This window comes from Micromys minutus, assembly GCF_963924665.1.
Source record: "Micromys minutus genome assembly, chromosome: 14".
In the NCBI taxonomy this organism is placed as follows: Eukaryota; Metazoa; Chordata; class Mammalia; order Rodentia; family Muridae; genus Micromys; species Micromys minutus.
The window spans coordinates 13,643,470-13,715,558 of record NC_137983.1 but is presented as its reverse complement, the minus strand read 5'-3'; the positions used below and the strand labels follow the sequence as shown (position 1 = coordinate 13,715,558).

The following is a 72,089-nucleotide window of genomic DNA, read 5'->3' as shown; positions in this document are numbered from 1 at the left end:
TGAAAAATTGCTTTTTTACTCCAAGCTATGTTTGCTTACCATAATTCAGATGTTGTACGGTGGATATAAATTGAAGACACTGTTTCTGGCCTCTGAGGGGCTTACAAACAAGAAGTAACTATAAATACAAGAAAAAAAATCTATTGTAGGAAAATGTGATAAGATAATAATGGGAGTTAATCCAACTTCCAATGGGATCCACCAACCCTCAATCTCACAAGTCAGAATGGAACCCAGATCCCCTGTGAAGTCTGGAAATCCACCTTCAATGAGTGGCCTTGAGCCTCCAAACTGCTGAGGTTTCCCATAATCTTTCCCCTAAGTCCCCTCCCAGCAAAAAGCACTGGCCCTGCTTCTAAAACCCAATGTCTTAAGGTTTCTATTCCTGCACAAACATTATGACCAAGAAACAAGTTGGGGAGGAAAGGGTTTATTCAGCTTACACTTCCACATTGCTGTTCATCACCAGAGGAAGTCAGGACTGGAACCCAAACAGTTCAGGAAACAGGAGCTCATGCAGAGGCCTTGGAGGGATGTCACTTACTGGCTTGCTTCCCCTGGCTTGCTCAGCCTGCTTTCTTATAGAACCCAGGTCTACCAGCCCAGGGATGGCACCATTGACAATGGGCTGGGCCCTCCCCCCTTGATCACTAGTTGAGAAAATGCCTTACAGCTGGATCTCATGGAGGCATTTCCTCAACTGAGGCTTCTTTCTCTGTGATTAACTCCAGCTTGTGTCAAGTTGACACAAAACCAGCCAGTAACCCTACTTCCATGTTTCTAAAACCCTAAAGCCTTCTTCCTGCGTTTGAAGGACAGAAACAACGCTCCTCTGGGGAAAGAAAGAGAACAATCCACAAAGCTAGTGTGCTTGACAAAGCCCTTTATCCTTCCAAACCTGGTGGGGACAGAGAGGGGACCTGTCACTATCTCTTGTCTAGTGTGTTTTTTACAACTCACCTCCTGTAGTCAGGCTGGAAAAAATGATGGTGGGGGGGATAAAAGCAGTAAATGTATACAGCTCTTTGAATAGTTCCTAATTGTCTCTGTCTACCATGTCTACCAGGAACTGAAAGGAGCACAGAGCCTCTATTTTTTATTCTAATAACACAATGTTTCTGTTTTTTTTTTTTTTAGAGGAAGTCTCATGTAGCCCAGGCTGTCCTTGAATGCAGATATAACAACTTGTGCCACCTAATCATTCTTCCTCCAACTTCCCAAATGCTGACAGGGCCCCCTGTTTCAATGACACCATTTTAAATAAAATAGCTGAAACCCAATACACTCCTGTCTTCTTCTTCTAGAATGTCCAAACTGTATGTCTAGTAAAAATAGAAACATTAAGAGCCACTTCCCGTTTGGGGAATGAAACTTTCCATCAGAGGGGGGGAGGGAGGGAGGGAGGGAGGGAAGGAGGGAGAGAGAGAGAGAGAGAGAGAGAGAGAGAGAGAGAGAGAGAGAGAGAGAGAGAGAGAGAACAGAACAAAACTGATTGTATTCCAGAAATCAAACTTTCAGTCAGAGACATCTTTAATGTGATTTGACAGTTCCTTGTCAGCACAAATTAAAGAAAATGAAGCAGTCACTAAATTTCAGAAGATTTCGTTAGAATATTCAGTTGCTTTTAATTCTTAGCACCAAGAACACTTGTAAAGCTTCTTAAGTGGAATAACAATGTAGAGGAACTTTAATCCATCAACATGGCTGCTTTGGCAATAGGTCACCTTCTAGGCCTATATGATCTGGCCAGAATGCAGACATGCACTGGATCACAGTATTATATAGCTGGAATACACACACTCTTTGTATACACCTTTAACTCCAAACAATGAAGGCAAGATTCCTTTTTGTAGAAAGAAGCAGTCATATTTAAAAGTGGCATGTAATTGAGGGGCAGACAAAATGACAAATTAGAGAAAGATTTGACACAGCGAGTCAGGAATAGGATACACCCAACTCCGAGTAAAGCAGCACAGGAAAGAGAGGTGACTTAAGAGAACAGTGGATGGAGAGACAGTGGGTGTGTGACAGAGACTGGTCACAGGTGAAGAGAGAAGATTAGAACATACTGACAGGGTTTGTTTGAGGTAAGCAGAACAATTCAGACAGAAGCAGAAAGAAGCTAGTTTGAATCAGCTTGGAGAGGAGTTTTCAGCCAGATCAGGTGCAGCCAGAGTTTAAAAAGAACTAGAAAGGATGAGCTTACTCAGCAGAAAGCATCCAAGACGACAATTACATCTAGCAAATAAAAGTTAAATTTATTCCAACATGAAAAGGTGTTTGGTTTTATTTAGAACATGGGACATTATAATATACATGATTTTAGTGATACCGTTATTCTATAAGCATAAGCTGGTTTACTCTATTGAGAATTAAATCATATGTTAAGGTGTTTCATAACCCAGATAAATGTATGGGATGATTAATATTATTTATAAATTTTCTCTTTGCCATTATTCTCATTCTTTATTTTAAAAAATTGAAGTTGCATTTTATCAGTATCTTTAGCTATCACTTGTTGAAACAGAATTGTATGACTTTTTTCTGGCTATATTTTACATAGTTTAATGCTATACTGCTACACATAATGAATTTTGTTTAAACGTCTTTTGCTGAGATTTACTGTGGTGAATTTTTCTGGTTTTTATGGGGGTAGTTCACATAAATATCATTCTTTGTGGGCAATCTATAATGAATATAAGAGAAAAAGACATAAAAATTTTGGAGAGAAACACTTCAGAAACATAGGAAGAAGAAAGTGTGTGTGGGCCATAGATAGTTTTATAAAACTAATCAGAACTTATTTTCAACCAAATTTGAGGAAAATGGGTTTGTTATCAGTCATTGCAACCTGAATAGAACAGTCATATAGTCTAAGAATTGTGAACATCTGACTCAGATATGTTGTCATGAAAAAACAGTTGATTTCCTTTAGCTCACCATTAAATAACATTTTAGTCATTTTAATCTACCAAGTGACTAGAAAATAGCTCTATTTCCTAAGAATAAATCAAACAGATGATTGCAAAGCAACCAATCCTGTCTGATTTCATAAGTCATTTAATGTTCAATAACAAAAATCCAAGCCAATCAAGGGGTAGAAGAGCTAATCAGATGATTTTAGATTTTGGTTTTTGCTTCTTTAATTTTGACATCTCACCTTCACAAATCAGGATTCTGTATTATATTGTTCTCTTTCTCAGATGGCTGATAAATAACAACATATTTGATTCATGGCACTATGCTTCTAAATCTTGAAGTATGGGTTCTTTTACTTGATGGATTTTTTTTTTAAGGTTGATTGTGGAGATGGGAGGTGCTGTGAATGGGCGTTCACACCTGCCTGATACAGGCAGACATTTTCAAAACTATATCTTCTGAATATGCACACTTATACTTTATACAGTTACCGTGACTTGCATTTCTTACAACCAAAGGCTAGATTACCTCACTCAGTAATTCACGGTACACTGCACACTACAGGCCTTTTTCTGTCTACACAGCAGCTGGGGGACATGAAACACTGCGATTCAGTTATGAAGCTAAGCAGTGCAGAGTCACCATCCGGCTCTGAGATGACTGTGATCTGGGGTCTGATTGTAGTCGGAGTCAGGGCCTTACTTTTTGCCTTCATATTTTTCTTTTCCCTAAATTGTATTAACTATTGTTTACCATGAATAGTATAGAATTTGTGTAAGTGACACACAAATGGATAGATGGAACAGAAAATCAATAAATAACAAACCATAAGATTTAGTGTATACTGTCAACAAATTAGATTCAGAAATGTAGGGGGGGGAAAGGCAACAGAAAACTTGTGGGGACTTTAAGACAGCAGTGACTACAAAGGTGGCCTAAGTCTTCCACCAACTCAGTTCTACAACATCCAAACACACATCTCAAAAACAAGTTCTCTTTTGCTCTCTGTCTCTGTGTCTCTGTGTCTCTCTCTGTCTCTGTCTCTGTCTCTGTCTCTGTCTCTCTCTCTCTCTCTCTCTCTCTCTCTCCCTCTCCTCCTCTCTCCCTCCCTTCCTCTTTCCCTCACCCCTGTCAGTTTAAAAATATGTTTTGTTTTGTTTTTGAGACAAGGCTTCTCTCTGTAGCCCTGGCTGTCCTAGAACTCACTTTGTAGACCAGGCAGCCTCTGCCTTCCCAGTGCTGGGACTAAAGGCATGTGCCCCCACTGTCCAGCTAAAAATATGTGCTTAATTGAAATAGAGCTATAATACTTTCTCACCCCCCTTTCCTCTTACGTCTTCCCAGCTCCTCCCTTAAATTCCTGAGGTCTCCCCACCTCAGACTGATAGCATCTTTTTCTTTGATTATTACTGTAACACAATATACATCACATATGCAATCATTTACATGTGAATATATATGTATATATACATGTACATAAAAATACAACTTGTTGGGTCCATATTTGGGGTGTGTGTGTCTGTGTATTTGTGTGTTTGTGTGTGTGTGTTCATGGTTTGTGTGTGTGTTCATGGTTTGTGTGTGTTTTTTCATGGTTAACCACACTACATTAGACAACCTACAAAGAGCTTCATCTGAAGACTCAAGTTTTTCAGATGACCTTGTTAATTTGTATTTAGTTTTATCTTACATTGCATTCACTAAGTTGGAAGAATAAAATACTTAACTGTACCAGAGTTTCCTGGAAACTTCCTCAGAATACAAAGAATGAAGGGCCAGCTTTTGTTCTCAACAATTCTAATTCTATTTTCCTATACGACATGGAAGTTACAAAGCTTTCATCAACAATTACTGACGGCTTTCATTGTCCTCATGTGGGAGTTCTGAAGAACTCCTGTTTGAAATGGATTCAGCAACAAGAGAGTGCACACACAGTGTAGCCTTGTGTATCAAACAAAACACCAGCAGAAAAATATCCACTCCTGGATGTGCACCCAGTAGAGTGTCAACACAAACAAGAGGTGCAAGCTAGAAAGCCTGAAGGGACCCAGGGGAGGAGGACGGAAAGGAGGGTCTTCAGCTGTGCACAGTAGGTGCTGTTCCTAACAAAACTTATGCATGACAGACTGACTGCCCTCCGCTGGACAGTTTTTTAATGAAGATTTACTAAGACACTGGTCCAGTTTACAAGGACCTCAGAAACACCACATATAGTACAAACCATAAACATTCTGCTATTGTGTCTGTTCAGACCAATGAAAGTCACTTACCATGGACAAATTACTAAATCTGAATATGCTTAGCAACCACGCTGCCTCACAGCTTTTCCCAAAAAATGGTCTGGTAATCAATCTTCATATTAATTAATGCCATCTTAGCCACTGAACCCTAGGTGAAACAACCCACATCATTTTTGACTTACACAGAATTTTTTTTTTTATCAAATCACTCTATTTCAAGTACAAAATGATTTACTTCTTTGACATTAGGAAAATGAAGTATCTAATTAGAGAATATATTCCAGATTTATGATGACACATGACAGATACTCCAAGAACTTCCTAAATTTAATGCACTATTATAAATTACACAATAGATCACATTAGCATAATTGCCAACGGGCGACACTGAGTACCTTAAAGGGACGTTACTTTGGGAAAGAGTGTAATTAGTAGAGAGGGCTCCGGTGGCAATCAGTGTGGTGGCTTGTAAGTCCCACGTCGTCTTCGTCTCAGCACATGGCAGAATTAGACGGGCACTGGGAATTAAATGTAGCAGGTGATTTCTTGGGCTACAGACCTGTCTTACCACATCCATCACCCCCTTCCGGCTCCGTGATTGACATTATATAAGATGGCATCTAGTTCCAGCAGCCCGGCTGCCTGAGAGATTACTAGAGGCAGACAGAGTCCTGCTTCCAACCTGCCCCGGAAACAAAGCACAGCAAGAAATAACTAAAATGTGCACATTAAGCCGCCGAGATCATGGACTTTGCCAGCGTCATAACCTAGCCTGTCCCGTCACAGTACTGTATCCAAAACACTCGAGGACCAATCCTTTAACATCACAGTCAGTAATGACAGAAAGACAGGCCCTCTGCCTCTGTTCCTCTTTTCAAAAGGAGCTCTGCTAGTTGCTATGAGGAAAACATCGCCAAATTGTTCCAGTGAACTGAGCATGCTCAGAGACACGGTGGGTGAAATGGAGGGCAGATGTGACATTGTTAGAACACGCAGTAGCGGAGTGCTGGTGCTGAACACTCTAGAGCACGTACTTCTGCATGCACTTCTAATTAAATTAAATTCACAAATGCCAGACTATTGTTTAAAGCAAAGAGTTACTACCAGACTAAGATCTGATATTTGTCTTCTTGATAAAAAAAAAAAAAAAAAAAGAGCCAGGACAGGAACTTAGGAGTTATTTTTTGTCATTTAAAAAAAATCAAATGCAAATAGGGATTCGATTGACTTCCTTAAAAGTCACGTTGTCTTTATTTTCTGAAAGAAGGGATCTCATTGTTCCTGTTGAGAGCTATATTTCTACAGCTTAGAATGGTACTCAAATTTAGTGGATCAAAATGAACATTTCAAAAAACAATTGTGCCTGCACTTTAGCTAGAGGTTTTCATTGGTTACCAGGTCAAAACAAGTTACCAGTCTCTTGTCTTCCCGCGAAAGCTAAATGCCATGTTAGGTTATAGGAACAGAAACATAAGGCTTAGGATAAAAGACTAGAACTGATCCTAATAAACCCTCATTGTGCAACATTTGTCTAAACACGGGCACATCAAGGCCATTCACTCATTCCCAGTTCTACTGCAATGAGTTTATAAAGGTTGTTTTGTTTGTTTGTTTGTTTGTTTTTAATACAATATGGTACCAGGAAATGAGTAATATTTGTAAGACATGAATGAGTTTTTCAAAAAGAAAAGAAAAGGGGGTCGTTTCTAGGTCACTCCTGGGAAAAGGATCTAACCGGATGTCAACAAGTATGGGCTCCTGTGAGATAGCTCAGCAGGTGAAGACACTTGCTGCCAAGTCTGATGACCCAGTTCAATCCCTGGGACCCACATTGTGGAAAAAGAAAACTGACCTCCAAATGTTGTCTTACGACATCCACATACTCACCCTGGTGCACACATTTATAAGGAGCTAACAGATTCCTCTTAGGTAATACTTTCTTTCTAGTCCTAGCTGATGTTTAGATGCTGATGATGAAAAAATGCAGTATAGACGGCAATGAACAGAGAGACAGTGGTTTTTATTCTTTAAGAGGTGCTGTGGTGAGGAAAGAGCAAAAAAAAAAAAAAAAAAAAAAGTAAGTGGTGCACACATACACAACGGTCATGACCCCCACAGAACACAGAACCATTTACCTGTGACATGGTGGGAAAGAAATGCTGCTGCATGCAGGGAAAAGCAGCACAGCTTCAAGAGGGGGCTTAAAGCTACAGAGCAAGGGATTATGCTAATCTGGCACCTTTGATGTAAGACATTCTGAGTATATTGACTTGATTTGTCTAATGCTCTACAGACAGGTGACATTTCCATTTGTCTCGGTTTTTGTTGGTTTTGTTTTTAGTTAAACAAACAGATGAACACACACTAACATATCCAGGTTTATATAAACCAGGTTGAAACCCCAAAGTCATGTGGCTTTTTTTTTTTTTGGCAAGTAGTCAGGATTTAATATGGACATAAGTCTTTCAAATGTAAAAGAGTGTCACATGGCTGGGAGAGCAAACATTTTTTCATATTCTTAGAGGTGGGTCTAGTATGCATGTAATGAGCAAAGAAGAGACTATTTCAGGATAGGGATATTTGTTAGAATTTTTTTCTTCATGGAATGATGTTTTAATAAAATTCATGAGGAAATTATGGTAAGAGTGTTTCTTCTTCAGGGCATCTTGTGATTCGGGTCCTCTGCATATATGTTATGGCTTTGGTGTTCTTATGGGACCCCTAACAATGGAAGCAGGAGCTATCCCTGAGTAGATCGTAGTTCTCTACCCTTGAGACCCTTTTACCCCTACTAGGTTGCTTGGTTCAGCCTTGATGTGACGATATGTACCTGGTCTTATTGGACCGTGTTACGCCATGTTTTGTTGATGTCCCTGGGAAGGGTTTTCTGAGGGTTAGATCTGGGAACTGGGGTAGAGGGGAAGTTGGGGAACTGCTATTAAGAAAGAGGAAAAAATTATAGTCTGGATGGAATATATGAGAGGAGAAATGTTTTTACTGACTTTATTGATATATTTTATTTACATTTCAAATGTTATCCCCTTTCCCAGATTCCCCTCTATATCCCCTATCCTACTCCTCCCACCTGCCTCTGTGAGGGTGTTCACCCACCCACCCACAGCCTCCTGCCTCCCCACCCCGACAGTCCCAAACACTGGGGCATCGAGCTTCAGCAGGACCAAGGGCTTCTTCTACCATTGATGCCTAACAAGGCCATCCTCTACTACATGTGCAGCTGAAGCCATGGGTCCATCCTGTACTCTTTGGATAGTGGTTTAGCCCCTGGGAGCTCTGGTTGGTTGGTATTGTTATTCTTATGGGGTTGCACACTCCTTCAGCTCCTTCAATTTTCTTCTCTAAGTCCTACACTCAGGACCCTGTTCTCAGTTCACTGGTTGGCTGTGAGCATCCACCTCTGTATTTGTCATGCTGTGGCAGAGCCTCTCAGCAGACAGCTATATCAAGCTCCTGTCAGCATGTACTTCTTGGCATTAGCAATATTGTCTGGGTTTCGTGGTTGTATATGGGCAGTCTCTGGACAGCCTTTCCTTCAGTCTCTGCTCCAAATTTGTCTCCATATTTCCTCCTGAGAATATTTTTGTTCCCCCTTCTTTTTTTTTAAATTTTTAGTTTATTGGATACTCTTTGTATTTACATTTCAAATGTTAACCCCCCCATTCCCCTCCCCCTCCCCCTATACTTTTCTCCACGAAGGTGCACACTCTCCCAATCACCTTCTCCACCTCAGTGCCTTGGCATTCCCCTACGTAGGAAAAATGTACCCTCACTGGACCAAACACCTCTTCTCACACTGATGCCAGACACTGCTACATATGCAACTGGAGCCATAGGTCTCTCCATGTGTGCTCAGTGGTTGGTGTTTAGTCCATGGACATTGTGGAGGGTTTGGTTGGGTGATAATGTTGTTCTTCCCATGAGGTAGCATCCCCTTTTGGCTCCTTCAATCCTTTCTCTAGCACCTTCATTGAGATCCCTGTGTTCAGTTCATTTAGTAGCTACAAAAATGCTCAGCTGTATCTGTATGACTCTGGCAGAGCCTCTGAGGAGGTATCAATATCTGGTTTCTGCCAGTAAGCACTTTCTTGGCATCAGCTATAGTGCTTGGGTTTAATCGCAGCATATGGGGTGGATCCCCAGGTAAGGCAGTCTCTGAATGATCTTTTCTTCAATCTCTGTTCCTCTATTTGATCTTGTATTTCCTCCATTGAGTGTTTTATTCTTCCTTCTAAGAAGGACTGAGGCATCCACATTCTGGCCTTCCTTCTTTTTGAGCTTCATGAGATCTGTGAATTGTTTTTTGGATATTAAGAGTTTTTTGGGGCTAGTATCTGCTTATCAACGAGTGCATACCATGTGTCTTCTTTTGTGACTGGGCTACCTCACTCAAGATGATAGTTTCTAGTTCCATCCATTTGCCTAGGAATTTCATAAAGTCATTATTTCTAATATCTGAGTTGCGTAATAACTCCATTGCGTAAATGTACCACATTTTTTGTATCTAGACCTTTGTTGAAGGACACCTGAGTTCTTCCTAGCTTCTGGCATGCATATATATATATATATATACATATGTATATATATACATACATACATACACAAACACAAACACACACACACACACACACACACACACACACACACACACACACACACATATATATATATATATATATATATATATATATATATATATAAAACATTTAATTTTTCTGAGGAGCCACCAGATTTATTTCCAGAGTGGTTGTACCAGCTTACAACCCCACCAACAGTGGAGAAGTGTTCCTCTTTCTCCACATCCTCACCAGCATCTGCTGTCATCTGAGTTTTTAATCTTAGCCATTCTAATTGGTGTGAGGTGGAACCTTAGGGTTGCTTTGCATTTCCCTGATGACTAAGGATTTTTAACATTTCTTTAGATGCTTCTCTGCCATTTGGTATTCCTCAGTTGAGAATTTGTTTAGCTCTGTACCCCAATTTTAATAGGTTTATTTGATTCTCTGGAGTCTACCTTCTTGAGTTCTTTGTATATAATGAATATTAGGCCTCTATTGGATGTGGAATTGGTAAAGATCTTTTCCCACTCTGTTGGTTGCCGTTTTGCCCTAATGACAGCATCCTTTGCCTTACTGAAGCTTTGCAATTTTGTGAGGTTCCATTTGTTGATTCTTGGTCTTAGAGTATAAGTCATTGGTGTTCTGTTCAGGAAAATTTCCCCTATGCCCATGTGTTCAAGGCTTTTCCCCACTTTCTCTTCTATTAGTTTTAGTGTATCTGGTTTTATATGAAGGTCTTTGATCCATTTCGGCTTGAGTTTTGTACAGGGGGATAAGAATGGATTGATTTATTTTCTTCTGCATGCTGACTGCCAATTGGACCAACACTATTTGTTGAAAATGCTATCTTTTTTCCACTGGATGGTTTTAGCTCCTTTGTCAAAGATTAAGTGACCATAGATATGTGGGTTCATTTCTGGATCTTCAACTCTATTCCAATGATCTACCATCCTGTCTCTGTACCATGCAGTTTTTAATCATGATTGATCTGTAATATAGCTTAAGGTCAGGGATGGTGATTCCCCAGGAAGTTCTTTTATTGTTGAGAATAGTTTTCACTATCCTGGGTTTTTTGTTATTCCAAATGAATTTGCAGATTGCTCTGTCTGACTTTGTGAAGAATTGAGTTGGAATTTTGATGGGGATTGCATTGAATTTGTAGATTGCTTTTGGAAAGATGGCAATTTTTACTATATTAATCCTGCCAAAACATGAGCATGGGAGATCTTTCTATCTTCTGAGATCTTTTTCAATCTTTTTCTTCAGAGATTTGAATTTCTTGTCATACAGATTTGTCACTTGCATGGCTAGAGTCACACCAATATTCTTTATTTTGTTTGTGACTATTGTGAAGGGCGCTGTTTCCCTAATTTCTTTCTCAGCCTGTTTATTCTTTGAGTAGAGGGAGGTTACTGATTTGTTTTAGTTAATTTTATATCCAGTCACTTGGCTGAAGTTGTTTAACAGCTGTAGGAGTTCTCTGCTGGAATTTTTTGGGGTCATTTAAGTATACTATCATATCATCTACAAATTTGACATCTTTTTTTGTACTCTAATTGCTCTGGCTAGGAATTTCAGTACGATATTGAATAGTAGTTAGGGAGAGAGTGGTCATTCTGATTTTAGTAGAATTGCTTCAAGTTTCTCTCCATTTAGTTTGATGTTGGCTACTGGTTTTCTGTATATTGCTTTTACTATGTGTAGGTATTGGCCTTGGATGCCTGATCTTTCCAAGACTTTAACATGAAGGGGTGTTGAATTTTGTCAAATAATTTCTCAGCATCTAATGAGATGACCATGTGTTTTCTTTTCTTTTCTTTTCTTTTTTTTTTTGAGTTGGTTTTATATAGTGGATTATGTTGATGGATTTCTGTGTTTTGAACCACCCCTGCATCCCTGGGATAAAGCCTACTTGTTCATAGTAAATGCTCTTTTTGATGTGTTTTTGGATACAGTTTGCTAGAATTTTATTATTTTTGCATCGATGATCATAGGAAATTTTGTCTGAGGTTCTCTTTGTTTTTTGGGTCTTTGTTTGATTTAGGTATGAGCAAAAGTGTGGCTTAACAGAAGAAATAGGGTAGTGTTCCTTCTGTTTCTTCTATTTTGTGGAATAGTTTGGATAGTATTGGTATTAGGTCTTCTATAAATTCTGACAGAATTCTGCACTAAACCCATCTTGCCCTGTTTTTTTTTTTTTTTGTTTTTGTTGTTGTTGTTTTTGGGAGACTTCAGTTACTGCTTCTATTATTTAAGGTATTATGGAATTGTTTAGATGGTCTATCTGCTCCAGATTTAACTTTGGTACCTGGTATCTGTCTAGAAAATTGTCCATTTCATCTAGATTTTCCAGTTTTGTTGAGTATTGGCTTTTTTTATAGTAGTACTTTCTGATAAGTTCTTGAATTTTTTCAGTTTCAGTAATTATGTCTTCCTTTTCATTTCTGATTTTTCTAAACTAAAATAATTGTTTTTATGGGAACCAGAAATGTGATTACAATTATGGTAGACACACATTCTCTCTCTCTCTCTCTCTCTCTCTCTCTCTCTCTCTCTCTCTCTCTCTCTCTCTCTCTCTCTCTCTCCTCCCTCCCTCCCTCCCTCCCTCCCAAGTATCCATGAGCAATCCTGAATTGTAAGTTTACAAACAACAAGAATAGCACTGGGTACAGAAAGAGCTGTTCCAGAACTTCAGGAGCCAGGCTAATATGGCCTCTCCCTCTGATCCTGTCTGAGTTCTCCTCTGGAGCCTATGTTGTCAGGACCAGGAGTGTTTCTGTCCCTACCACCCCTGTCCCCTCTGAAGCTCCCTCGGCCCCCTCCTGGTACCCGGTATCTGCTCGGATCATATCTTCCTCTCCACGTTAATCATCTCCACAGTTTCCTGCCTCCTGGTCTTCCTCCTGGTCCATCTGGCTTGGGTGCCTTACACTGGTTGTGTCCATTTGTCCAAGAGAAGTTTATGTTCTCACATGTAGGATTAGGACACTTTCCGTCCCCAGTTCATTGCTGTCCTCCATTTCCACCACCTCCACTGGGAAATCCTCCCCAGCTACCACCACCACTGCCACCTCCTCCGTACCCTTCATGGCCCATGGGTCCTCCTCGCCCTCGGCTTCCATGACCATTTCTACCACACCGATTGAAGTCAGCTCGGTGGGTAGCAAATGAAACTTTAACAGGATTCCCAGAGAATTCTTTACCATCAAAGCAGTCGGTTGCAGCTTTAGCAGAAGGTGGGTCATCAAATGAGATGGTTGCCTCAACCTTCAACTTGTCAGTTTCCCTGTCTGTATTTCTGTAGGCTGTCCAGTTTTCTTCTTTGTCTTAATAATTCCAACTTGCTTGCAGTAATCAGCCACAGATTCAGTGGTAACATTCTCGCCTAGGCCTTGCACGAAGATGGTATTGTTGTCTGAATTATCCTGTTCACCATCGCCACACTGTTGACCTCAACTTTGGGGCTGCCCATAGCTGCTGCTCTGAGAACTGCCACCATAATTTCCTGAGGTGCTGGTGAAGCTGTCTGTAGGCCATAGGCGTGGTAGGAACACTGTTGTCCATAAGAAGACTGGAAAATTTGACTGCTGCCATGGCCAACAGTGGAACCGCATCCCTGGGGAGTTGACTGAGTTCTATAGCCTGTGTTTGGGTCTCTCCATAAGAAGAACCATAGCTGCTCTGGCCGTATCCTGAAGTGTAAGCTGACTGGCCATAACCATTGAAACTCTGCTGGCCGTAGGGCTGATTGCACTGTTCGGAGTAGCCCCGCCCAGGCTGGGTAAGATAGGTTCCATAGCTTTAATTAAGTTGCTTGTTGGGTATAATCATTTGAAGCCATGTCCACGCATGCGTGCATGGGCCGCCAAGAAACAGGATTCCAGATGACACCAAAGGGACAGCTGAGCCCTGATTTGTTAATTTGAACACTGTCTCTGGGTCCTCTGGTTAGTCTGGCTAAGGGTTTATCAATTTTGCTGATTTTCTCAAAGAATCATCACCTGGTTTTGTTGATTCTTTGAATAGTTCTTCTTTCTACTTGGTTGCTTTCAGCCCTGAGTCTGATTATTTCCTGCTGTCTATTCCTCTTGGGTATATTTGCTTCTTTTTGTTCAAGAGCTTTTAGGTGTGCTGTCACGCTGCTAGTGTATGCTCTTTCCAGTTTCTTTTTGGAGGCACTCAGAACTATGAGTTTTCCTCTTAGCACTACTTTCATTGTGCCTCATAAGTTTGGGTATACTGTGCCTTCATTTTCATTAAACTCTAAAAAGTCAATTTCTTTCTTTATTTCTCCCTTGACCAAGTTATTGAGCAGACCATTGTTTAGCTTCCATGTGTATGTGAGCTTTCTGTCGTTTTTGCTGTTATTGAAGACCAGTCTTAGTCCATGGTGATCTGAGAGGATGCATGGGATTATTTTAATCTTTTGTATCTGTTGAGGTCTGTTTTGTGACCGATTATATGGTCAGTTTTGGAGAAGGTACCATGAAGTGCTGAGAAGAAGGTATATTCTTTTGTTTTAGGATGAAATGTTTTACAGATATTTGTTAAATCCATTTGGTTCAGAGCTTCTTTTAGTTTCATTGTGTCTCTGTTTAGTTTCTGTTTCCATGATCTATCCATTGATGAGAGTGGGGTGTTGAAGTCTCCCACTATTATTGTGTGAGGTGCAATATGTAATTTGAGATTTAGTAAGGTTTCTTTTGTGAATGTAGGTACGCTTGCATTTGAAGCATAAATGTTCAGAATTGAGATTTTATCTTGATAAATTTTTTTTGAAGACTATGAAGTATCCTTTCTTATCTTTTTTGATAACTTTTGGCTGGGAGTCAATTTTATTTGATATTAGAATAGCTACTACAGCTTGTTCTTGAGACCATTTGCTAAGAAAACTGTTTTCCAGCCTTTTACTCTCAGGTAATGTTTGTCTTTGTCACTGAGGTGTGTTTTCTGTATTCAGCAAAATGTTGGGTCCTGCTTACATATCCAGTCTGTTAGTCTATGTCTTTTTATTGGGAGAATTGAGTCTATTGATGTTGATAGATATTAGGAACCAATGATTACTGTTTCCTGTTATTTTTGTTGTTAGAGGTGGAATTATGTTTGTGTGGCTGTCATCTTTTCGGTTAGTTGAAAGAGGATTACTTTCTTGCTTTTCAAGAGTGTGTTTTCCCCCCTTGTGTTGGAGTTTTCCATCTATTATCCTTTGTAGGCCTGGATTTGGAGACAGATATTGTGTAAATTTGAGGACTCCTGGCGGGTTCCTCTTGGGCCAGTATATGAGCAGAGGTGGTGGTCTTCCCTGTGCTCTCACATGTGTTAGCACTCCTGTGAGACTGGCTCTCTTTCAGTGGGGTCTGGGTACAGAGAGCTCTAGCACAGGGTTAGCACCAGGCAATGGCAGAAACCGGAAGGATCCTGTCTCAGACTGCTCCTGGGTTCCTGTGTCCTGAGGGCTCCGGGCAGGTTCCTCTTGAGCCAGGAATTTGAGCAGGGGTGGTGGCCTCACCTGTGCTCTCAGATGCACCAGTGTCCCTGTGAGATCAGCTCACTCCCAGTGAGGTCTGGATACAGAGAGCTCTGGCACTGGGTCTGCTCCAGGCGCCGGTCGAGAGGAGAATTTTTAAGAAAGAATTTTCTCTTGGGCTAAGGGTGTGTCTAAAATGGTAAAGTAATTATCTAGCATGTGGAAAGTCCTGGTTTTGATCCCTAGCACTACAGAAGTCTAGGAGTGGTGGCACATACCTATAAGACCACTCCTTAAGGAGCAGAGGCAGGAGGATCAGAAATTTGAGGTCATCCTCTGAAATATATGAAACTGGTATATATGAAACACTCTGGTATATATGAAACACTTTCTTAAAAAGTTAAAAAAAACTGATGACTCAGTGGTAAAGGTGCCAGCTACAAAGCCTGATGACCCAAGTTTAGTCCCCAAGAGACACATGGTAGGAGAAAGCAGGATTTAGTAAGTTTTTCTCTGACCTCTCCACACATGTTGTATTTTATGTGCACACACACACACACACACACACACACACACACACACACTTGTATAAGATAAATAAAGCATACACACACACACACACACACACACACACACACACACACACACACACAACCTTCCCAATGAGATGGATTCTCATCATTTAACTGGAATATCCTATGTTGGAGAATGGTTGCAGTGATCTTAGTAGTAGGATTTTGTTTTGTGTGTGTGTGTGTGTTTGTGTGTGTATGTACGTATGTGTGTATGTGTGTGGGGGGGGGAGGCAGGGGAGGAGAGGAGACTGTTTCCTGATTTGCTGTGTTTGTTGGAGAAAAATGCACTTGGGTAGATACACTTTGATGGTCTTCCTTAGAATACCAGCTCCAAATCTGGACTACTCTGGGAATATTTTCATCCTTAGCTGACTCGAGAGAACAATGCAGTGGTGGCCACTGTACACTGGAAAGCAACTACAAATCTGGGAGCTGACTGCTGGTACCCACAGCATCCTCTCGTACACTTTTGTCTCTTCCTTACTTCCTTTAGGCCAAGATTTTCAGTACCAACATCAGTCTCTACCCCCAACAGGAATCTGACATGAATTTGAATCTCTAGCTGCTATTCCCTTCCTCTTCACGCTTCACTCCCTAAACTGAAGATGATTAAAAATTTCCCCCCTAAAAAACACGTATTGCCCTAGAAGCACATGCTCTCTCTTCTGTAAAGGTGCAGTCCCTGTCTTTGAGTCACTGTCTCCACTGCATGGGGGTTGCAGGGGGGCTGGTGACTGCTGTTAAAAAGCTCAGGCATAGCGCAGAATACTAAAGAAGAACACCGTGTAAATAGAGTTAGCAATCTCTTTGTATCAAACTGACAGTTCTGTATCTTAACATTAGCAATCTCCCAGACACTTGCGTTATTCGGGTTCAAGACAACCCCTGATGAATTAGTTCAATCGCCATGACGTGGGCCAAAGAGTGAGGTTGCAAACATCTTCATTGAGAGAACGGTGTCATCTTTTATTAGTTTTCGGAATCCTTCCATTAGAGTCCCACTGTTTTATTTTTGCTCCCCAATAACATTTAAATTTAACTTCTTGTTCACCCATCTTACCACTTGTTTTTTTGCCTCGTGTGATTTTCGTGCCTTCAGGTACATATGAATTATTTATACACTCATATGGTTTTCTTTCAACATCTCTGTGCTGTGTTCTAAGGGGGAAAGTTATGAAAGAATATTAGATAAGATCAGAGCCAAAGCAAGAGAAATGCAGTATGGTTATGCGTGTGTACTGATAATGCCAACCACTGAGCATTAATGACTTGGCTGAGCAAACCAAACAGAAAGAGCTGGAACTGCCTTCTCCAGTTGCCCATTTTATGATGCTTGGCGACGGCATGACTTCCCGAAAGACACACTATTTCCTACTGTACGCCCTCCTCCCTTCTAACCCGTTCAGACCACTCACCTGCTTCTGCCCCACACGTCTCCGACTAGAGCATAACACACTTTGTTCGAAGTGTAGGAAGTGAGTTCATCTGTTAACGCTGGAAGATGAATTGCAAAGCACTGTTTCTCCCCAGCCAGATGCATTCTGCAAATCAGACTCTATAGTAGCAACAAAAAACAAACATTTCTAGACTCATATTTCGCATCCATCTTAAGTCATGACTCCTTGGCTGCCCTTTAATGTAGATATAGAATGGTATAGTTCTTTCCTTGTTGCTCACAGGGAGCAGGAGAATTTGCCACACGCAGCTGTCCTAACAATTCATATCCTTCACAGGGCTCTTCTCAAAGATCTGTCTCTCCCTTAAGATTCTCCCAAAAGGTGTAAAATCAGGCTTTTTCTAGAAAGGAAAAAAAAAAAAAAACAGTTTTAGTCTGAAAGCCATGGTTTTACATTTTCATCTTCTAAGCTCTCCTCTATGGGGAGTAAGACCCTTTCTTGGCTTTCAATTGAGAAGAAAAAAATAAAAAAGAAAGGATATTTGAAGTCTATCTTGATCTCTGCGTCTTTCTCTCTCTCACACCTGCTTCTTGTCTAACCCGAGTCAGTTATAAATTCCCACGCTAGACAGTATACCTCACCCATCACAAAGTTGGGGATCAGGAAAAGTACCTACCGGAGGCCACTGTAAAACCATCTGCCTCAAAATGCCTTCTGAGGATGTGCAGAGTAGAGCATTCCACTGGCTTCCAGCACTGAGAGAGCAAACCTGGGCCTTCAGTCAACCAGAGCCAGCAACAAGCAGTACTCAGTACCACTCCCCAACTCAGCCCGCCCAACCCCCACACGCTTTAAACCTATGGCAGTGTATCTGGTGGAATTCTTTTAAGTTCCTCTTCTTTGACAGCATATGGAATACAGAAAGAAAGAAAAGAGCTTTCATGTAAAATGACCTCCAGAACAACCTTGCAGCAGTGTGGCTAGAAAATTAAAACTGACCTTGCTATGTAATTTTCGACAGCACTCTTATTCCCTTGGTATCCTGTGAGTACATTTCTCTTTAAAATATATCATGCCATTTATCTACTATGGTAGGAACAGACCAAAAATAATCATAGAGAATTCTCTTAGCTTAGTGTTATGAACATTTTTGTTTGTCTTATGTATATGTCTTAAGGTTCACGTATTACTTGCTTTCCGATGACATCTGTGCTGTGGCTTCATTTTCTGTCCTATTTTAATGACTCATGCTTCTTCACATTATTTTTTGTCACCAATATAAAAAAAAATCTAAAGATGATAAATCGCCACTAAAAATTCCATATGTCTTTCTTTAATGTAATTCCTCTATAAAGCTGTTCATTTCAGTGCTTTCCTTCCCTGGATTGTTAGTGGTGCAAAGTGTATTTTCTCAACGCTTCTCGGTAGATGATAAGGTGGACCAGTTGGTAGCTCTGTCTGTGGGCAGACTCAGAACACCCATCCGTTCTCTGTGCTTTCGAGTCAGAGAGAAGTGAAACATAAGCTAGAAAACATGATAGCTTCAGCTCTGGGGTTGAGGAAGCCACCCAGCTACTGGTTAGTAGGGATATTAAAGGATTCCCAGATCTTCCCTCCAAAGAGGATGCATTATAAACCCACAGTAGGTCATCAACATGAAGGTGACAACCAGTGTGGGATTGATATAACTCTGAATGTCCTGTGGGTCACTTCAGAGAAAATATAGCAGTGATCTCACCCGGATGCTGGCAGCGGCTGTAGGGTGTGTAGTTCTACAGTGACCTAGTTGATGGAGGAAAGATGAGATAACTGAAGTCATGTGGTCCTCACAGCCACATTCTGATACGTGTACTTCTAATGCTCCAATGGTAATAAATTACTCCATTTATCAATATTTGTCTTTAACAACCTCGACCACAGACAGGTGCTGTTAGCATCTACTTTAATCGGTAGTGAGCAAAATATCCGTATGAATTCTGTTCACAGATAAAAGCCAAAGCTATAATTGGAGAGATCACAGTGATGTGAAAGAGCGTTTCTCGGATTTTCTTTCTTCAAGTCTCTAGCTTGGCGTATACACAGTGGAATGAGAGGAATCGAGGTGAGCAGGGGTGAGGCTCCCTTCTGCATTCAAGGATTCCACCCTCTGTGACTCCTGGAGTTGAAGTGAAAGCAGTGTTGGCAGTGTAAGTCACAATAGTGATCAGGCTCTTGGGGGAAGGGGTGGTACCAAGGTGAAGAAATCCACTTCGGTAACAAAAATGCTGACGTGGAAACAGCTGCTTTGTCCCTTTTCTAAGGATGCATGACTGGGGTTGACTGCATGAATTTCCTTGTTGTTCTTTTTTCTGTGCAAAAGAATGGAAAGAGACCTACCTGTTCACAAGTCCAACACTCAGAGACGATGTGTATCCCCACCATGGGGTGGGAATGTACGTGTGTGCGTGTGTGTGTGTGTGTGTGTGTGTGTGTGTGTGTGCTTAAAACTGCTTTGTAGCAAATGTACACATACACTTGACAAATGATAGTCTCATCTTACATTTGTGTTAAGTCATTTCATGCTAACAATAAATTCGAGGCGGGTGTTGAGAGGAGCCTTCAGCAATTATAGCAGGATGACACAGCACTAGTCACTCTAATGACTGAACGATTAAGGGGTAGCTGAAAACTCTCATTACAGGCAGGAGACTGCTCAGCGTCACCATGGTGTAGAAATGCAACAATTAAGCTGGCTTTCTCGCCACCTTCGTACTCAGAGCTGAAAAACACCCTTGGGATTATGTGCCCTCATTTCCCGGCATGCTCATTTTACCAAATGGCGTGGTTATGTGACTCTGCTAACTTCTGACCTGCCTTCTGCTAAAAGATTTATTTTTATGTGTTTTCTATTCAATATCCCTTACCCTCAGCATAAGTCACACATCAAATCACACATTTTGAAAACTATGCTTAAGCCGAATGTGTTTATTTCATAAAACTATGCATACTTTGCCTTGCCAGTGTCAACTCTAATAAAATAGAGTCAGCATCATTTCGAGGTCCTTTCCAAGGCTTCTTGACATACTGACTAGAGTTTCACAATGACAATTTTAGAGATGGGGAAAAGTTTGATTTTCCCCCCTCCCAAAATACCAAAATTCCATCTGGGTCTACTTCCTGTGTTCACTTCCCTTTTCCTTTTAAAATCTGACCTGGATAAGATCTCAGTTCCGTGGGTACGATTCCTGCTCTTGCTCAAGGACTATAATTATGTTGTTTCTTCCAAGTGCAGTTCAGTCATAGCCTTGGGTAAGGGCTCAGTCACTGCTTTTCCAGGTTCTCCCCACAGTAAAACTGGAGGCGTGAGCAGAGGGACTACAAGCTTCTCTCTCTCTCTCTAAATTGAACAACTTTATTTTAAAAAACAAAGATAAATGTACAGATTTTAAGAATTTTTGCATAAAAGTATACGAATACATTTCTGTCAGTACTTGATTTTTTTAAAGGTTTGATAGTGTGCATTAAAATCTTACTAGTTACAATGAGCATAAAGTACATATAAAACAAGATGTAACCTGGAAATAGTCAAAGTTTACTTGACGTGTAAAGATTAAGCATAATGGTTTTTCATTTTCTTTTCTTTTTCTTTTTTGAACTTCATGTAGTCTGTGAGTTGTTTCTGGGGTGTTCAGAGCTTTCTGGGGTCGAGCTTCTCTAAAGTGATTCATAATACACACGAGAAAACAAATCCACTTTTTAATATGAAATGGGATGTGGAATTTTTATTTCATCAACCACCTGTCAAACCGACCCACTTAGAAGTTTGTAAATAATTTCTAGCCTTTAGATTTGTTTTTTTAAATTTTTTTTTTATTCTCAAAAATTACATGAAGCATCAGCTGACAGCCTTTGTCTTGAGTTTGTGTGTGCCTTCACTCTTCAAAGGCAGTTCACCCATCGTGTCAGAAGTATCTCTCATCTTCTGTGTTCTGGTTCCCTCAGGTCAGAGCTACAGTTAATTCATCATGTTCTAGAACTAATTGCTGTTAAAAAAAAAAAATCTTGCTTTTTGACAATTCTTGTCCAACGGTGAGTCACATTATTATGGCGTAATTAGTCATCGGGAATTAAAAACAAGATTGACTTTGTAAACAGGCTTAGCTTAGGGTGAGGTATATAGGAGCTAATCTAAAAGTACCCAGCAAATGGAAAAGTAACAAAACCCACTGTTTTCAGAGGGCGTTTACTTAGTATTGATTTCTCTATGCTCAGGCCATTGGAAGCATAAAGCAGTTACCGAAGTCAAGTTGATAACCAAAGTGTCACAGTGGCAACTTCCAGACTTCATGGTCAGCAGACTTCACCTATCTTCTTACTGTTGCAATGTGATGCTCTGCCTTGTGACATTTTTTGAAACTATAATTAGTGTATTTGTCCTTTTTTATTTTCTTCAGAAGGTAGGGCTTGAACCTGGGGTGTTGGGTATGCAAGGCAGGCGCTCTACCATGGAGCGATGCCTCCAACCTTCAGTTCTGTTAATTATTGAAGGAAATTGATTGGTTGATGCCTCTTGTCAGCCAGACCATCCAGAAGCACACTGTTTATCCCTGCACCATCGCTTGTGCAGGATCAAAGGCTCTGTTCTCTCCTTCCTGATCTTCCGTTCTGGGGTTTCCTGCATGTCCCAGCCCGGTCTTAATCTTTCACTTTCAGGCTTCTCTTGATGCCACTGTTAGGATATCAGTCTTTCTCTTGTTGAATTATTTACATTATATTTATTCCATTCTATTTTTTACAAATGCTTTCTTAGCATATATTGGTTGACAAATATTAGTATCTTCATTTCTAGACTTTATGGTCACATTATAGACTGTCTCTTTAAAACAGAAAGGCAATTAAAAAAGATCCTGCATTTCCACGAGGGCAAGACTGATTATAAGTGTAATGCACATCTAGTAGAACATATTTCTTAAGCCCACAGGCTCTGTTTCTGTTCCTGATTACTTATCATCTGCTTGAATCACTAGCAGGAGAAAAACCTCTGTCAGTATTAATATTTAGCAACATGTTCAGTAATCACATTGCCTTGGATAAAGATGTCTAACTACCATTTCATTAGTCCAGTGATGTCTTATGCCTGGTTATTGCTTTTATGAAGAAGATGCAGTTAACCAGCATTCCCACAGGTGAACATTACCTTTGTTTTTGGAGATCACGTGTCAACATGGTGACACTTATAGGAGCATAGGCTCAGGTGACTTTTAAGTGTCTCAGAAGGTCCACATCACAGACTCTGTCCAGGGCTTCAGCCTATACTAAGGTCCTTGGGAAGCTGTGTAGTAGCTACTGCTGGCCACTTGGGCTCTCCAGCTCTGACATCATTAGCTGTGTGGTCACATGTTATCAAACTAAAAGGCCTTCTTGAGGTGCCACTTTGGTACATCATCAACTTCAGTGTTGACCTTGAGGTTCTCCTGAAATGATCACTGGAAAGATGCTGGGTGTACTCTGGTACATGGGACCCTGGCCCAAGCTTGGCCAGAAGATGACTGTTTGAAGGACTTTGGAAGCTTTTGGAAGCTTTGGTGACAGTTTGCAAACTTTGTTGGCTCTTGACTTCTATGCCATTTTGTATTGTCATTTTATTCATGTATGTCTCACATTACACATTCTTTTGGGCTACATTTCACACATCTGTATTTACTCTTGGTAAATAATACTTCTATTTTACTTAAATCCATTTTATATTAAATTATTAAGGTATTCATTTTATTCCATTGTCATCCTAGATCTAGATTTGGAGACAACGACATGAATAAGTCAGATTACAATTAGGGGTGAAAAGCCAGCACCCAAACCAGGTTATTAACACAAAGGATTTAGCATGCCAAACAGTTTACAAAGTTGGAAGAGCAGAGAAGGAAAAGAGCAAGTGCTGAAGCTAAGGATTAGCAAACTCAGAAAATAGCCAGCATGTAGGGCCAGGGGGCCAAGAAGGGAGGCAGTCTTCACAGGTTCGGACCTGAGGCTGTGCACAGCAGTCAGGAAGAGTAGGGCTTACTGAGAATCCTAGGAGTGATGAAAAGACACACCTCCGACAGAATCAGCCAACTGGAGGACCAAAGGAGAGACAAGTGGGTGTAGCCTGGCCCCTTTGCACCTCTCACATTTCAGATTCCTGCCAGTGACTCTTCCTGGCCAAACTAAACAGTGACCAACTGGCAAAGAGGCCTGGGCAATGTTTTGTGCAGAACAAGACAGGGGACACAGAAAAGTACATGTGCAAACAACTGACACATGGAGAAGTGGCATTGAACAAAACCAAAGCTGTTCTACCTGTAATAATATTCTACATGCCCACAGCTCAAAGTAATGCCGAAGTAATGTGTTGTCTGTATTCTCACTGGGACCACAAATTCCCAATGACCTTGGCTTAACAATTTGTATTTCTTGAATAATAGTTTGTGGTTCCTTTTATTCTATCATAAGTGACAAAATGCTAAGTCTTTGTATCCTTGGCCTGTTTCAAAGGTTTGCAGCTGCACTCTGGTGTCTAACTCTCACATCTAAGAAAGAATTTCTAAAATCTAACTCTGAATTTTATCTAATCCTTTGAATTCTGTTTGTCCCCTTACTACTTTTCAAATTTTACACCAGATATACCAACATTAAATGCACACTTTAGCCAAGATTTGATGTCTGTGTGTTTGTGTATTCGTGCGATTGTTTACATGCGTGTGCATACATTCATGTGCTTTCTTATGCACTCAGGTTTGTACACGGGAAGCCAGAGAATAATCTCAGGGGTTATTTCTCATTCCATCTTGGCCTTTCGTTTGTTTATTTTGATTTGGGGGGGGGCAATTTCTCTCACGATTCTGAAACTTGTCAAGCAGGCTACACTCGTTGTCCAGTAAGCTCTGGTGATCTGTCTACCTCTGCCTCCGCAGTGCTGGGATCACGATGACCAGCCACCATGCTCAGATTGTTTTTAAGGGTTCTGGGGACCTAACTCTGGTTGTTATGCTTGAGTTATATATTTCTGATGAGATCACAAATTGGTGGCAAATTTTCTTTGATAATCTATATTTATATATAAAATATATCATATGTCATTATATATCAAATATATACTTGTATATTTACTATATAAATATATGATATATTTATAAAATATAAATCATATATGTAAATAAATATGTATCACATATATGATATACATTGTATAAATATCCATTGGGTTTAAACACTCCGGGGTCAGCTGATCTCTGCCTTATGATCAGTTGTCATTTCCTGGTCTTTGTTTGTTGCAAAGACAAGCTTCTTTGATGAGGTTTAGACTTACACTTATCTGTGTGTATAAGGATACATGTTAGAATGTAGTTAGAAATTATGCTGGTATAGTAAAGAAACAGCAACAATCTTAGTTGTCTTCTCTAAGATTCAAGAGAGAGAGGGAGTTGGCTGGATACTCAGTACCAGAAATGATTTCTTTCCGTTGAGTGGGTCTTAAGTCCAAACCAACAGCTGTTGGGTACCAGTGCTTCTGTGGGGCCTTTAAGGATATCTTGTCATGATGGTCACTGTGGTTCATAGGTTCCCCAACTGAGAAGACCTATTGGTTACTCTCCTCTCTTAGCATCTTCATAGCACTGTCTGGTCCTATGAAAGCTAGACCTCGGTGAAAAGGCTTTCATGTCAGATCCAGCTTAAATCTCCCAAATCCTGTGTCTGAAGTGTGTGGTGTCTACATCAACAGAGATTACCTTGAACCTCTGGGAAGCACCCAAGGGCAGTAGCAATAGCCTATTTATCTTGTGAGTCACTTGAATTACCCTGACAACTCAAAAGAAGTTTTCTCATGCTTGATACTGGGGATTTTATGGCTTTCATGGGGGAATACTCTCAGCCCAATTGGGTATATACAATATATAAAAACGTGTGTGTGTGTGTGTGTGTGTGTGTGTGTGTGTGTGTGTGTGTGTGTGTTTACCTGTCTTAGTTAGACTTCTGTCTTAGTTAGGTTTTTACTTCTGTGGACAGGTACCATGGCCAAGGCAAGTCTTGTAAGGACAATGTTTAATGAGGGTTGGCTTACAGGTTCAGAGGTTCAGTCCATTGTCATCAAGACAGGAGCATGGCAGCATCTAGGCAGGCATGGTGCAGGCAGAGCTAAGAGTTCTACATCTTCATCTGAAGGCTGCTAGTGGAATACTGACTTCCAGGTAACTAGGATGGGGGTCTTAAGATCACACCCACAGTGACACAATCATTACAGCAGGCCACACCTCCTGATAGTGTCACTCCCTGGGCCAAGCATATACAAACCATCACAATACTCATATACTTTATTTATTATATGTATTTTAGGTGAATATAAAATAATAAAAGGCTTTTTCAAACATCCTTAGTCTTACCCATTTTTCTTCCCTCTCCTTCTTTAATGGCCTCCCCAGTTGCCTTTCATAAACCCAACACAAACTAGTTTTGGCAAATGCAAAATCTGTTGGATTAATCTAAATGGAAAACCCAGGTCTAGAACGTCTTTTCTGTGTAGGCTTCGGGGGTAGTGGGGGTTGTTGTTGTTTTTTTAACACCGGCTTTTGCTGAGCACTACATACAGGCTGACCTTGGACTCTTGTGCAAGCTTCCTGAACGCTAGGATTGCAGGCATGTGCTTCCCCACCTAGTTTCAGCCTAAACTCAGTGTTTCTGGTATAGCCGGATCTGAGACGGAAAAGTGTTATCCATTTTAGATACTGTTTCCGCTCCACACACCCCCTTCCACCTTTGATGTCAGTCTGCTCAAGGAAGATATTCCCAGCAGGGCTCTGATTGGTTTGCCTGGATCACGTGTCTATCTACAGCCGTATTCGCTAAAGCCTCCTCAGTGGTGGATTCTGATTGGACAGTAGGTAAGAGGTGGTTGCTTTTAAGAAAAGGAAATTAACAGATTAAATAAACAGACCAAAAAAAAAAAAAAAAAAAAAAAAAAAAAAAGCTACAGATTTATTATTCTATCCACAAAGTTCGTCCTCCTTTCTATGACTTCCCTAAGATGATTCCTTTGCTATAATGTCAATTATGCAAGTTCCAATCTATCGACTCCCAAGCTCTTGCCTTCAGACATCATCAGTGCACCAAACTCTGTCACCTTTCACTTGAAAATGGCTTTAATAACTGTCATTTGCTTCTCTCTTCGCTGCCGCCACCTTAATATTTCGATCCAGTTTTCTGAGCTTTGGCATTACCGACAGTGTGGCTGAGATGATTCCTCGAAGTCGGACCTTCTTCTCTGCTTTATGGAGGGCTCCCTGTACCCTGCTCTCTACCTGATGGGTCCTGGAGCACCCTCCCGTGTGTCCCAGCCGCAGGTAAATCCAGGATCTGCAATTGTTTATTAAGGGTAAAATCCCTGCACTGGAAGCCCTGAGCTACACGTTTGTTATTTTATACTTGGAGACTTCAGTTAGCTTTTAAACAGTGCTTCTACGCCCATCCCTTGTCTTCTGTTTTCCACACCACGCTGCCAAAACGGTCTCCTTGAAGTACCTCAATGATTACAAAAATAACTGGATTAAATTTCTGCCAACTTCCTCCCACTGTTTCCTCAATAAAGGCCAGATTCTCTAATCTGGCATTTATAACCAAACGCTTAACCTATTGCTGCTCAGCTAAATGAGGGGCCATATTCTACTCTCAGGGAGCCCGTCTCTGCCTATGTGTTCCCAGTCACTGGTCTCGCTGTTTTATATTCAGCATGGCCTCTTTTCAACTCTGCCTATAAAACCGTCAGGCTCCTGTGCTGTCCCTAAGGCCCAGCTATGGTGACACGTCTTCCTACAAGAAGCCACCTAGTACCATCTTCCTTTGTCTCCACTGTCCTCGTCGACATCTCCTTTGGCATTTTACCGTGCTGTCTTGTCCCATCAGCCACTTGGCTCACGGCACATGAATGTTGAACTATTTCTCCAGATTACAGTTCCCTTGAGGGTGATGATTGGCATATGTAATGCTATCCCCACTAAAACCATCAATATGTGACTTAGGGCAATAAACACACTTTGTGTGTCTGTGTTCAAATGTCTTTATCTTATATGTTATGGGAAAAGAAAATAATGAAAACAACTTTTACAAAACAACTACAAAGGACCACACAGTTCTTATTTGGACGTTCGCACACACAGAATCCATTGTGATGGTCTACAAAAGGACAGTTATTCTGTACTGGGGAATGGATGGGGAGTGAGAAAAGATTCCCTTATTCTGGTGAATTATTTGAGGCTATTACGGACATAAGTACCAATGCGATATTCTATGTTCTTAACTTAGATATTAAATTGAATTACTGTGTTAAGAATCGCAAGGAAAGTAGACAACATTGAGAGAGTTTCAAAGCATAAAACCATGCAGCCACCATGGAAAACAATCTGGTCGTAAGCATAGAGTTAGCAGGCATTGAAGCCATGGATTCTACTCAAATGTTTCCAACTTTAGAGACATGGAAACACATGTCATACATGATACTTGAATATTTAGCAGTATTGCTGCTCTTAGAACCCAAATGTCTACCAACTGGTGAGTGACTAAAGCAATATATAGAATTCCATAAAGAGGAATATTATTCTGACTCCCAAAATAAAGTATGACAGCTGCCATATGTCCACTTTAGGTAAATAAATGTAGACTCTCAGATCCATAGACTTCTATTAACTTGCCGATACTAATTTGCAGGTTTTAACTTAGCCTGTGGCTGGTTGTCAAAACAGGAATTTTTATCAGAGAGAATTGTAGTCATGGGATAGAGAGGAGAAAACCTCTGGCTTCTCAAGCACAGTGGACATTTGAATGCCACCCGTTTCTCTGCACACGTGCTTAAATCACGGCCAGCCCCACAAAGCAAATCCAAGGTAGCCTGCTCTTTTTGGTCTTTCAGGTGCAAGTTGCTAGTAAATTTTACTGAAAAAATTTCATTTTTGGGGGGCCATGCGTAGACTTAATTTCATCGTTCTTCTTATTTCTGGAAATATAGTGAAAATCTGTGATTTTCTCAACTCTTGCTGGTGGGGAGGGAGTTGAGCTTTCCATAGGACAAGCAGGAAATTTCACCTTGTCATCTCTCTTGCAAATGATCCTCTGGAATCTCTGGCCTGCTGGGGGTCTTGCCTGCCACCATAGCCACTGTACCTCAGCACTTGTGCTGTTTCTCTTTGGTGCTGGAGAGAAAGGGATAGAAAAGTCTCCTTCACTCTCTCTCCATTCCCTTAAAGACAGAAGCATCTTCAGTAGGAAGTCATCAGATGACATGAAGTGGAACCGTTCACCAAAAGAGCAGTGAAGAGAGGCTGGAGAGCACTGGATGCTCTTCCAGAAGACCTGGGTTCCGTTCCCAGCAACCACATGCTGTCTCCCTAATACCTGTAACTCCAACTCCAAGGAATCTTACCTCCTCTTCTGGTTTTAGCAGGCACATGCACATGTGTGACCATGCACACGAACCAAAAATAAAGAAAATCTTTAAAAAGTAACAGTAACAACAGAAAACTAATATAAACATTTGTTGACACCATGTTGGATGTGTTACTGAGGGATAACTACCCCATTACTATGCATTATTACTATCCTGCTTCTTTCTTAGGTAAATAGGAGCCTTGAGGTGGTAAAGTATCTTATCCCAATTAATTTGCTGCTTAATTGTGAAGTAAGGAGTATGCTTGTTTGTTTTGTTTTGTTTGAGACAAGTTTCTCCGTATAGCCCTGGCTGCCCTGGAACTCTCACTCTCTCTCTCTATAGATCAGACTAGCCTCAAATTCATGGAGATCTGCCTACCTCTGCCTCCCAAGTGCTAACATTGAAAGTGTACAACACTACCACCACTAGGCTGAAGTAAGGATTTTTTTTAAGCTAGCTATTGGCATTAATGATTTAATTTGATGCAACTATTAAATTCTTAATAAACCAAAATTTGTGTATCCCAAAAAAGTGACCACACAATGTGAACTTTTACATTTGTAATTGGGCAGTGTCTGTTGGTTTTCCAGAACTGCTCTACAGTGCTCTTTTCTACTTTGAGCACCAGGACAATAAATTAAGTTATATCCAGAATTCTATTACCTGTTGGTCCAAGGATAGGATTTCTGAAGATTGGATGGAATGAGGTGTTGAAAATTACCTTCTTTCTTTTTCTCCCTGACCACTGACTGTTCCCTGCAGGTGTTCAGCTCTGTGCATGTGGAACCACCCATGTACTGTCCCTGTCTCTGGGTTCTAGTGACCCCCTCCCTCCCTTTACTATTAGACTAAAAAGTTGGTAACATTTGCTCTACCAGCCCCAGAGATTACAAAACTCTTTTGTGTTTTCTCTCTACTTTGCCTAGGTCTTTGTAAATAAACCCTTAATTCAACTCTGACTTTTCCTGTTTTCAGTGTGCCTTTTGTTCTGATTGATGCAGTCCCTTTGAGCATTACCTAATTCCTGGCACAGTTTGCACCCTTCTGGATCTAGTGGCTGGGTAGACCGTGCCCTCTTCCACAGGAAGGAAAGTGGATGTGCCTATTCCTGAATTCTGTCATTTCAAATACGACTCTGCTCAGTTGGGTAGACTGTGAGGGAAAACAGGGTTATGATCTCCAGCTCTGGTTCTGTCATCCAGGGATGTGGGGTTACTGATGCCTTTTAAAACTCATTACAGGTATGTATCAAGTATGTACAGTATCTGTACAATAATTGTTTCCTCAAAGACAACATGAATCGACCTAAAGTCTTTAGTTCAATCCTTATGTTGCTGCTGTTCTCTTGCTTTTCTTTAGGTTAAAGAAAAGTATTCTTCTTATTAGCAGGCTTTGGCCCACACCTGTACAGACAAGTTTTCTTTATCCTGCCTGGAATCGTTGGGTGTCAGTCCTTTTCAACTTTGCCTGGAAGTGTGGAGAAAAGGCCCTGCTGGTTTTAGCAGTTCCCAGGAGAATGTCACTAGCTGATATTAACCTTCCTTTGATTTAGGTTTGAGTCATGCCCAGATATTCATTTTAAGTCACAAGAAAATTGGGATTAGAAAATTTGCTTCTTTGAAACTAACATTTTACTTCATTCCCCACAGTTCTGAAGTCCTGGCGTCCTAGAGATGAACTGCAGGGAAGTTCTAACTGAGTTTGTTCAACGATGCCAATGTTTTCTTGAAAGAAATGGCAGCAGCGAGTCAGGACCAAAATAGATCCCCCCCCTAACCTGGGTGGAGAACACGGTATGGGAAAGACTAGAGGTTGGAGAAAACACGAGAATTTCATTCCCTCTCAGGCTTTACCTGATACAAGTGTCCTGGGACACAGCATTTAGAATTCAGGTGTGTGTCATTAAGGCCACTGGGGTGTAGATATTTGGCATCTGTATTTAGGGTGATCAACTTCCTCAGTTACCAGGACTTTTCCAACTTAACACTAACAGTCCCTGGTCCCAGAAAGCTCAGAAGCTGCAGAGTAATGTGACCTGGCTTTAACCATTCCATGCCTACTGTGTTGAGGCTAACATCTTGTGACGAAAACCTAAAAACCTTTGGCATCTTCTACCAACACAGGAGACAAGAATGCTTGTAGAGGAATTTTAATCCAACAGCACAACTGCCCTGCTGAGAGATCACAACCAAAGTCCTTGATCTCAGTGATCTGGCTAGAATGCAGACACACCCTTAGCACACACCTTCAGGGTGAAATTAGTTTGTAGAAGGAAGCAGCCATGTTTGAAAGTGGCATCTAATTGTGGGGCAGACAAGGTGATGAATCAGAGAAAGGTTTGGCAGAAAGAGTGAGAAACAGGATACACCCGACTGTCATAAGAACAGCACAGGAAAGAGAAGCTATTTAGAAGCAGCAAAAGGAGAGAGAATTAGTTGGGAGTCTGTGCCCCAAGTGCAGTGCAATAGAGTTGAGCCCGTTCCTGAGTTCATTCAGTTGAGTGCAGGTCAGTAGAGGCAGTTGAAGTCAAAGAATAAGAAAGCCAGATGATTAGAAAAAATTGCCAGAGTTACTCTGAAGCAGAGAGAAGCAATTCAGTGAGAACTTGAGAGAAGCCAAATCGAATCAGTCAGCTCAGAGAGGAGTTTGAGCCAGAACAACTGAGCTGAACCAGCCAGCCATAGTTCAGAACAAACTAGAAAAGACGAGATTATTCAGCAGTAATCTGCCAGGACATCATTTTTATCAGGCAAATAGAAGTTATTTTACAAATCCTGCTAGGTAGCACCTGTGGCATGTTGCAGACACTGCCCTCCATCTTGATGTAACCAACTCTGTTTCCACCAATGTATTTTACAATGGCCTTGATTTATAAATGTCTTTGTTCTGTTACTACAAAGACAAAACCAACAACAATGAAAGTAATCTGCTTCCAGGAGAGAACATGGGACCTGAGGTAACGTAGCTCTGTATTTCTTAGGCCATGTGGGCTCAGATTTTGCTCTAGAATAAACTATCTGATACTTGTCGAGATAAAAGCTGTTTTTGCCGTTGTTGGTTCTGTCTGTTTTGTATCGACACAAGCCAGAACAGTTAGCTGCCCTCTGCTTCACAAGCAGCTGTTAAACGGCTTAGTGGGGAAAGTGCTTACTGTGAAAGCTGAGAGTCTGAGTTCAGATCTTTAGAGCTCACATACAGCTGAGGATGAAAGCACCTAGCTGCTGTTCCAGCACTCCTACATCAAGGCAGGACGCAAAGAAAGACCATTTCCAGAAGCACATGAACTATCTGGCCTTACCTAGCAGCAAGCCATAGGCCATGTTTCAAACAGGTAGAGGTGGGAATGTTCACCTGTAGACATAACCTCTGCATGTGTGCTATGATGTATGAGTGTCCACATTCACATATAGTCACTTGGACACACTTGCACATCACACACACATGCGAATGCATGAATTAAGGTACATGCATGTAATGTAACGCACACAATAAATGCATAATTTAAGGTACGTATGTATCAATGCACACCTCCAGCTTGTGCTGAGTCTTTGCCTTATAAGCTTGTATCTTCAAGAGTTTCTCATGCCTTTCTGGCTCTTGAGTATAATTTCTAGCTTGTTCCTGCTTTCTCATGCATTGGTTAAGGTAACCTCCCCTCACCTTGACAACCAGCTCTTCTGTACGTATTAGTCTCCATGTTGTCTCGTACTTCCCTCTTCTGCTAGCAGGTAACTTCCCCTCAAGGGTCCTTGAAGGATCCCCTTCAGACTTCTGCTTAGAGGAGATTCCTTTTTAGCCTCGGCAAGGGCCTGGCTTCAGGAAAAGAAGGGCTGTTATGTGCTATGACTGGAGCGCTGGAAGACTGGAGAAACCACAGCCTGGTTTCAGGTTTTTTTTTTTTTTTTTTTAGTCCCTGAGTTTTGTACTCCCAATAGAGAAATCTGCAAGAATAGCAGACACGCCAGCTGCTGCCTGTGGCAGGCAGAAGTGTTCTTCCTATCTGCTGCTTTCTGAGCCAAACAGCTGTGCTCCTTCTCTGGTCCCCCGACACCTGCCAGCTCTCCCCCAAACCTCCCTGCAGCACAGCCGCGCCCCAGCACAGCACGCCCGGAAGTTGAGGACTCCACTATCCAGCCCAGGTCGGGGGATGCAGAGCACAGAACTCTTTTGTCACAATGCCTTCCCTCACGCCCGTGAAGCTTACAGGCGTTTGTAAATAATTTACTAAAGTATAATTTTCCTGTTGAAGTTGAGCCGCGTGGTATTTCTGCCGAGTTAAGGGCGGTCGATGGCGTCTGAGTTACTGGGATGCCACGTCTGTACTTTGAAGCAGAACATAACCTACACACATTCAGTATGAGTGGCTCTTCTGATTTTCATTTCTCGGGCTAACAGTATGCTATCTGGTTCTTTTCATATCAGTCACACAACGAAGATGCCGAGCTACGGGGTCGTGTTGTCTAGACGCACAGAATACATACTCAAATTACAGTATTTTTACCTTGAAGTGCTGTTTTTGTGGTCTCAGTTCCAGCACCGTTTTCCACGTTTTTGGGAGCGTTTACTTTGTTATGAGCCAGAGCGTTCATCTACAACTCTTAGGTCTGCCAATGGCCGAGTCCTTGTCACCACCGTCACCATCCTCAGCACTGTTATTTTTGATTAGTTCAAATCAGCTTTGGAAATGGCAGATGGGAAACTACCTAGCCTACGCCTGTGTCCTAAGGTGTGAGTTTCATGTTGTGTCCTCATCTACACAGGCCGACTTTCTCCACATTGTAGCCTTTGCCGAATCCCTATCAGTAGAAAAACGACTACAGAAAGTTAGCTCTGCTGTGGCCTTGGATGTTCATTAGACACTAATTATTCAATTTGCTGAGTATTCATTGTATTTTTCTCATGTGCCAGGTATTAGAGATGGCATGTTGGTGACAGTTTTCAGCCATTGTGGGAGGACTCTTTGGGGAAGGTACAAGTTAACCCACATTACTTTCTTTCTTTCTTTCTCTTTTTTTTTTTAGGTTTTATTCACGTATTTCCAATAGTTTGAGGAAGAAACACACAGCCGTTGGAATCACAGAGAAGGAACAGCTTTTTTTCATTGCGCCGCAAATGTTTAGAATTCCAAGGGGGATAGAACAATCCTGTGTTTGTAATTTATTCAGGCTACCTCTTTTCCTCTGTATTCCTGATGTAGTTGTCCCTCTGCCCTTCCCTGTCCTTCCTGAAAGTCAGTGTTGCATCAGATCAGTGATGCCATCTGATCACTTAGTGAGAATCAGGTGTGTATGGGAAATGCTCAAGCACTGAGAGATAAAGGATTGCAAGATGGAAAGTTCTAGAATCTGTGTGGTCATGGGCCTAAGCCAGAGAGTGGCAGTTTCTTGTGATTTCTGTGTGTAGCTCAGTAATGCTTGTGCCCACTGTGGTGAAGATCTGAAATTAGCTCTGACAAGGCTGAATAGAAAGCATGAGTCAGACAAACAGGCCCAGGCAAACCAGCCATGAATTATTGTCCCCATATCATGAAAGCGTCTGGCAGTTCAAACATGGGTGGAGCCGAGGAAGGGGAAAAGCAAGTGCCCTGTCGCATCTGGGAGACAGGTAGTAGGAATTCTGAAGAAAAGCAATACTTTCTTTTTTCTGGAAGAAACCTCACTAATTCCATGGCGTGAGGCCACTATTGCAGAAAGTTGTGTATGAGCGCGGCAAATGGGGAAATGTTGAATGTATGGTTCTGTTTCTGTTCAATATTCTTTAAGCTACATCTTACCAATTCTTAACAAAAAAAAAAAAATGTTCTGGGCATGGAACTGTGAAGCTCATTTGCCTATTATAGTCTCTTTGTAGTAGTTCTTTTGCCCTTTCAAAAAAGTGTGTGGCAGGGGCAGGGGACAGGGACAGGGGATAGGGGACAGGGCAGAGGCAGGAGGAATCATATGCCACTTTCTAGCAAAAGCTTGTCTTGAACACAATGTGCAGCTCATGCTGACCTCATACTCATAGGAATCCTCTGTTCTGTTTCCCCCAAGTTCTAGAATTACCAGTGTAAACCCCCATGTCTAGTTTCTGTTAAACACCCCAGAAAACTAAAGACTCAACTACCTATTTTACTTGGGACAACACTGGAGGATCTACTATTAATACAAACCCAACACTGTGTGTGAAGATGTGTGTTTGTAAATATTCTTATGTCTAAAATAAGTAAAAACACTACGCTATGAAAATGGAATGAAGACCTCAAATAGTTCTCAGGGTCAGATAATACTGCACAAAGGTTGGAGGCATAAGAAATTGTTCTAGAAAACGCAAACATAGGAGATCCCTCCTCTTGGGATAGAATACTATACTGCAATTAACAAGGACATATATGAACTTTAACCAACTCAGAAATATATAAGAACTGTTAATAAATAGAGGGACAGTTGGAAAAGTAGTATGACATTGTATAGTGGAGAAAACATTGTAAACGCAGAAAACTGTGAGAGTTCCCAGTTCTTTTGGGATAGCATCGTAGGCTTGCGTCATCAGCAGATTGTCTTGGGTAAGGAAGGGAGATGTTTATGTAAATAGCTTTGGATGGATTGCTTAACAGTGTCAGCGAGTTGGGAGCCATAGGAAGCTTCATGACAAAGGCAGAAATCCAATTTTACTTGTATAGGAGACATAAAAAAAAACCTCACAAAACTACACTCCATTTTGCAACTGATACTCTACTTATTAGCAGAGTATATCTTTTATATCTTTTATGTCCTTCCGCTTTAGTAAGCATGCACACATATCTTCCTTAATTACAACATAGTCTTCTATTATATGGAGGTTTCATAATTTATTTAAAACCTTTTGGTGAATATTTAAGCTAGCTCAAATGTTTAGATTTTATAAGGACTATAACTCTCTCTCTCTCTCTCTCTCTCTCTCTCTCTCTCTGTGTGTGTGTGTGTGTGTGTGTGTGTGTATCACTTGGGATTGAATCTAGAACTTGGTACAAACTAGTCAGGTACTCTACCACTGAGCCACGGCTTTAGCTGGAGTAATCATTTTAAGTGTCTTATCTAGCTTTTTCCTTTGGGCCACTTTTTGGAAGAAGACTTTCTAGCTTCTTTCCAAGACTTCAGTATTTTTTGTACTGTTACAAATCCCCTTCCCTACTCTAAGATTTTGAGCAACGCTCATTTTTATTAATGTTAATGTTATCACTTTGTGCATGTAAATGTAGCCCAATGTTCTGTTAGTCAGTGTTCTAATAGAAAAACAACAACTCTAGACACTCAATTGACAAAAAGAGGAGGGTTTCTTTGGCTCACGGTCTTGGGTGGTGCTGGCTGGGATCTATTTCATTGCCTTTGTCCTGTTGTGAGACAGCACACCACGATGGAGGGGAACCCCATGCCTCCTGGTCAGGGAGCCAAAGAAGAACCCAGGTATAGTCCCACGATCCCCTTTGAGGGTTTGCTGCCATCAACCCGAACAGCACTCACTAAACCCCACCGTCTAAAGAGTCTTTCATCTCCCAACTGTCAGTCTGTGGGTCACGTCTTTGATGTACTGACCTATGGGTACAGTCCAGGTCCAAATGCTGGCGCCTGCCTTCATTTTAGGATCTAATGTGGGCTGGGAGTTAAACTCAATATCTAATCTCTTGCTAACCTCCTTCCATATATTGGGTTTTCGGCACAGTATTGATCCCTTCATTTGCAGTGGGCATAGGATCTCTCTGCTTTAATCTTTGTAGCTTTCCAGTGCATTTAATACGCAGCAGGGACATCATCTTTCCTATTTCGCACAGAAGCAGGTAGATTCGTAATTATGCTGCAGTGATTGTCTGTACCTCTCGACTGTTTGTAAGCCTGTTTCTACTTACCGCCTTTCTCTTAGGGATGGTGTGGTCAGGGGAAGAAAGATGCAGAAGTGGACTGTGGAGAAGGCTGGTGGGTCTAGGAAATTAAACATTACATTGCATTGCATTAAATGTGTAGCAGAGTGAATCCAGATGACAGTGACATTGAAGACCCAAGGATACACACACACACACACACACACACACACACACACACACAAATATATGCAAATACTGTGAGTTTTTTTTTTAGACATTGTGTGTGAATCAAGATGACAGTGACACTGAACACCCAAGGTTCTCTCTCACTCTCTCTCTGTATATATATATATATACATATGTGTGTGTGTGTGTGTGTGTGTGTGTGTATGTATGTATGTATGTATGTATGTATGTATGCAAATGCTATGAGTTTTTTTAGACATTGTGTGTGTGTGTGTGTGTGTGTGTGTGTGTGTCTTAGGGATGAACTCCGGTGAGCAGGCTGGATAGAAAGTATCTTTATTCACTGGACCATCTTACCCTTTTAGTTTCGTTGGTCATGCAATCCATCCACGAATGATTTTCTAAGGTCACACTGGAACACTTCATCACCAGACTCTGCAGGCGACCCTCTACAGAAGGTCGATGGCTGGGGGATAATTTCACAAGCATTTGGAAGTGTCAAAGTGAAGGCGGCTGTCTCTGAGCCTCGAAAGTATTGATCTAACATGCCCGACTTAGTGGTTCTCAGAATTATTTGGCTTTTTTGCACATTCATCCTTGTTTTTTCTGCTTCTGAGGATTAAAGGTGTGTGTAGCTCGTATTAATTAGGAAATTCACCGTAGCTTTTCCCGGTTCTGCGACTAGCTGTTTAAGTAACCACCTATTTGTGCTGTCCGAGGGTCACTCTCCCACCAGGCACTTTGCTGCTTCATTCGGGGGTTAGCAGTGTGTGAGAAATGTGGACCGGGAGGCGCTTCCTTCTGTCTAGGATCCCGGTGACAGCACCGAGTGTCAGCTCTTCCTCCAGTCTCTAAGATGGTGTAAGATTTTCAGTAGAAATGTACTATAGGCTCAGTGGACTGCATGCGTCAGGACCAGCACATAGGTCTTCTGGCTCTGAAGGTAATGATGACTTTCCTCAGGTGTTCTCTTAGTGAAGCAAGTCATCTTTGCTTTCCTGGCTAAACACCAATTGGATGCAGAGAGACGGATTTTATATGCTAACCACTTATGTATGATGTTTAATCTGTAGTTATAAACAATAAATCAATACTTGAGAATTGATTATTTTTTTTTCATTCCTGGGATAAAAATCAATTCTCAAGTATTTAGAATTTTTCTGGATCTTCCTTAGAAAGGTAGACTTGGCTTAAATACCCTGTCCTGCTGTGCTGTATTTTTGATAATTTTATAATTATTGGTGTATTAGTGGTTTTTTGCTCACTTCTGAGTTAGTACTTTTGCTTACTGGAAATAACTTACTGCGGTAGAGCTTTTTTACTTTTCTGCTGCAAAATTATTCTGATTCTTCTATGATAAATAAAGAAATAAACAAGTCTTGTCTACCCCAAAGCCATGCCCTGGTATAATCTCTAGTGCTGGTGCGGGTGTCATTTGTCACATTTGTTCTCTATATCGGTCTTTCCACAGCATTGATCTTATTGAGAAAGGGGAAGAGACCTTAAAAAATAGAATAAATTTGATATTTTGTTTCATTAGTCTAGTTCTGAAACACACCTCAAGCCCTCACATTATAACAATAAACCTTCCCATTTCTCTCACCTTTGCTTGCAGGTTTCTTAGCTGTATTCATAAGTGGATAAAAGGTCTATTTTGTGGTTTGTATCTTCTCAAATATGAAAGATATTAGTTAAATATTGCTAAATATTAACATTACATCACTTGCTTTTCAACAAAACTTACCTGTTATATATTTTAATATAGTTTAAAAATAAGCATGTATGTTTGTATGCATGTATGTATGTATATATTATGTTTGTATGTGTATATGTATGTATTATGTTTGTGTGTATGTATGTATGTATTTTTGTATGTATGTATATATTATGTTTGTATGTGTATATGTATGTATTATGTTTGTGTGTATGTTTGTATGTATGTATATATTATGTTTGTATGTGTATATGTATGTATTATGTTTGTGTGTATGTTTGTATGTATGTATATATTATGTTTGTATGTGTATATGTATGTATTATGTTTGTGTGTATGTATGTATGTATGCATGTTTGTATGTATGTATATATTGTTTGTATGTGTATATGTGTGTATGTATGTATGTATGTATTTTGGAAAGCATGTGTCATACTGCATGTCAGAGGACAACTTTTGGAACTGGGTTCAGTCCTTCCTATAAGTACGTCCCATGATGGATCTCAAGTCTTCGGTCTAGAGACGAGTGGATCTACCCTGAGCCATCACGTTGGTCCTTTAATATAATCTTAATTTTGTGTAATTTTTGTTTGTTCTAAGGTCTGATCAATCAAGCCTGCATAGCTGTCACATATATTACAGTTTTGCTCTTTTATTTTATTCTTTGAGATAAAGGCTCACTATACAGACCTGGCTGGCCTGGGACCCATCACATCTATTGGGCTGTCCTTGAATTTACAGAAGTCTGCCTACCTCTGCCTCCCTTGTGCAGGGATTGAAGGTGGGCCAACATGGCTGGCTAGTTTTGTTTCGATTATAATAAGAGAAGTAACCCACTATGCTTCAATGTGTCTGTCTAACTTTTATTTACAATTCTAGGCAGTGCTCACAAAGTATCTGGGTGCTTTGAACTAAATTGCACCCAGTCCCAGATACCCAATTTGATGGTGTTTGGCTGTGAGTTCTTTGGTGGGTCATATTAAAACAGACTTCTTAGACTGACACTGAATATTTCAGTAGATGACAGAACAGGAGGGAGGCCTAGAAAGCCTGACATTGTGGCACTGATGCTGTTGGCCTAGGACACCACACTTTAAGAGTTGCTTTTAAAAAAATTATCATATATGTCACTTAATGGATCAGTTTTCTGTGCTGCCTCAGCCTCACAACTTTTGTTCATGTTTCGCATACGTCTTAATTTTCAAAATATAAGACGTTGGTACTTGGCAGTCCAAGCTAAGGGAAAACCAAACAAATATTAGCTTCAAGTTACAGTTATCTTCCACGTCTCCAACTACTTAAAAATTATTCTGATTTTTGTTACTTTTGAATAATCTTATTCCCTGTCTTCCAAGAACAGGGTTTTTATTTATTAATAAAAAATTTGTGAGTCAGAAAAAAAATCTTTGTGTGTGTATATGGTAAAGAATGTGGAAATCTGGCTTAATATCTTTTGCATATATAGATATGTGGTAACCCAGATATCTAAACAGGATTTCAGAACTGTCTGTATGTTTTTTTTTATAATGTGTTTATTAATTACTTGGGAATTTCATGTCATGAATCCTGAGTGATCTCATTTTACAGCCCTTCCAGGTGTGCCTCCCACCTCTGAAATCCCCACTCCTCCAAAAAAGGAAAAAGGAAAAGAAAAAAAAAATCATTTTGTCCTGCTCATAGACTCACTGGAGCATTAAATTCCCTGTGGCAGCCTCTTGAGGAAAACCGAATCCTTCCCCTACCCACTGTAGAGAACAGATCCATCAGTTTCCAAGAGCTCCTTCTCATCAATGGCTTTCTGTCTAGGCTGTTGCTTTGGGGCCAGGGAGGCAGGAAAGGTTCTGTGTTGTCCCAGAAGCCTTCTGTGTCCCTCTTTCTCAGGTGAGTCTGCAGCATCAATGCATGGCAGAAGTAGCCTCCTTGCCCTTTTAAAGTCAGCGGGAGCAAGGATCATGGACTTCTGGCGACAGCTCAGACCACGAACATCCACACGGTCTACGTTAGCAGGTACCACAGACCTAAGTATGGTCTCCATCAGCAATGCGGACCATAGACATCGGCATGGCTAGACTGCCACGAAATGGGGCCGCTGACATCATCGGAATGGGGCCGCTGACATCATCGGAATGGGGCCGCTGGCATCATCGGAATGGGGCCGCTGACATCATCGGAATGGGGCCGCTGGCATCATTGGAATGGGGCCGCTGACATCATCGTAGCCCTTGGCAGCAGCACAGGCCAAGGACAACATCGTGGCCTCAGGTGGCAGTGCAGAGCACTCATCAAGTGGCCGGCAGCAGCAGCACGGCCCATGGATATCAGGAGCCAGCACGGACCACAGATATCACATGGTCATCGGTGGTAGCACAGGCCACGGGCAACAGCACAGACTCTGGCTGCAGTAGGACCAAGGACCCAGACATAAGCCCTTGGTACCAGCAAGGTCCACTCACATCAACACGGTCCCTGGCAGAAGCATGGCTCATGGACATCAGGATGGTCTCAGGTGGTGGCCCAGACCAAAGATATACTGCATGGCTGTCAGTGTTAACTTGTGCCAGAGACATCAACATGGCTCCCGGTTGCTGCAGGATCGTGGATATCCACAGGAATCTCTGGCTTCAGCAAGGCCTGGGGCAGTGGACCATGGGTACTAATGTGGCCTCTAGTGTCAGCTTGGACCACAGAAGTCTTCTGGGAAGGTCGAATACAGGAAATAAGCTATTCTTTATTCTGGACATCTGTTACTTCCAAGTACAAGGGAGACTGTGTGGCCAGGCAACGTGTTTGGGGGTTGAGTCAGAGTGCTCCAGGCTGCTGCATACCACCTTATTAACAATTGCGCGCGCACACACACACACACACACACACACACACACACACACATTTGTCCAAACAGCTTAATGTGCAAACATTCATGAGCCATTGGTCAGGTTTGAGGTCTCTGGTTTCTGACACACAATAAATACTGGACCCTCTCAGGTACTCTGCTGCTGCTCAGAATCGGGGTGATCTTGTGGCTAGGCAGGGGTGTCTAGGGCTAGGTTCAGTGAGCGAGCAACAGGCTGCTGCATTCCTCCCTGCCCTGTGTTAGCTCACTGGGCTTGGGTTGCAGCACCTTTGCCCCTAGCTTTCCATCTCCCAGCAGGACAAGCACCTTGGACTGCAGCCATAGCTGGCTCCGCGCTGGGGTCCAGCCAGTGGCTTAGGATTGGCCCCTTTCAGTAATGACATCTGGTTCTGCAGGGCCACTCACTCCAGCAGCTCATAGATGGAGCTGTGGAGGACCAACTCAAAGTCAGAGGATAGCTGAGTTGGTCAGCATGCGAACACCTGTCCAAGTTGTTTTCTTGTTGTCGTTGTTACTGTTGTTGTTTTAAATGCTGTATATTTGGTCCATTTCTGCAGCATTGCCCAAAGGATTTAATGTCCACTAAAGCAAGTCTCCTTGTGGTCATCTCAAAGAGCCTATTGGTATCCAAAGAATCCAAAAAGATAAGGGAAGCTAAGTATACACCATTGTCTCTTGTATCCTGCTGTTTCTTCTTTCCCCTTGATATTTCCTCAGGAGAATACACCTATTTTCCAAAACTGTCTTTATACCTGCTTTACACTATTGTCAGAAGCCATCAGGAAAGGATAAGGCACACAGGTAGTAAGTACTAGAGATGGCTCACCATTTTGCATGGCGTGTGATGGGTAAGCTCTGCAGGGTCCTTAGAGACTTCATCCCAGGATTGCTTCTCACTGCTGATATGCCCCTTCCTGTCCCTATTACATAACCTTGTGATTCCAGGGCATTAGCCCACCCTATTGAGCAGATTTTCTGTAAAATCAACATGAAGATATACTCTCATATAATGATGTTGTGTTGATGAATTGATGATTTCATAATTATTAATAATTTATAGAATTTCTAAGTTGATATAAGTAACCACAAGCCCCCTATAGAATAAAGGCCGCAAATAGAGCTCTGTAAACCTTCATGTGTCATGGGCTAATTACACTAGGAGAAGAAAGCAGGCTTGAAATACATTTATGATCAAGGAAAGCATTCCTTCTACGATAGGTATGAGACCATTATTTGGTAACTAAAGGTCATAAACTGAGAATAAACAGTTTCTTGTAGGTGCAAGAACAGAAAATAAAATAAAATATTGACTAGTTTATCTATACAAAACTTCAAAATTAATAAGACAGAGGCAGATGATTTGTTTCTTGACAAAACCATGCTAACTTGTGACATAAAAATTACTGCTTTAAACTTATAATGAACTTATGGGGAGCTAGTAATAGATAATAAATGTTTAATCAATACTTGTGCTAATGGGAAGACATGTAAACAATTCTGTTATAACTCCTAAAGTCTTATTGATCTATGACATGAATCATTGTCTTAAATTTACTATGAACTTAATGGAATGTAATAGTATTTAGAAAATCATGTAATCAAGTATCTCGCTGTACAGTTCTATTTGTTATTTGTATGAGGTATATTGTTAGAGAAAGTATAAAATTGAGAAAGGCAATAAAATATTGGTGCAGCTTTTTCCAGCTTCATCTAGAGTGTGTTTTTGTCTGCTCTTTTCTTTTCCTTTTTCTGCAGCTCACAAAGAGTTAATGAGCTCTGAGTCTCTTCCCAGATCACAGTAGGCCTCCCTCCCCCAACACCCCCTCCCAGATGCTAATATCAAGAGTTAATTGCCAGAAGGCCTTTAGTTACAGAATAACAGGAGAGAGTGAGTTAAATTTTCAGAGGCCATTAGCTTCTGGCCCACAAAATGGTAAGGGAGTGACAAGGCCAAAAACCATCAGCATCTGGCCTTGGTCAGATGCTGTTTCCTGCCTCAGCAGTACCTGTGAAGGTTGGGGCTAGTCTCAGGCACACTATGCTTTTAGAAAACGATTCCATGCATGAACCATTTGTAAGAACTGTGTGCATGTGTCAGAGTCATTAGGACATGAAATACAACATCAGGAAATGGAGTCATTAGCTGATAAGGTTTCTTTAACCCAGAGAGTGCTTTGGTAACTTATAAGTAAGACAGCGCGGTTTTCTCATGACTTTCCTTAACTTAAATATTTGAATGTACTCGGAAGTTATTCCTATCACCGGTTATTAGGTGCTGAGCTCAAACACTGTCTATTTTCAGCTCTAAGCACTTTAAATATTCAAGTAATTATTGCCCCTTGGATTTGAAATGCATATTTCTTTAAGTGCAAAAATCACACTCAAGTGACTCAGCTTATGCATAAATATAAGCAACCTTAGAGTCAAGGAAATCTAAATTAACCAAATTTGTACTAGCTATCATCTGAACAAATCACGCATGTTTCAGGATGAACATTTCTACTATGACCTAACATCTAAAAATACTACCTGTGTGCTTGAGGGTAGGTTATAACTGTCATGTCGAACATAATTTAGAGTTTAGTATTTGTAGGTATAACTCTTCACTCTGTTTTTGTTAACCATTTAAGTGCCTTACACATCTAGCTCTAAAACAGCATAAAATTCATCATGTTAAGACAGCACACATGTAGAATGTGTCAGTTTTTAATTGGGGATCAGAACATGGTTTAAAATCTCTCCTGCCTTCAATTAAGAACATGAATCAGGATTGAAGTATAATGCAGAGCTTTTCACCTCCCAGTTTATTCAGATTCAGCTTCTTCGGGGATTGCTGACTGGGACCTCAGTAGCAGGTGGTTGGCTGGGATTCTAAGCACAATTGACGATGGACAGTAACGCAATTCACAAGAGAAAGGATCCACACAAAAGTGACCAAAACCAAAACAGACAACGAGGCTCTGGTGGAGTGACTGCAGGGCTTGGGTTCATTCTCCAGCACTGCAAAACCAAAGAGGTGAATAAAAGAAAATATCCCAGAGTCAGCCATTTTTTTTAAGCATTTACATTTGCAAATCCACTTAACCTTCCAAACAAACTTATAAAGCAGGCAAGATTATTATTTCCATTTTGATATAAAGAAATTAAGTACAGAGAGCTTTAGGTCACTGTTGCCTAATGCAGGGGCTCAGGAGACCCCAACCCTTCCCTTAAAGATTTGCAGGCAGTTGAGTGGCTGCATTATATTCTTCAGTGGAGCAGCTGCCCATAAGTTTCCTGTGCTTCTAGAAGCCACCAGTCACTCACGCTTCTGTAAGTAACCACAATTAACTCTTAGAGAAACAGAGTGCTCTGACGTGTCTGATGGTGACAAGATAATATAATTAATCTCTTGAGATAATAACTGTTGGGATTCTGTAAACCCACCTCTCAGTTATCTAGGAACACCCAGGTATATCCCACCCCTCTGTTACCTGGCAATAGCCAGGTATGCTCCACCCCAGTTACCTGACACTATAAAAGGGGCTGCTTGCCCCCTCCTCTCTCTCTTGTTCTTTTGCTCTCTTTTCTCTCTCTTGCTCCCCTGCCCTTACCACTCCTCTTCCCTGTCCCTTTCCCCCTCTCCCTCCACATGCTCATGGTCAGCCTCTACTCCTCTATTCCTCTCTTCTCTCTCTGCCTTTACTATCCTCTTAACACCCCTATAACCTAAATAAACTCTATTCTATGCTATACCATAGTGTGGCTGGTCTCTCAGGGGGAAGGGATTCCCAACATGGATCGCACAGAGGCATCTCCCTTGCCTCTAGGCTCACCACACCTCCATGGGCCATATCCCCCCCCACCCCCTGCTCGTCATCATTTTCCTAACATTGGTGCCGAAACCCGGGACTTTTAACAACATTGGTGCCCCCTGTGAGGAGATTAGATTTCCTCATGACCGGATATTGCTTTTTCCTTTCAATAACAGTTCTGCTTTCAGAGTGGAAGGCAAACATTATTGAGCAAGTCATCGAATTCAGATCACTGACTTCATGTGAAAAAGTTGATCAGCATTTGTTTGAAGGGAAATTTGTTAGGTCTACTTTCAAATCAGGTGCCATATTTTGAGGAGTATGGTAAGTGTGATGTCTTTAATTTACTTTCTACATACCATTAAAAAAAATTCCCTTAGCCTTTCACCATATCTTTTTGCTTCTTGCTTTGAGGCCTAGTTTCATTAGCCTTACTAAGAAAAACAGGGTGGAGATACCTGTGAGTCCAACTCAAGATCTCTCAATTTGAAATGTGCATTTCCCGCTGTGAAGGTATTGTCTCCTGGCCATCTGAATTGGATTGCTTCTTTCTGCAGTCATTGGATTATTAGCAGACTGAATAAAAAACGAGGACATGAGCTCTCTTAGATATGGCTGAGGAGGTTTTTAGTGTATGAAGAAGAGAGCAGCTGGAGGCATAGGTTACAGTCTAGGCTGAGCTGGGCCATGAGAAGAAAGTGGAGATAGGAAGAGGAGAGCAGGTACAAATAGAACTCATGGGAGCCTGTGGAACCAAGTGGAACCAAGTGTTGCCAGAATGGCTAGGTTGCATAGGAGAATAAATCTGAGCACACCTTGAGTTTCTTTCTTGGTATTCTGCCACAGTGCTGATAGAGCTGTTCATCATAGACATTGACCATTTGTAGGTTTAAAACATATTCTAGTTTGTGTGTAAAATATCCCACATAGGCTGATGCATTTGCAGGTCTGTCCCCTAGGTGACGCTGTATTGAGAATCTGGATCTAGATGGAGAAAGAGGAACACAACTACACACTGCTGCCACCATGAATTTTACCATGTTCTCCCAACCATCGCAAATGTTACCATCTCAAACCATGAGCCACAACAAAACTTTTCTCCTAGAAGTTTTCCATCAAGTAGTCTGTCATAGCAATTAGGAAATTATACCACACACACACACACACTCACACACACACGTATACACAAATACAGAAATGAAAATCAGGCATCATTTTTTATGGTATAGTGAACACTTTGAAATGTTGTTTTTCTTTCTTTGTTTTGTTTTGTCTTTTGTAATTTCAGGTCTTCTTCTTGCTGTTGTGAAATACCCCAACAAAAAGCCACCTAATGGAGAAAGCATTTATTTTCACTCACAATTTCAGGTTCTGGACTATCATGTGGGGAGTCAAGGCAGCAGGAACTTAAAATGGCTAGTCTCATCACATCATAGGCCAAAAACCAGAGGAAAATGGATGCATACATGCCTAGTACTCAGCTAGTGTGCTTCACTCTTACATAGTTCAGAGCCATCTGACTAGGGAATGATGCTGCCCACGATAGGATGAGTCTTTCCACATCAATTAGCTTAATTAAGACAACCTGTCCTGCCACAAACACACAAACATGCCCGCAGGCCACCCAAATGTAGACAGCTCTTCATGGAGACTCTCGTCCTTGGTGATTGATTCTAGGATGTGCCAAATTGATATTTAAAGCTAACTGCAAGACTATTGTGAATGTAATTATGTCTTCCTTTCCTCTTCAAATGCAGATGTTGACATTATAATTATTAAAGTAACTGTATCTGAAGACAAGTTATTGGCAGCAATAGTTAAGGGGAGTGGAGATATAGTTTATTGATAGTCTAGCAGCTTTGTGTGTCCTGGAGTCCTGATCTGGTCCCAGCACCATCACTACAAATACCAAAACCAAAAAGGCAAGTAAGGTTCAATGGGGTAAGAATGGTAGGCCTTGATCTATCATTGAGGTGACTGGTGTACTTATATAAGAAGGACACATGAGGAATCTGTCTGTCTGAGTGTGTACAGAGCACACAAGGCAGACTTCTGAAAACCAGTAAAGAAATACTCATCAATAACCAACACATGGTATATTGGTTTTTTTTTTATCTTTAGTACCTATAATAAGAGAAAATAAATTTCTAGTTAATATATATATGTTACTATTTATAATATCTATATATGTGATATATTTATATAATATATGTATGTACATATAAAATTGTTTTGTACATATGCATATATGTATACACATGTGTGTGAATAAAATATATAATAAATAACAATCTGTAAAGCCCTGTTGTATCAACCCAAGGAGACTAAAATAGTCTGGTTAAATGCCCCATCACAGCCTCGTGTGACTACAGAGTGAGCGTCATTGATCTAGCTAACTGAGAGCAAGCAAGCCCTGAGCACAGCCATCCCAGCTGTTCTACTCAAGTTTGCTCAACAGATTCCCTCTCAGGGGGATTTGAAAGAAAGACATGGAGCTTAAACTTAGTTTGGGTCAGATACACGAATAGAAACACTGCTTGAAACAAGAGCTGCTGTTACCTGGTGTCTGCTGACCTAGGGAAAGCAGGTCTTTGTAGAGAAAGGAGAGAATGAAGTAACCGATCCTATGTGCAGAGCAGAGGGATAAGAGCCCAAGATAGAGGACTAAGGATGTCCTTGGCTGGGCATTTCTAGTTCTGACTTTGTGTCTCTTGAGAAGCCCTGTTTAAGCTGTGTACTTGATTTCCATAAAATGCCCTTGATTATTTATTAAAGTTTTCCTTTATTTTAGCTGTCTCTAGGCAGACTCTATTCCCCACAGCCTAAGGATTCTTTAATAACACATATGGAAATGCGTATAATCAAGGCCCAAAGCTTGAATTAAGTTGGAATCCAGTAATAAGCAAAAGATTAATTTGTGAATTTCCTAGCTGTTCTCTACTGCTGTGCAAATTGTGAGAATTTGACTTGTAATCTGTAGCACTTTTTTGTCTCTGTTTAACGCAGTTACTTTCATTTCTTCTTCAGACTCTGTGTTATGTGTTTTTCTTTCTTCAGGGACCTCTGCTGTTGGTCTATTACACATGATGATAAGGAGGAAGAACACATTCTATTCATTAATTTTTTATGTGTTTATGTATTTTTAATGCTGCGTATGTGTTGGGGCCCGAGTTTAGGCATGCTCAAATGAATACAGATGCCCACAGAGGCCAGAGGCCTTGGATCTCATGGAGCTGGAATTAGAAGCATTTAGAGAAGGCAGATGTGGGTGCCGCCAACCAAACTTGGGTTTTCTGCCAGTACAGTACTAGATCATAACTGCTGAACCATCTCTCGAGCCCCTACTCATTGTTCTTTTAAAACAACTGTGCATATATTTTGGAGTGGAAATATAAACAAGGCCCTGAGGTATGCCAATAAATTCCAGAGGTCACAGTGTCTCCTGGAGTATGCATTCATCACCAGGGTGAAGCCTTCAAACTGCTGGGCATAAAGTCACGTGTTTCATGCTCTAAGATGTGTATGAACAGAGCTGGGTAGGGCACGGTTAATCCTGTCCACAGCAGCAAGAGCAAATGGAGCTCAGAGAAGGCTACCGTGCAGATGAGGATTTTTCATCCAAGACAGACAGAGGTCATAGACGTTCCAAACACGGGGAAAGAAATCCCCCTGCCCCACAAACATAAAATGGCACAAAACACAAAGTGTCTCATAACAATGACTGGAGACAATGTTTAGTAAGAAATGTCAAAAAGATAACCATGAACAAGAGCCACTGTGCAAACAGAAACAGATGGATTCCTGGCATTTGCTTGCTAGCCAGCCTGGCCTAGCTGGCAAGCCCCCAGTCTTAGCGAGAGACCCTGTCTCAAAAAACAAGGTGGACAGTTCCTGAGGAACAATGTCCAAGCATAGCCTCTCTTTCTACACACTCCCAAACAGGAACATGTTCACCAGCATAATGCAGACATGTTTCCCCTTCCTTAATACTTTCCACTTGGGTTGCTGAGACTTGTTGAGAGAAGAACATAGAGTTCTATGAGCAACTCAGGTGAAGCATTAAGGGGTTCAACAAGTCTTGCATTTTAGGGATGTCAGGACCTTCCGTGCTAATGCTCAGTCACTGAATAATACAGCGTTTCCTAAACCTCTGACTAAAGAAATAAGATGTCAGGCAATATTTTACATCTCACAGGAATAGCAACAATTAAAAAAAATAGCTTAGAAAATATCAGCCTAGGCTATAATCTTCTAGAGCAGGATACTTATTAAGACAGGGAGAATGCACTGTCCTATGTCATTTTCATGTCACCAGATACAGTGATCGGCACAGTCCACATGTTCGGCACATGTTTACTGAAAGAACACATGTAGGTAAAGAATGCAGAGAAGTTCCTATAGCATCAAAGGTAAACAAAATCTCCTCATGGTCTGTACCTCTTTATAACGTCCATGCTACATGACCCCACTGCATGTGAAGGCAAAACTCTTCCTCTGTAAGATCCAAATGGACTTCATCTCCTCAAGCCAGGCTTCACAGAATTCCATTCCATTTCATTTTATACTTCATTCTTACCCAAGAAAAATTTCAGGACTAATCCCTAAATATTAACAAAGGTTTTTTAAGGCTTCCATTTGTCATAGCTAGGATCCAAATGATTGTCACCTTAACTCCCTTTTCTGGTCCTTTTCTAACCTCAACCTTGGAGTATGATTCCTGAGATCATTAGCTTCCTTGCCTCTTCTGTGTAGTGCACTGGAAGGAACTTGTGATTGGGCACTGGGCATGATTCAGACAGACCAGACAGATGCAAACAGGTATGTGGACTAAGATGCACGAGATAACCTGATCTAGACCCCATCTTCTGCAAACACCTGCTACTATCAAATTAGTGACTCACTGCTATTCTTTGTTTCTTTCCTCCTTTACCCCCTCTATTGTGGAGGACAGACTTCAGCTAACTGGAAAAGCAGGAGAAGGAACACTATTTTAGAATGTTTCATGTGGGTAGATCAGTAATGAAAAAAGAAAACCATGCAAACAGGAGTACCTACCTTACCTAGAACTATGCAATGTTATCTGTTGACCATCCTAGTATTGTGACTGGGAGGGAGGGGACTGAGGTTTATAGGAAGGCAGGAGAGAAAAGTTAAGTTAGCCAGTATTTAAAAGGAAAAACATAATAAAGGTTTTGAAACTTCAAGAATCGAAAAGCAAATTAATCTTATGTAAATGCAGAAATGCACTGGGAGTTCCTCGAGGTTCCCTGGTAAGTGTGCATTTAGCAACAATAGCCAATTTTCCTGGAACTGGCTTTATGGACTATTTTGACGTAGACCCTTTGAGTAAAGCAATCAGAACTGTTTGTTATGACAATGGACAATAAGATTGCTACTCGAAGAAAGCTAGCAATTGAGAGTGAACGGTTCGATGAAGTATGAGGAAGGGAAGAATTTTGGCTCCTTGCTTTCCTTGCCAACTATCTGAAACATTCTCAGATGTTGGTAGCTGTTTGTGCCGCGCCCAAAGATGGCGCCAGCTTCCTGCCGATGATTCAGCAAACAGAACTGTTGTCCAGCCCCAGGGATGTAGTGCGCATGTACCTCACACATCACAGCCCGATCTCGGGGCATGCTAATGAGATACTGGAGGGCGCACCAATCAGGTAGCGACACGAGTCTCCTGGGCATATATAAGCAGTGCATTTTTCTTCCTCGGGGGTCCCTTGCTCAAGAGTACTGTACAATAAAGGTTGTTCGCAGAAGAATCCTGTTGCCACTCGTCGTTCTTGCTGGCGAGATGTTAGGCCCGCGACACTCAGAGGGCTGTCAGGAGGACCATTCTTGACATTTAATTCAGGTTCCTCATCCACCTTTGGATGTACTTGGGAGAGATTTGGAGCAATCAGGTCACCTCTGGAGTAAGTCACTTCAGAGGACTGAAAAGAGGATCCTTTGATGATGACAACAGCAGTCATAGAGGTTGGGGTCTCTTACTAACTTTCAGAGGAGCAGGGCAAAACAGATAATCTTCAGGCATTGAGAAAGTGTAAATTATAGCGGGGTGTGTTGGGGGGAAGAGCCACATCGAACAGCTCAACACTCGAAGCTGCAGGAAGGATGTCAAATTTTGCTGACACATCAGTTGCAAACACAGTGAAGAGATGGTGGGCAAGCAATTGGCAGAAAGGGAACCACGGTCCTGTGGAAGGCTAGAGAGAAGAAACATCATCGTACACAAATAGGGGATGCACACATGTATGCCATTTAGACTTTGGTGTGGAGGTTGCATTAGTCATCTCTAGAGAAGCAGAACTGATATTATGAATATGTGTTACCAAAGAGGGTTTATTTGATTGGCATACACGATGTGGGCTGGATAGCTCTTCACACTGCAGAGGTTGAGAACTGTGACCAAGGTAACTCTTATAAATGAAAGCTTTTAACTGGGGCTGACGTATAGTATCATAAGCTTAGTTCATCGTCATCATGACGGGGAGCATGGTGACAGGCAGGCCTGGTGCTGGGGAAGTAGCAGAGTTCTACATCCTTATCTGCACGCAGAAGAAAAGAGTAGGGTGGAGGAGAGGAAGGGAGGCAAGAGGAGCGAGGCAGAGCAAGAGACTAGGTCTGGCTGGGCTTTTGAAACCTCAACACTTGTTTTCTAATAAGGCTCCTCCTAATCTTTCTCAAATAGTGCCTCTCCCTAGTGACTAAGAATTCAAATACAGGAGCCTGTGGGGGCCATTCTTATTCAAACCACCACAGTGCTGAAACTGGATTCTGTTGACAGCTGTAAGAACAAAGTAGGTACACACCCCAGCTGTAAGTGAAGTCAGGCAAGGAAGTAGCTCTGCTTTTTACTCAGACCTCTTTATATCTGGGCTTCTGAGACGTTCATATTCCAGGAAAAGGTGTTTCTCACTTTAGGAGAATGTCATCCCTTCAGAATTGTCCAGAAGTGAGACTCTTTGTTGGCTCCAAAGTGAATCAGCTTGGCGAAAATTAACCATATATTTGGCCACTACAGAGCAGTCATGTGGTAATGCAGGCTGCTCCTGAAAGGACAATTACCATCTTTGAAGTGTGGGTCCATCCCTGAACTGGAGAATGGGGCACTACCATTGTAGGGTGCAATGCCGCAGATGTCCATCTGTATCAGTTTTTACGTCTCATGAATTACTGGATCCTTTTCCCTTTTTTCTGCATAAGACTCATCCTCGATTGTTACATGCTTTTTAAATGGAACACTTCAGCTCCATTCTCAACACTTTTCTCATTGTTTCTGGTAAGTTCGAAAATGTAAAGGTTCTAAGATTTGCTCACTGTCTCCTTTTCTGGTCACCCTGTTCCACAACCCTTTCCCCCATCCCGTTTCCCCTTCTCCCTTGAGCAGGTGGGGGGCCCCTTGAGTATCCTTCAATTGGATGCATCAAGTCTCTGTGAGGCTAGGTGTACATTATCTCCCAGTGAGACCAGACAAAGAAGAAAACTATTTTACAGACAGGCAACAGCTTTTGGTATAGCTCTCCCAGCCCCCAGCCCTAGCCCCCAGCTCTGCCTGCTCCATTTGTTCAGGACCCACAGGAAGACCAAGCTGTGTATCTGCTACATATGAGGCCTAGGTCCAGACAGTGTATGACCCTTGGTTGGTGGTTCAGTCTCTGAGAGCCCCAAGGTAAGTAGCTTGTGGACTTCTCATCTCCTCTCAAGCCCTGTGATCCTTCCTCCTATTCTATAAGTGTCCCCAAGCTCTATCCGCTGTTTGGCTGTGGGTGTCTGCATCTGTCTGAGTCAGCTGATACAGCACACTTTTTAATACCAGTAAGAACAGTTGGTCCTAAATCTGCTTCTCCAGTCTTAAGTTTAGTAATTGTTGATTACTTGAATCTGTGGACCATCTTCAAAGAAAGTACTTCTACAAAGCCTTCCAAGACCCCACTCCAAGACCAACAGAGAAGAGAGATTCTTTCTTACAGGCTTTAGAAAAAAATAAAGTCAGGCACCTGGATGTCATTAGACCATGAACCTCCTTTTTTGCTCATTGTGAACCACACTTGCAACACTCCTGTGTTTAATAGCTCCTACACTATAGATCACACACCTATCCTTGTCTTGCTTAGTTCTAAATCATGAGGCAGCTAAGCTTCCTCTGATTACAGACCAGCATGAGGGGCTCACTGTCATTTCTTTTCTTCCTTTGTTTGCAGTGTCGAGGGTAAAACTCAGGGTCGTGTGCATTCCAGACCAGTTCTCCACCACTGAGCTAGGTCTAGAGTCCCATAGAGCATCTATCTTTTTACTACACACACCTACACCTTTATGATAGAATTCAAACAAGGAATTTGTCAGTAGTGTTAGGAGCCTCAAGTGCTAATTGCCTTTCCTATCTCTCTTTAACACACATGACTGGCAATGTACTCGTTACTCTACATTATTAGTATTAGCTTTTTACAATATGACATGAAACCAGTGTTGTTTCAAATAATCCTGAGGTCTCAAATAACAAAGCAGCCAGGTTATAGGCACAAGAATTCTTCCCCTGTTTTGTATCTATCTTTTCCTTATTTTTCCCATTAGAGTGCATTCTTTGTGCTGTTACATAAGGTTTTAATACATATGTCTTGTTGACTGAGCATATTTCCCTTCATACTTCCTTATCTTAGACTTCTTCTTCCCGCTCCCATTAATCTTTTATGTTCCTTGGGACAGTTTTGTTTCTAGTTTCATATATATGCATATATATATATATTTATGTATATAAGCATATATATATTTATGTTTATATATTATATATAATTTATGCATCTATTTAATACTTAGGAAGCTTAAATAAGAGAAGTCATGTGATATTTCTTTTTCCAAGGCAGACATTATTCACTTACTGTGACCATCTCCATCCCTTGCCTCTTCCAGCTCACGAGTTTTGCAAGGTCTGCTGCAGAGTCATCTGTTGCTTTATCTTCCCTCTCGAGGTGAGCATCAAGAAGACACACTCTGAGCTGGGGTTTAGTGGCCAAGATGTTGTTATGGGATGTCCTGGGCATCAGTGTATATGAAAAGAAGAGCAGGGGCAGAACTGTGTGGATGAGAAAGGCTAGCTGTGATGCCGACCAGAGGTCAGCCCCAGCTGCCCTCACTTTCAGAGCACTCTAGAAGGCGAACGGTGCTTTAGAGTTGTGCTGAGCGGGGCCAAAGTCAGAAGACCTTAATGTCTCTAAGGGACAGTTACTGGCTATGGGCTTCTCCGGGAAGGGGCAAAACCATGGGCAAAGTTCTACCCCAGTGACATAGTTCCCAAAGGACCTGACAAGAGAAGGCTGGCAATGTTTTCAGCAACTGAGCCCCACATGGTGCCCACTACACCTCCTTTGTAATCGTCCCTTCTACATTTTATATCTTACACTTACTTGTTGACAATATAACGTAATCACATCTAAGCCAAATTCTTCCCGCCCCTCTTGATCTCTTCCAAGACTCTCCCATCCCCCATTTACTCATCCTCCACCTTTTAAAATACTCCACGAGTCCAGTGAGTGCTGTCTGTGTACACAAGGTGTAGTACACTGGAGAACCTGATAGCAGCCACACCCTTAAAGAAAAATGACTTCTTCTTTCCCTTCAGCTGGGATGGAGCCTTGTCTGAGACCAGCTCGGACTCTCAAGAGGTCTACCCGGAGCCGGAGCGAGAATTGAAAGAAGAAGACAAGTTAGTTAAAGTTGCAGCATGACTTCGGCCGGACTTGAGGCCTAAGCCTCATGGCCTAAGCAAAGCTTGGTTTAATTCGTCCCCTTTTAAATTGTTTTAATTATATGCAAAAATGGTAACACTGGTTCTGAGACCAGGATCAATCGAGAAAACAACCAAAGATCCTACTGGAGGTCAGGTGAAAAGGCCAGAGACAAAAATGGATACTGCTGTGCCTACATTATGAAATCCACCCTGCCCTGAACTGCATCTCTAAGGATACTTCCTGGAGCGTCAAATAAGAATGTACTTCCCTATACCACATTCTAAAAACCCTACCCCAAACTTCAGATGTAGATGTACTTCCTTATAGCCTTATTCTTGAGACCCCTGCCCGAACTTCAGATGTAGATGTGCTTGATACTAGCCCTTACAGGGTATAGCACAGAAGCCAGATCCCTGCCTTGGCTAGCCCCAAAATGTCCTGGGATAATATCAGTATTACTCTGCTGTCAACTGTTCCGAGGTGCCAAAAGTGCTCTCCACAGAGCCTCACAGACCTTCCCACCCACGCTGGAGTGTTGATGGGCTGGATGCTTTATAGTTCCTGCACAGGTGACCACAGATGCAATGAATGCACGAATACCAGATTCATGCCAAGTCCAGAAGACAGCGCTTTATCGCACTTCTGTTCTTACTCTGGCTCTTATCATTTCTGAAGGCAGCTATGTTACCCTCCATGCATATAACATACACACGCATGTCACATGATACCTACATAACATAGTAGGTTACATGAGTTACGTAACACCAAATTCCCATCATGGCTGTCACATTTTATCTGCCCTGCTTCTGTGATGTTTCCTGAGCTTTGTGGGTACCATTTGGATCTGAGAGCTCAGCAGTGACTTCTTTGTTGGGGGTAGGTCTCCTTGTACTGTGTATTCCAATGCTGATTTCTATGCCCAGACACCTGCCTACAGTGCACACTATAGCATGGCCAAGCATCTTGGGTCTCTATGTCATTTCATTTTCTATCATCTCTGACTGGTCAATAAAGAGCTTATGCAGCCTATGACTGAGCCGAGGAGATAGGAAAGTTGAACTTCTGATCCCAGCCAGAGGCCTCGGGTAGAAAGAAGCAAGAAAAGGAACTCAGGGAGACTGAGAAGAGGCGGTCATGAGGCAGGAGGTCCAGGAGGAGTCCTGATGAGCAGGTCACCGAAGGATTTGCCATGGGGACACACGTGGGCCCGTGGTTAGGTAAATAGCTTAGAGGGATAGAATAGATGAGTATCTGCCCAGTCATAGAGATTAAAGCTTGTTACTAAATTTAATAGGTCTTTGTGTCAATTATCTGAGAGCTAGAACAGGAACAGACGAGCCTATCATCCTTAAATTACAGCCTACGCTTCCTCCTGGTTCCTTGAGCAGTTTATGAATCTTTGCACTGACTATTGCCCGCTGCAAAAGGAAGCTTCTCCCATCAAGAGCAGTGATAACCGACGGGCATGAGCATAGTTAGTGGGCATTTGGCAATATGTCTGTCTATCAACACAGTATTTTCTCCACATCCCCTGTAATCTTCCCAGCCATAGGCTTTGACCAGGTTCACAGTACCAAGGAAACATTTTTTTTCATGTGGAGCAGAGCTCAGATCTAGTCAGAAGGTGGTTAGTGACCTCATAACGGTGGCTCCGTTATCGTACCAGTGGGCACGTCGTGCCTGGCAGGTAGCAGTGTAGCCTTACCAACTAGCCACCAAGACCAACGGTAATAGCCTGTGATGTTTTTTGTAAGGAAGTGCCTCACATATGGCACTGAGATTGTCACTTAATAGCCCACGTCCTCATCTGGGGCAATCATTGTCCACCCACACAGGTGTCTTCACTCAAACTCTTAAAAAAAAAACTGATTAATTAACTTACAAATCAGCTGATTCCTGTAAAGCTTTTACTAATTTGGGTTTAACACATCCTTCATTCCTCTTCCTGCCCCCAGTCCCCTTACTCACCTAAACCTGTTTAAACCTTTGATCCTCTGTCACTTTCTTATCTTACTGTCCCCACCTGCAAAGCCCCTTCCCCTCCCCTCTCTCCTGTGTACTTTCCAGCTTCCTGGTGTCTACAGACACCCCGGATTAAACATACCAATCTAAGAACTTGAAGCTAGGGTCCCCATGTGCGTAAACAGCATTTGTGTCTCTGGGCCTAGCTGGCCACATGCAATGCTCCCTTTATGGAGCCGTTTCTTTTCTTTTCTTTTCTTCTGGCTAAACTTTAATCTATTTTTAGTTCCCACGCCTGCTTTCATCCTTTATGCTTTTCTTGTGTACTTAGAATGACTCTGGGAAATGTCTCCAATCTTGCTTGGCTTCTTTTCATTCGTACCGCTCTGGACATCATTGACAGAATTGTCTATTGGATATTGCCTTTTGATCGTTTACTCCAGTATTTTAGCCTAAGCTTTTTGAACCTGTACATGATACAATCCTAGAAGTTGGGGGTATTTGCTTTGTTCTTTAAAACCGTTGGCATGCGTTTTCTGATTAGCTTCCCCTATATTAGATTTTAATAGGTGGCCTGTTCCCTGATACATGGCAAAGGCATGTCATCATTTAGATTTTGCACTTTAGTTCTGACAAGAACTGTCCTGTTTACCATGGCTGAAACATGCATTTCACAAACTGGACTAATCAAACAATATACGGAGCTCTCCGTGAGTAAGTCTGGGGGGTTTAGGGACGTCTGTATTCTAGGTAGGTTTTTGAGAAGTTTATTTGTATGGATAGCTTGTTATTCGCATGAATTTATAAAATAGTCTGAAGAAAGGGAGGAAGGGATGGCAGGGAGCAGAATGGTTTTGTGTGTGTGTGTGTGTGTGTGTGTGTGTGTGTGTGTGTGTGTACCATGAGGTGCCTGTGGACACCAGAGTGCAGCCTCAGGGGTCACTCTTTTTCCTCTACCTTGTTCAAGACAGGGGTTTTGTTGTTCACCAAAGGAAATGGCAGTTTCCAGTGTTAAGCCTCCAACCCTAGGACAAGTGGCTGAGTTGCTTATTTAACAAATCAAAGCAGACCTTACCACCAAATTCTCCAGCCTATTCAGTCCTTCCCTGTTACAGGGTATGACTGACACACTCCACCCTCTACCCCCTCCCTCAACTCTCCAGCCTAGAGGCTTGACTGCCCTTCCCGCAGAGACTCATCCAGCCTTGTTGATATTTTAAATATGCACCTCAGTTGTTCTTCTGAGTTTGAAACCTAGCAGCCAGCATTACAAGGCTTCTAGGGACATGGATTGATGTCTTCATATTTGCATGGCAACGGAACATCATCCCACAGCCCCATGAATGAGTTTTAATGGAGAGAGAGGCTCAGCAGGGATTGGTGAGAGCTGCCATAAAAATGTCACTAAACAATACAGCTGCACTTCTTGGCATGAGCAATAGTGACTGGGTTTGGTGGCTGCATTTGGGGTGGATCTCCAGGTGAGGCAGTCTCTGGATGACCTTTTCTTCAGTTCCTGCTCCACTCTTTGTCCCTGTATTTCCTCCAGTGAATATTTTGTTTTCCCTTCTAAGAAGGACTGAGGAATCCACATTCTAGCCTTCCTTCTTTTTGAACTTCATAAGGTCTCTGAATTGTTCCTTCGGTATTCCGAGCTTTAGGGACTAGTATCTGCTTATCATTGAGTGCATACCATGAGTGTTCTTCTGTGACTGGGTTACCTCACTCAGGATGATATTTTCTAGTTCCATCTATTTGCCTAAAAATTTTATGAAGTCATTGTTTCTAATAGCTGAGTAGTACTCCATTGTGTAAATATACCACATTTTCTGTATTCATTCATATGTTGAAGAAAACTTGGGTTCTTTCCAGCTTCTGGGTATTTTTAATAAGGCTGCTATGAACATGGTGGGGCATGTGTCCTTGTTATATGTTGGAGCTTCATTTGGGTATATGTTGTGTGTATCTGGGTCCTCAGGTAGCACTCTGTCCAATTTTATGAGGACTCTCTGGACTGAGTTTCAGAGTGGTTTCACGAGCTTGCAATTCCACCAATAATGGAGGATTGTTCCTCTTTCTTCACATCCTCGCCAGCATCTGTTGACACCTACATTTTTTTTACTTAGCCTTTCTGAGTGGTGTGAGGTAGAATCTCAGGGTTGTTTTGATTTTAATTTCCCTGATGACTAGGGATGTTGAGCATTTCATTAGGTGTTTCTCAGCCATTCAATATTCCTTGTTTATTCTTTGTTTAGCTCTGTTCCCCATTTTTTAATAGGATTATTTGATTCTCTGGAGTCTAACTTCTCGAATTCTATGTATATATTGGATATTAGTCTTCTATTAGATGTAGGATTGGTAAAGATCTTTTCCCAATCTGTTGGTTGCCATTTTGTCCTATTCTCCTCAGAGGCTCTGCCAGAGCCATACTGATACAGATGAGGATGCTTGCAGCTAACCATCAGACTGAGCACTGGGACCTCAATGGAGGAGTTAGGGAAAGGACTGAAGAAACTGAAGAGGTTTGCAACCCCAAGGGAAGAACAGCATTATTAATCAACTAAACCCCCCAGAGCTCCCAGTGACTAAAGCACCAACCAATAGTACACATGGAGGGACCCATGGCTCCAGCTGCATATGTAATAGAGGATGGCATTGTCTGGCATCAATTGAAGGAGAGGCCTTTGGTCTAGTGAAGGCTCCTTTCCACAGTGTAGGAGAATGCCAGAGCAATGAGGTGGGAGTGGGTAGTTGGGAGTGGGAGCATCTTCATGGAAACAGGGGGGGATGGGAGAGGAGAGGAAAGGTGATAACATTTGAAATGTAAATGCATAGAATATTCAATAAAAATGATAAAAGCCCATACAGCTGCATAAGTGATTGGAAGAGGGATTGTGGGCTAGGGGAGTACCTCTCTTCTTTTCTAGCAGGAGTTCAGCTCCACCTTATGGAAAAAAATTTCTGGAAACACACAATTCATATGGTAGTGAAAAACATTCGCTTGAAGATTTGGTAGACATTAGCAGGCAACAGCTTTAGCCTGCATCCTAGTATGTTCACACTGCTTTGAGAAAACCCCCAACAAAAACAGTTTACGAAAGAAAGGAATAGCGTACTTTGCTTCATACTCATGGCTATAGTCCATTATGGTAGATAGGGCCTGAGCTTGGAACTGCTAAGCATGGTGTATTCTCAGAGAGATGAATGTGAGGTCTTGACTCTCTTCCTCCTTTTTATTGTCCGGAACCCCACCAGACCATGTAACAGAACTATCTACAGTTGAGAAGTGGAGTTTGTCACCTCAATTGATCCAATCTGGAAAATCCCTTTAAAAAAATAACAGGCACAGGGATTTGACTCATAGATGAAGCTAGATTTTTGTCAATTTAGCAATCAGTATTAATTGTTACCTAGAAGTCTGATGGGAAAATGACATGAAGGATATTTAACTACTGAAAGAAAGAGATGTTATTCATTGCACGTTACCTAGGTACCTCGTCTTCTTATTTTCCCAAATGGCCCTTTAGATATTGAGTGACAGCCATTTTATTTTAAAATGTCAACTGTGTTTGTGTTCTTTCTCTTTTTCTTTCTTTCCTTCTTTTCCTTCCTTCCTTCCTTCCTTCCTTCCTTCCTTCCTTTCTTTGTTTCTCTCTCTCTCTCTCTCTCTCTCTCTCTCTCTCTCTCTCTCTCTCTCTCTCTTTCTTTCTAGTTTTCTGGCTGTTAAGGAATCCCTTTGACATATATCTTCCTGCAATTTACACACAGAAGTACTAACATCTGGTACTTCAGAATTTGGAAGTAGTCTCTTTAGTCTAAGTTTATCTTCTAAGCTAATCTAGTATTGCCCGTGTTCTTAGGACGAAAGCAAATCCAGTCATAGACACGCATAGAGTGAGATCATTATGTCAATAAACACAGGGAGTAGACATCCATCCATAGTTCAGAGGGGACACTCTTTTCTTACAGCAGCAGAAGGAATTAACCCTCTACCTTTCATCTCAGACCTGTGCCACTATCAATAGAATCTTCTGCAAAGGTTCTCTGTGTCTTTTCATAGTGTACAATTTTAAAAGTCAGTTGGAAGTACATTTTGATCTCACTACCTTTCCTGGCCAGTTTTCTGTCAACCTGACACAAGCAGTCATTTGAAAGGAGGAAACCTTCATGAAGAAAATGCTTTAAAGGATCTAGCTTTGGAAAAAAATACAAAGGTTTTATTAATTAGTAATTGGGTTGGTGGTCTTCAGTTTTATAAGAAAGCAGTCTAGGTAAACCATGAAAAACAAGCCAGTAAGTAGAACTCCTCCATGGCCTCTGCTTTGGGCTCCTGCTTCCAGATTCCTGTCCTGTTTGAGTCCTGACTTCCTTCAGCCATGAACAGTGATGTGGAAGCCTAAGCTGAGTTCCTCCCCAGTTGCTCATGGTATTTCATTCCAGCATGAGCAACCTTGACTAAGACCTGGCCTCTACCTCTTACCTCTTACTACCTTTCTTCACGTAGGTACCTGGCACTCTACTCTTCCCTCCTGGGACTTCACTTTCTCTGGGATTGGACTGACCGGGATCTGACTTCCAGCTCCCTACAAACTCCCAGTTGTTTTCATTTTTCCTCTGTAGCAGGTGTTTTCCCATCCGGGCTCAAGGTCTGATCTACCCACAGCCCACACCTTTTGACGTCCGCCTTGCTTTCGCTGCTGCAGGTTTAGGATCCTTTGTTTTCTCTTCATTTTGATTTTATCCGTGTCTCCTCTGAATGCTCTCACTTAGAGTCTTCCTTCTTCTCATAGCTGCTGAGTTACTGATTCTGAAAAAAAAAATAGTTTGTTGGCTTTACATCAATAAACACAGCGCTTATTTCTTCTCCTTTTCTCACAAGCTCTGGTCCATTTAAGAACTGTAACTAATTGTCATCTCTTCTAGAGATTCTTTCCCAGGCCTTCTCCCCTATGGAACTTTTAACTTCTAGTCCCCCCTTCAGTGGAGGCACTGCCGTGGCTGATTCTGTCTCTCTCCCTCCTCACCTTTCTACTAATGAATTCCTTATAGAGACATCCTTTTCATATTCGAAAATTTTTCACAAATAGATTCTCAAATTTACTCCATAAACCTGTGACAGTACACACACCGAACCCACAGACACTAGTTTCCTGAGGACAGTCTCATAGCTCTTTCATGTTTTCCACTTTTTGTTAACTATTATTAGTTTGATGGTCACCCAGATTGTTAGAAAAGGCATTTTGGTGAGCCATACATATCACATAGTAAAAAGAAATGTTGAATTTCTTTAGTATAGTACAGTAATTTAATTTACTAAATCCAATGCAATATTTGTATATTTGTATTATAACAAGCTCATTGTGGCCTTTGGGATTTTGTTTTTGTTTCTTTTCTTTTCTTTCTTTCTTCTTTTTTTTTTTTTTTGTATTTTCTTCTCCCTCTTCTCTCCCCTTTCTCTTGAAAACACAGTAGGAAGAGTAGCTTTAAAAGTGTTAATATTCTGAGGCTACATTTTATCTTAATGCTCTTGAACTTTTACAAAAACCTTGATGAAATCACAATAAGAAAAAAAAAAAAAAACCCCAAAAACCTTAAGAAACTATTAATGATCTAGTATCTTGAGTTCACATGGAGAATGTTAATCCCACTTTCCAAAGACGGCTTCACTGTGACTCATTATGATTGAGACTTTGTAACTGCGGAGACGTAGTGGTGTGAAACGTGTTATTATAGGCACACTGAGCTGGAGGTCAAACATGCTAACTGAATGGATTGTGAACATGAGTTCCTGATGAGTGTCTCTAAAATCGTCACTTTAAAAGTTGGACACATGGTTGCAAGAGGATTACTGTGAAGATGCCGCTTTGTTCTCTATTCTCAGGGCTATATAGTGAGACCTAGTTACGAAAACAAAACAGGACAAAACAAATCAAACTCTGACAGTTAAACTCATATCTAGACTTTTCAAACAAGTGAAATGTCATCCAAAAGATCTCCTGAGACTATCTTTTGGGTGCACAGAAACTACATTATATTTTGAATTCAACCAGTTAAATTAAATCAAGAATGTGATCTTTCAAACCAACATCCTCGAGTGGTTATAAGTTCTGAGCTAGCTTGGTGTTAGACAACAAACCTAGCATGTATGAGGTCCTGCATTTAGTGTTTATATTTTTAAGAAAATATTTGATCAGGCTGAAGGGGCTAATTCAGAAGGGTGATTGCCTAATACACATAAAACACATTAATTTTCTGGTGCAAACTCCACTTTAAATTTATGGTATATATGTGTGTGTGTTGGTGTGTGTGTGTGTGTGTATGTGAATATGTATGATTGATTATATGTATATATGTGTGTATACATATTATACATTTATATATACATACATTGGATATATATGTGAATAAATATATGTGTATACATGATACATATACATACATACACACATATGTATTATTCAGTGTTCTCTAGAGCCACAGAACTTACGGGTAGTCTCTAAATAGTAAGGGAATTCACTGGTGACTTACAGTTTGTAGTCCAACTCCTCAGCAATGGTCAGCAGCAGCTGTGAATGGAAGTCCAACGATCTAGCCGATGCTCAGTCCCACAAGGCAGTCAGGTGGAGAAAATCTTCCTTCTTCCAATGTTCTTATGTAGGTCTTTAGCAAAAGGCATGTCCCAGACTAAAGATGTGTACCACCACGCCTGGATCTGCAACTTGCTTTGTCCCAGATGACCTTGAGCTCAGAGATCTCCTTGTTGTAGCCATGGTGCCTCAAGATCTCCAAGCCAAGATCCAGATCAGTAATCTCCCAGCCTCAAGATCAAGATCACAGGTGAGCCTTCCAATTCTGGATTGTAGTTCATTCCAGATAGAGTCAAGTTGACAACCAGGAATAGCCACTAAAATTTAAACACACACACACACACAAACACACACACACACACACTCACACACACACACACAATACAATACATATTATATATGTGATTGATCTTTGGTTCCACATCTTTGAGAAAGGCTGCGTGCTTAATTACAATTTTTTTTAGGAGTAACACTATCATTTTATTGAATGCAGTTCAATAACTTCATTAGAAACAGATTCAAGAAAAAGATTAGCATTTCTGCGATTTACAGCTGTGGTTCTAATAGTTTTGTAACTTTTGTAATTCTTTCCATTGAAAATAGTTACTGAGGACTTGAAATGGGTCTTGGTTGGTAACATGCCTGTCTAGCATGCACAAGGTCATGGGTTTGAGCCTCTGTACTATACAGAAACCCAGTTGGGTAGTCCAATCTGTAATTTTAACTCTCGAGAGATAGAGACAGGAGGGCCAGGAGTTCATGGTCATCCTCAGCTACAAAGTGAGTTCAAGGCCAACTGGGCCACCTGAGACACCCATCTCAAAAAACAAGTATCATTACAGCTCAAAATGTTTTTGATGGAGAAAAAGCATAGCTTTAGAAAGACAGAGCTGCTGGTATGGAGATGTAAAATCCAAGATCGTGAGGTTGTCATTGGAGATGCTGCTTTCTGGGGTTTTGAAGCAATAAGTTAATGCTGCTGGCTTTTTCACAGCACATGTGCTTCTGAAAGAGACAAGGTTGGTGCCCCCCGTTGTTGTTTCTGGGTGTGTCTCACCATGTTGCTGACGAGTGCTCCATTTCTGTGTGCCTTCTATTGCTGTTCATTACCACTGCCCTGCTGCTTCAGCCTCGGTTCTCCGTGTGCCTGACGGCCTGACAGCCATGCTCTCACCCAGATTCCGGTGAATTATATTTTAAGCATGCCCATGGCACCTCCTGGCTCCTACTTTGTTGACTCGTCCTTCATATCACCTTAGGTACCTACTGCGTGAGCCCTGGGGCAGAAATAATTTGCAACATCTCTGTTTCTTAGGTCCCAAATTTGATCGCATCTCACTCTCTGACACAGCATTTTATCTGTCTAGATTTCTTCCTCAGTTCCCCATGCTATCATCTTTCACTGAGCAGTGACTATGAACATTTCTGTCTTCTTATTAGCCTGTTCGTCTTTGAGTGTCTTCCATGTCAAACAGATTCTGTGACGCACAGTTTCAACATACATAATCTAAGACCCCACAGAGCTTCACACCGTGTCTTTGGTCATTTTTATCAATGTGTGTATCAATCCTGGATGTCCACCCTCTCTGTTGTTCCCGAGATATAGAACTATCAAACAACGTTTGCAGCAGGACAGACATTAACTCTCATAAGTTCTTAACCAGGCACTTCAGTTGGACTTTTGACTTTTGGATTCTTTGGAATGTTACTGATTCTCCCCGATTACTCCATCTATCCGTACTTGACACTGATTAAAGCCCTGACCCCTCTCCATTTCCTAGTACTTATTTCCTGCCACTTTTCTCAGGCTCACAGGAACCTTTGCTCTAGATTTACAAGGGAAATACAAACAGTGAGAGAATGAGGTCAACTTTTCTTCCTTCCCCTCCTCCCCTCCTCCCTCTCCCCCTCCTCTTCCACCTCCTCCTCCATCTCCTTTTCCATCTCCTTCTTCATCTCCTCTCCCTCCTCCTCCACCTCCTCCTTCCCTTCTCCTCCTCTCCCTCCTCTTCCTTCTCCTCCCACTCCTCCTCCATCTCTTCCACCTCTTCCTCCTCCTTCCCCACCTCCTCCTCCATCTCTTCCTTCTCCTCCTTCCTTCACCTCCTCCTTCTCTGGTCCTCATGCACATCACTGGGATCACACTGATTGCAGAAGGATGTTTTCAGTAATTTATACTTCGCGTGCCTTCAGAGTTTCCATCTCTAGTGCATCCTCTGTGCAGCACCGGTGCGTGTTTGAGTCTCATCCATCAAAACTGTCAGAGCCCCAGCACATTCCCCTCTCTGTTCCACTCCTCTCTCTAGTACCAGCCCCTGCTGTCTTCTTCCTCTTCCAGCCTGCTTCTTAACGGTTTGTTACCCACACGTGCGGCTTCCCTTAACCTTCATTAGTACACTCCAACTCAGTTTCTGTTCTTTAATGCTGATGACTCTTTTCTTTAAATTGAACAAAAAAAAAATCTTTCAGGATGTTAATCCAGGCATTTTTAACTTCTTTTTCTCATATTCTTTACTTGGAAAAAAAAATACGCAACTTCCTTAGATACTCCCAAAGCATCTCAGATAGAACTTCCCATCTCCCACCCAAATCACCCTAACAAGGCTTTAGCAATAATAGGGCTTTTCCTTGCTTAGTGAATTACATTATATTCTATCCATTTATACAAGATGTAAAACCCATACCTTACCCATGACAGTTCTAGCATCGTTGTTGGCTATGATGCAGTTTATGGCCAAGTCCTGTTAATTTCATCTCTATTGCCACTAACCTAGGCTAAGCCATGATTATTGGTGTGCTGTATAGTAGCTCCCAGCCCTCTCCCTCCATCCTCTCATCCCTCTCTCCAAGATGAAGAAGGTATGGTCTCTTAAACACACACATCTCTTGTCACTTTAATGCAAGCATCCTTCAATGACCATGCCCATCCCATGTCCCCCCATTGTATTTTGCGACAGTCTCATTTTGTAGACTAGGCTGGTTTGGAATGCAGAGATCTGCTTGCCTCTGCCTGCCGAGTACAGGTGTCAAAGGCAAGGGCCACCAGGTGCAGCTACACAACACTGCTTTATGTACCCTCTTCCCACTTGTCCTCTGTGTCCCCACTCCTCAGCTCCCGTGTACTGTGGCTCTTTCTGACACACATCTGTTTCCTGCACAGATTCTTCTGTTCCTCGTTAGCTTTCTGTACTAAGGCCTTGTTCTTCTGAGAAATCTTCAAGAATAGGCCTTTTGTATATCAGAAGCCCTACTGCAGTTTGTCTTTTTTTCTTGCAGAAAACATTGGGAGTTAAAAGATTGGATGTGCCATCTGTAATTCTTAAGCAAGTTATAGTAAGACCTGAGATTCCCTTCCTCTTGATCGAAAATTTAATATCGCAGACTGCCTTGCCTAAAGCCTTTTTTTTTTCTTTCTTTTTTCCCTTAGAGATTGCACCTGTTTGCCTGTTTATAGAGGTTTATCAGCCTCCCGAATGAGGTAGCAGGGTATTGGTACTCACCAAAGGTTGGTGGTTTGGGCCCTTAGGGATGACAATAAAAACCAGAACACTGTCCCATTGCTTGTTATGTACAACAGCTCTCTAGCAATTCAGAAGGTCCAGGGGTTTTCAGTGACGTCTGGAATCTTAATGGTGTAGGAAGAAAATTTCACCTGCAGACAAAATGCTAGATGCAGTGAGGGAAACCTTATTTTTATTTGCTATGGTATGAAGAGAAAATAGTAATGTTTAGCTTCATTTTTCTTCTTGTTTTGGTACTTTTATCACATTATATGATTTGAATATCAAAATTAGAAGAAGGAGGAGGAGAAGAAGAAGAAAAAGACAAAGAAGAAGAAGAAGAAGAAGAAGAAGAAGAAGAAGAAGAAGAAGAAGAAGAAGAAGAAGAAGAAGAAGAAGCTTGATTCAATAGCTCAGTTGGTACAGGGGCTTGCGGCTAAGTTTGAAGACCTGAGTTTGATTCCAGGACCCCACATGGTGGGAGGAGGGAAGCGACTCCTACATTCCCATGAGTTGTCTGCTACCGTCCACACACATGCTGTGGTATGCATGTCTGTCAGTGGACTAGCTCAAGCCCTCTGTTGAGATCTCCCCATAGTGCTTGGTAGCTTTGTCCCATAGTCCTTTTCTCATTTTTATTTAGAAAATTACAAGCTTCTCTAATAAATTTCCAGCTTGTCTGCCAGAGTGCCAATTTTGAGAGGGCTGGAGGCATAGCTACAAGGTCTCCTTTGTACCCTTGGAAGGCTCCGGTGTTGGCTCACAGTGGGTGTGTGAATGAATGATGGGACAGAAAAGTGTTGGCTCATCATCAGCCCAGTGAGTCTTTACAGATACAGACCCGAAACTTCAAGGTCCTATGCTAATTCTCCAGAAACACCGAATAAAACTTAATTTTTTAAAAAAACCAGTATTTGAAGAAAGCTAGGAAAACATCATTGACACTGGCTATGACATGTAAGGATTCCAAACGTGCCTTTTGTCTTCAGTTCCCTTTCTGTGCATCAGAGGCGCTTACAGGGAGAGCATGGAACTACATGTAGGGTATGTGTACTCACATGCACACTGTATGTGTGGAACTATGTGTAGGGTATGTGTACACACGCACACATGGTGTATGCGTGCCTAGAGAGTAGACATTTTTCACGGAGTTCTTTTAACAAACCATTTGTAATATGAATGGTCTGGTCTCGGCTTTGGTTACTGTTAGTAAACCTGCCCTTTTCTGCTTCCCTCCCCATTCTGTCTCATTTTTCTGACCCTCTCCCCAGCACCCCTCCCCAGGACCCCTCCCCAACACCCCTCCCCAGCTCCCCTCCCTAGCACCCCTCCCCAGGACCCTTCCCTAACACCTCTCCCCAGCACCCCTCCCCAGCTTTCTTCCCCAACACCCCTCCCCAGCTCCCCTCCCCAACACCCCTCCCCAGCACTCCTCCCCAGCTCCCCTCCCCAGATCCCCTCCCCAGTTCCCCTCCCTCGAACCCCTCCCATACTATGACTCACTTTGCCCAGGTGTTTTTGTTACCCAGCAGGGCCCGCTGATTGCCACATGGCCTGGTTTTGTCCTTTCAGTGTTCCTTCTGTGGATCTTGCATGGTTTCTGCTCTCTGCGTGACAAATGCAGACTCAGCTGGCCACCGCTGAAAAAAAAAAAAAAAAGGGGGCGGCTTTAAGCATGACAGCGGGACTTCTGAGCACAGGGCTCTCCAGGCCTAAAATCTCGCCCTTCCATCTGCAGAGTGAGAATTTAAGGTTGACCTTGAATTCCTAAGTGGCAGTTTGGGAGTAAACAAAATGAGTTGGTATTTTTTTTCGGTGTATTAACTCTGTAATACCTCTCTGTGCACTCTAGCAGACAATTTATTTAATGAGTTTTCCATCATCCAGTCCAGCCTTGTAACTTTTCTATTTTCCCTGCACCTACATTGTGGAAGGCTCACCTCTGCTAGTTTCAAACTGTGCTTCGACAGCTGTTTCTGCCCATAATGCCTGGCTTTTCAAGGGGGAGAAACACACACACACACACACACACACACACACACACACACACACACACACACAGATGGCTATGTTATTTTGCAGTAAGAACTTAGGCTCCTAGTTCGAGAGGTTCTCCAACCCTGTTCACCATTTTCACTAGTCCAGGGTCCTGATTCATTTTCTCCCTCACTTCCTGTCTTTTGACTGGCTTTTGGTATACTTTCCACCCACGGTGGCTTCTACCTGGTACCACCCAGTCTCTGTAACCAAGATGACCCAGAGAGATGCCAGGCCAAACTAGTTTTGATTTTTTGACTTAGACGATTTTGAAGAAGATAGAACTGCTTTGGTGGCTAACTATTCGAAATGAATAAATTTCTGGTGTGAATAAGTTTGAGTTGTTACTGTGAATGAGGAGAAATGAGCAGACATGATTTATGATTAACTAATCTATTGTTTAATTATTCTGGATTTCATTATATATATATATATATATATATAAAACTTGGTTTGTATTTGAAAATGATTTATTTAATTATTTGTTAATTAATTAATTTATGGGCATGAGTGTATTGTCTGCATGTATATATGTGTACTACATACATGCCTAATATCCTTGGAAGAAGAGGGTGTCAGATCTCTTGGAACTGGAGTTACAAACAGTTGTGAAAAGTTGTGTGGGTTTTCTGTGAGAGCAGCAAGTGTCCTTTACCACTGAGCCATCTCTCTGGTCCACTGCATATATACTTTATTTTGAGATTTGGTTACACGTAGCCAAGGCTGATCACCAGAACCATCACCACCACATGTTACAGTAAATATTAAAAAACAAAATAATGGCTTATCTCTTTATCGACCCTGAGGTCTCACTCCTCAGGCCCAACCCTGATACGGCATCCTGCACACCTCTGGCGCCTGGTCCTAACCACCACCACGGCCTAGCCCTGTCCGGGCAACTCCCTTCCCTGGCAGTTTTCTACCGCCGGTTCTCTGTCTCTGTTCCAGGGTGTTTCTGTACCCCAAAATCCCACATAAATACAACTCTACAGCCCAATAGCTTTTCATTCAGGTTTATATATTCAACTCTCAATCCACAAACCCTCTACACAACAATATATTGCATCAAATAGACAAAGATACAAACTGCCTTTCTATATGCGATGTTAGACCTATAAAATCCTTAATGTTCATAGCTTTTTAACACCAATCCATCCCACCTGAGTCTAGCTGGTCCTTGGAAAACTCCATGCTGCCACGATCTCTATCCTCCATCCTCTGACCTCTGAGATCTCTGCCTTCTCTCCACCACTCACCCCACCCAGTCACTGGCTTTCCTTTATTTTACTAATTAAATGGGAAGATTCAGATGACATCACCTTTTGAGTATGTGACTGGGCAGCTCTTCTTGGCGAAGTGGAATTAACATTAAAATACAAACAGCTTCAGGAAAATCTACAAACACACACACATTTATATATGTATACATATATATTTTTATATATGGTGTGTAAATATATACATGTATATATGTATACACACATAATTGTATATCTAATTTTTCCCTGTAGAATACTATGTGACACACTGATCCCTAAATGACATTGCAGGGTCTACTATCCGTGACAGGCATTTTGTGACTTTAGTTTTGAACAAGTAAATCTAACATTGTAGGTTAGAATCTACGTGTGCAAGTCACCTTTGATCACTTTGACAAAGCTCCAGGAGGGACAATCTGTAAGAGGCAGAATTTATTTTGGTGTAGTTTCAGGGTTTTTCATCCGTGGTCAGCTGGCAGAGGGACCAGGAAGGCAAAATGGCAGAGTGGAAGAGCCTAGGGAAAAGATGTGTCTTTCAAAAACGTGTCTTCTGTACCTTGCTACCTCCAGCCATGTACCACTTCCTAATATTCCACTCAGGAACAGATTCATCAGTGGGTAAACCCTCCTCTGCAGTGAGAACTCTCATGAACCTGTCACTCCTCCAGAGACAACAGCTCTCAGCTAAGTCTAACCCGATAGCCTTTGGGAGACAAGTTTTTTTTTTTTTTTTTTTTTTAAATCCAAATCACAGGGCTTCCTGTTTAAGCATTTACAAGGCATTTTATCTTGAAAGATTTTTGTCCATTTCTTTAGGTACATTAGAAACCGGGGCTGCTTCTAGCCCACATTCACCTCACTCAGCACCTGCAGCCACATCCTAAGCCGCTGCAAAGTGGGACACATTTCCAATGCTACTCTTCTATTCTCCCTATTGCGCATGCGCTATACCCCATTAAAAATGCCCCCACCGTTAAGGCCTGCTCTCTCTCTCTCTCTCTCTCTCTCTCTCTCTCTCTCTCTCTCTCTCTCTCTCTCTCTCTCTCTCTCTCTCTCTCTCTCTCTCTCTCTCTCTCTCTCTCTCTCTCCTCTCCCTCTCTCTCTCCCTCTCCCTCTCTCCCTCCCTCCCTCCCTCCCTCCCTCCTCCCTCCCTCCCTCCCTCTCTCTCTCTCCTCTCTCTCTCTCTCTCTCCTTTCTTCCACTCTGATGCTGACTTCTGCCCCTCCCCTCTCCCAATAAATCTCTCGAGTGCGATCTGTTGTGCGGTGTGATCTCTGCGGCATTCGTCGGCTCCAATCTGACAAGGTAGGTTCTCTCCCGCCGCATGCCTAGACACACCAGATGCACACAGTGGCTTTGATTAGCAACAGGATCCTCCTGAGGACCTGTTTTGGGTGACTGTGTGTTCTGCTGTCTGCAGGCCTAGTTAGCATCACCTGGTCCCTAAAAATAGCACTGTACTAAAATTACGATAAGTTTGAAGTGATCACTTATGGGGCAAGTGGACCATACCACCAGACAGAAGACCAGGTAAGGTTGAAGCACGTCAGAAAACCCCAGAAATTCTCATAATTGAGAACGGCAAGTGTTAGAACCAGCTCCTGGCCAGGTTTCCCTGTCCTGGAACACATAACCATGACACCTCATTGAGCGGGTCCATGACAACTGCTCACATAGCATAAAAACAGAGTTCTCCTTGTTAATGACGAGATGGGCCCCAACTGTTTATCCAACAAGCTTCCCTTCCTGTGCATTTCTTCCTGCAAAGGGTACTTTATCCCTGGTTCACCCCGAGTAAGACATACACATTTACATCCACCATAACAATAAAGCAGTTTGAGCAAGCAAGGCCTATCTCCTTCATCAAGGATCGAAGTGCTGGGGAGGTCTTTGTTGTAAAGAGTAGTGCGTAAAGCCTAAATCTCCCGGAGAAGCTCTCTCTTGTAGCCCTTCCATATTTTTAGCACTCATCCGGAACCAGACTGGATTCTGCATGGTCCAGGGCTCCAATATCTCATTCCTGTGTGGCACCTCGGGGAAGAG

At 41.8% G+C, this 72,089-nt stretch overlaps 1 pseudogene across 1 annotated transcript; it reads right to left on the bottom strand.

Moving 5' to 3' along the window:
* Positions 1-12,436: 12,436 nt before the first annotated feature.
* LOC308429703 (RNA-binding protein FUS-like) lies at positions 12,437-40,357 on the bottom strand (annotated as a pseudogene). Its single transcript has 3 exons — positions 40,065-40,357; positions 36,966-37,074; positions 12,437-13,158 (listed from the first exon to the last, which is right to left on the bottom strand). The product of its transcript is annotated as an RNA-binding protein FUS-like (transcript).
* Positions 40,358-72,089: the final 31,732 nt, after the last annotated feature.